The sequence below is a fragment of the Vipera ursinii genome (assembly GCF_947247035.1).
Source record: "Vipera ursinii genome assembly, chromosome: 2".
In the NCBI taxonomy this organism is placed as follows: Eukaryota; Metazoa; Chordata; class Lepidosauria; order Squamata; family Viperidae; genus Vipera; species Vipera ursinii.
This window is the reverse complement of record NC_139513.1, coordinates 161,610,064-161,682,152: the sequence shown is the minus strand read 5'-3', so window position 1 is coordinate 161,682,152 and position 72,089 is coordinate 161,610,064. Positions and strand designations below refer to the sequence as shown.

At 41.0% G+C, this 72,089-nt stretch overlaps 1 protein-coding gene across 1 annotated transcript; it reads left to right on the top strand.

The window, feature by feature from the left end:
* Positions 1-19,372: 19,372 nt before the first annotated feature.
* NDUFA4L2 (NDUFA4 mitochondrial complex associated like 2) lies at positions 19,373-68,597 on the top strand (the record flags this gene model as incomplete). The annotated part of the gene is made up of 4 exons (XM_083356204.1): positions 19,373-19,411; positions 35,102-35,187; positions 68,131-68,188; positions 68,495-68,597. 4 exons carry the CDS (start codon positions 19,373-19,375, stop codon positions 68,549-68,551), a joined length of 240 nt encoding a protein of 79 aa, XP_083212330.1. The 3' UTR covers positions 68,552-68,597.
* Between the last annotated feature and the right edge of the window lie 3,492 nt (positions 68,598-72,089).

Below are 72,089 nucleotides of genomic sequence, written 5' to 3'. Positions count from 1 at the left end.
ACTGAACCCAGGTATATACTTCTAATCTGTGACTAAACAAAAAAAGGGGAAAATGCATAAATTACAGGATGTGTGATGATGTCACAACACAGGTTTGGTCACACAGCCTTGCCCCCTCCCTGAAGATACCTATGTAACTAGGCGCTTCTCCTTCTCAGCAACACTTTGTAATGATTAAACTCTTCCTGTCATTGTGTTCCTGTAACACTTGCTTCCTTTACCCTTTAAGTGGGGAGCCTAATTGCAAAGTGACATAAGAAAGATCAGGAAGTGTGTAAGGCACGGGTGTCAAACTCAATTGCATCACGTGATGATTTTTTTGCCTTTGTGGAACTGGGGAGGGCGTGGCCTGCATGTGACGCATCTGGCCCACGGACCGCCAGCTTGACACCCCTGGCATAAGAATGAAGCTGGTGCTGCAAAAATCAACAGCAGCAAAGGCAAGAACAGGGGTGGGCAATATGGCCCCTTTACGATCTGTGGACTTCAACTCCCAGAATTCCTGAGCCAATTGAAGTCCACAGGTCATAAAGGGGCCATAGCTGCCCACCCCTGATCAAGAGAATGGCCAAATATCTATTGATTTGAAAAGGCAGGAAAAAGGCAGTGGACAAACATTTCTGTGTAATACAGCTTCATTGTTGTCTTCATTAAAGAAACGTATCTGGCAGACTCTGTCTGAGAGTCTACAGTGTAGTAAGCCAAGTTCTAAATAAGAGTTTTTAAGGGTCTGAGAATTGTAATTTAAAGCCATGCCAAGGTGTATAGCCTAACGAAGAAGTCTCCAACACTGAAGATGGCACCAAACGTACGCATCAGCTAAATAAAGTGACTTTGTCTGGCATACTGCTGATTCCTAGTTTCAGTTGGAACATCCATCTATAATATGCATATAACAGAAGACACCCAGTACACCCCCCAGTGATGGTACCTGGCACAATGTATGCTCCTGCTAACCACTATGTTGTCTGGGCTCCCTTCCTGCCCCCTCTCTCATCCTTTTGTAGTAAATACCCATTAGGAGATATTATCTGTTGCTATGTAGGAAAAAAAAACTAATTAGAATTACGTTTAAAGCCAAACCGGGCCCCTGTTCCTTGCTAGCATAATAGTTTAACAGGCCTCCTTTCAGACACACGTTCTGTCAATCTACAAATCTTTTGTTAAGAGTAAATGGATACAAATAGCTGTTTTCCATATGCACAGCAACATCTGTTACTGCCTGGAAAATTTGCATGGCTAAATGTAATTTGTATATTATGTCATTTATCAAAAAATATCTGGTGGGGGGAGAGAGAAGTGTGGAGAAAGAGAAGAGAAGTGATCAAAAGCTAAGGAGACAAAGAGAAGGAGAAGTGAATGTCCTGAAGGAAGGAAGAAATAAAGCAACTATCCCGATGTTTTTCTGACAGATTTCAATAATGAACAAGTATCAGCCGAGGAGCACTTATCTGAAAACTGGCAAAACACTGTGGGAAAGGTTTCAGTGAATTCCCACATGCACATTCAGCACAACCTTTTGCTCGTGTGTGAATCACACTATTAAAAGAGACAGAAGTCTCACATCAAGCTACTGGTATCACCTCACATCCAAAACATTTCACTGGAACTTGTTCCTTCATATTGCTTACACCAGGAAATAACCACAGATCAGCCCTGGTTAATCAGCCAATTACTAAGCGATTCTGTACTTCTGTGGCATATGTAAGAACACTCTAATATGAGAATTTTTAGCAAGAGCATCTGCAGGAGGTCAAAAGAGTCAAGATGGTAGCAGTGACTGGGCAGTTGAAGTTCTTACACATAAAACTCTGTTCCTATTGCCTGTTTAATCTAGTGGTAAAGCACCAGGCTAGACACTAAAAGACTGTGAGTTCAAGTCCTGCCTTATCATGAAAGCCAACTGGGTGACTTTGAGCCAGTCAGTCTCTCTCAGGCCTACTTACCTCATAGGATTGTTCTTGTGGAGAAAAAAGGAGAAGGAGGGGGTATTAGGTATGCTCTCTGCCTTGAGTTATGTATAAAAAAAAATAAATGTGAGATATAAGTACATACATATATACATACATACATGACTGCGGCCACCATCTTGATTATTATTTTTCTTGCCACCAATGCACATGAACCTGAGTGGCTTTCAGTCCAGAGGAAGGAAAATGTGTGCATACTTTTATGTTTTCGTTTGTAAGAATAGTTGGGGTATGAGAGAAAGAACAACTGATGTACGCAGAAGGAAATCAATTCATGTTATAACTTTTACAACCTACATGTGTGTTCAGTATTCTACATATATGTTTGAATTGGTGTGAAGAAGGCAACAGTACATTGGGTTGTAGTATGTCGGATTGCAAGGTAATGTCTACATTAGAGAGCCTAGCAGGGGTAAATAATGTGAAGCAAGTATGGGATAAAACTGGGTTGAATTGTGTTTATGGCATTTGGGCTGGTTCTGTCCCTTAGCAGTGAATGCTGCCTATGGCAGGCCTATGATGAAGGCTGGTATTGTAGGTTACTATTTTACTAATCTATTCTATAGTGATCAAAGCTACGATGAGCAGATTGTTCACTCTCTATGCATTCATATGGACACAACTATGTCTTATGGAAGACTGTGGTTTCCACTGTAGTATATTGGAATGAAGGTGATTTGATCCTGTGCAACTGAGTGGAATAATACATGAAGAGGAATTAAGGTGATGGTATAATTATGAATGAAAGGGCTAAAATATGAGTCAAGAAGTATGAAGACTGTCTCTAGGTTGTTGTGAGTGCATATGAAAGTAGGAATCAGTAGTTAGGGTGAGGGGGTAGTAATGGAAGAAGCAGAGGTGAGCTTTCGGGGAGAATGTGCATGATTCTGAATGAAGGCCATGAAAGAAAAATGTTAGTCTGATAGGAAGCATGAATAGATGTGTGAGAACATAAAGATAAAGAATATAGAAGAGGCAATTGGGCCATCTAGAGACCCAAGAGCAAATGAATGAATTAAAATAGTGATTGGTAAGTAGCTACTTAGAAAAAAAATGGTATGCTTTAAGCGTCAACCTACTAATACGGTGGTGAGAAGGAAGGGGCACTCAGGCATGTAATAGGAGATATAGGAAACAAACGCAGGGCCAGCCATAAAGGCAGGACTTATGAGGGTAGGACAAGAAGCAATGGGTGGAAGTTCATCAGAGGGAGATTCAACCTGGTAATAAGGAGGAATTTCCTGACAGTAAGAATGATTCATCAATGGCACAGCTTGCCTCCTGCAGATGTGGGTGCTCCACCGCTGGAGCTTTTCAAGAAAAGATTGGATAACCATTTGTCCTGGATGGTATAAGACTCCTGGCTTGGGCAGGGGTTTGGACTACAAGACCTCCAAGGTTCCTTTCAGCCCTAGGAGCCCATGAATTTGCAGACATTGCAAAATAATGATTGGGGGGGGGGGTTTCATAAGAAAGAGGGAATTAGTGAAAGGTGTGATGAAAGGTTCTGAACAGGAGGCACATCAGTGTTTGCCAAGAGTAAAATTTGAGAAGACAGGGAAAGAAGAAACTAGACTGGCCGTAAAACAACTACACGGATAGAAAGTATAAGCCTTGTATGGAAACAAAAGAAAAAAAAGAAGGTACATCAATTGCCAAACATCATAATGTACGAAAAGAGGATGTGGAGTCTGACAGGGAGGAATCGAGTGGTCTTGCGAGTGTTATCTGGACTGAGTTCGATCCTATGACCCCCGATGAGGTGGACAGGATCATGAGAAGGCTGAGCTCTACCACCTGTTTATTGGACCCGTGCCCCTCCTGGCTGGTTTATGCAGCCCGGGAGAAGACACGAGGCTGGTTCCAGGCAGTAATAACTGCTTCTCTGAGGGAGGGTAGTTTTCCCTGCTGCCTTGAAAGAGGCGGTGGTGAGGCCCCTCCTCAAGAAGCCCACCCTGGACTCGGCGATTTTGAATAACTATCATCCTGTCTCCAACCTTCACTTTTTGGTGAAGGTTGTTGAGAGTGTGGTAGCGCATCAGCTCCCTCTGTTCCTGGAGGAAACTGATTATCTCCACCCGTACCAATCGGGTTTCAGACCTGGGCATAGCACAGAGACGGCATTGGTCGCACTGGTGAATGATCTCTGGCGGGCTCGGGACAGGGGTTGTTCCTATTAGACCTTTCAGCAGCTTTTGATACCATCAACCATGGTATCCTACTGCGGCGTCTCAGGGGGCTGGCAGTGGGGGGCACTGTTTTACAGTGGTTCTCCTCCTACCTCCTGGGCCGCTCGCAGTCAGTGTTGACGGGAGAACAGAGGTCCACCCCGAGATCTCTCATTTGTGGAGTCCCTCAGGGGTCGGTCCTCTCTCCCCTCCTGTTCAACATCTACGTGAAGCCGCTGGGTGATCTCATTCGTGGTTTCGGGGTGGAGTATCACCAGTACGCTGATGATACCCAACTTTTTCTTTCCACCCCGAACCAACCCAGTGATGCCCTCACCGTGATGTCCCATTGACTGGAGGCGGTCCGGGTTTGGATGGGGAGAAACAGGCTTCGTCTCAATCCTGACAAGACTGAGTTCATACCAGCATCTCGGGCTGACCAGCCTTCTCCATCATTAACAATAGGGGATGAGGTATTGATAGGGCTCGCAACTTGGGCGTCCTCCTGGATTCACGACTCAGTTTTGAAGATCATATAGGAGCCGTGACCAGGGGGGCTTTTGCCCAGATTCGCCTGGTGCACCAGTTGTGTCCCTATCTGGACCGAGATGCTCTACGTACAGTCATTCATGCGCTCATGACCTCCCGGTTAGACTACTGCAATGCCCTCTACATGGGGCTGCCCTTGAGGACCACCCGAAGGCTTCAACTGGTGCAGAATTCAGCCGCGCAAGTTTTGATCGGAGCTTCCCGATACTCCCGTGTAACACCTCTTCTCCGTGAGCTACATTGGCTTCCGGTTGCCCTCCGGGTGAGATTCAAGGTGCTGGTAATGACCTATAAAGCCCTAAATGGCTTGGGTCTGGACTATCTAAGGGAACACCTGCTGCCAGCATCATCTTCCCATCATCCTGTGCGCCCCCACAGGGAGGGCCTTCTCAGGGTACCATCGGTTAATGAATGCCGGTGGGTTATTCCCAGGGAAAGGGCGTTCTCTGTGGGTGCGCCTGCCCTATGGAACCAACTACCCACGGAACTTAGGACTGCCCCCGACCTTCGCTCATTTCGCCAGGACCTGAAAACTTGGCTCTTTGATCTGTTTGGTCCAGACTGTGGGGTTGTTAATTTAACTGGGTTTTAGATTTACTCTTGGCTTCTACCAAGAAAGAAGATGGAATGAAAAGTAGAAGAGATCAGTTGAGGATGAAAATGAAATAAGGAATTGGTGGAAGGATTCCCTTGTAAGAGAATGATAGGGGTACCACAAAGACTAGAACAGAGGTCAGTGCTTTGTTTTGGCCTGAAATGAGCCTGAAGGTTGAAAAAATACTTTACTATTCTCTTATGCAAACAGAAAGGTAGCAGGAATAAATGCAAAAATCACAGAGGGGATTAGGTTGTTAAATGTACCCACGGTGTTATTTCACAGGATTCTGTTTTAAAGGGTATGCACGAGAAATAGGTGTGCAAAATCTGGAAGCTCGGTACAAGCCAGTTTTTTGTTCTTCAGCAGGCTCTCTAGAATGGTGTGAATGTAAGAAAGTTTATTGCACTTTTCTTCCTTTAGAAAAAAGCATATGACTAAGTGAATGGGCTTGAAATACAGAATGTTTAGGTGAATATGGAATTGGAGCTTGATTGCCAATATGACAATAATAATATAACATAGAAATAAAGTATGCATGTGAATAAATGGAATGCTTAATGAATAGTTCCACAGTCAGCGGGAAGTGAAGCAGAGATGGATGAGGTCCCCTTGGTTGTTTAATATACTGCAGATAAAGGAATGCTTGTAGTGATAGCAGAAGTGGAGCCAGGGCCGTGAATGGAAATGCAGTTTTGTATGCAGATAATGCAATATTGTTGTCTGAGAACATGAACAATTTGAGATGAATGTTACATAGATTCAGCATCAGAGAGATTCAGCATCAGATCTGAAAATTAATGTATTAGATGCCACAGTGCAAAGTCGCGTGGTCACACAGAGAGACGGACACTGGAGCTGGGTGGTAACTTCTTTATTGGATCAGGAATGAAGCTGGGGCAAAGGGGTTACCTGGCGTCTATTTATACCTGCCCAGGTGAATCGCAACCAATAGATTCAAACCTGGGCTTCCCGCCAGTGCAGGTGGCCAATGGATTTAAACCCTGGCTTCCTGCCAGAGCTGACCATGCCCTGGGGCTGTCAACGACTTGCTTTATTCTGGCTTTCCTGCCAAAAGCGGTTGTAGCCTGGAGCTGTCCAGTCCCCTGCTGTGCTGACATCCTGTGTATGCTTAAGAGCATACACTACACACAGTAGTTTTGTTTGACAGAGAAAATTGAATGAACAATTGCAAGTTATGCACAAATGATAAAAATCTAATGTGAAACAGCTTAATTTGTGTGACTCGGTAGAACATTTATTTCTTCTTCTGTGTCAAGATCCATCTTTAAATTGCCAGAATGAAGCCCCCTCCTTGGCTTTGTTATTGGCCAAAAACAAGTAATTATCGGCACATGTTTCTGGTAGTAACCGACATACTAGCAGGCTTTGTGTCCCTTCACATTCACACAGGATGTTGAGTCTTCAACTGAGCATACTGGTTTTATATTTAGGCACTTCAACTCTCAATCTATTTAGGGTCCTCCAAGTAGTGTAAAAGGAAGTCAGATCTTTTAATGTTATTCCTTGTTCGATGGTCTCCTTCCTCCATCTTTTAGTTCAGTTTTGTTCTTGTGTACATTCTTGAGAATATTTATTACACTTATGGAAGTGGATGGAAGAATGTTAAGCCAAGCAAATAGTGCTAAGGTCTCGGGCAGTGTGTGATCTCTTGTGAGTCAATAATGCTTGTCCCAAGGAACAAAAATGGCTGTTTGTAAGAACATGCCCACTTTGTTATGTGGAAGTGAGAGTTGAGTATGTCAGAGGATACATAAAAATAAGTTGAATGCAATGGGAATGGGGTAGTTAAGTGTATGCAATAAACCAAAAAATGTAGAATGAATGAATTTTGAATGCAGGTAGGTTGAACACAAGACTGACAGTTACAAAAGGCACATGTGGAGGTTGTTTCATTATGTAAGAATACAGGAGGATCAAATCACAAAGCAAATATACAAAGAAAGAAAGAATGAATCCAGAGGAAGGAGAAGATTAAGAACATTCTGTTTGGATTAGTTTGTGATCTTCAGGAAGACAGAGAAGAAATTTAAAGTATAAAAGGCAGTGTATAATGCAAGGATGTTGGGGGGGGAGTGTGACTATTTTTGGATTTGAATCACCGTGTAGACTTTAGTCCAACCCACCAAAGGATTTTTTTTGATAAATGTATTTATTTAGATAACATAACATTTATTGTCATTTTTCTGTGTGCAAAATGGCACACATTAAAATGAAAATCCTGTGCCCGCTCTATATCCATACACATACATACACACCTTCCCTAAAGCCTTACCTGGTCATGATTTATAAACTGAAAAAAAAATACCAAGATGCTTTTGGAAATATCAGCAGAATAGCTCACTTTGATCTGTACCACTTAGAGTTTGTCTCTATGGCTTTCTAGTTTTTCACTCACTTACTTTATCAATGACCATGGCATTATCTACCTTGGGTCCTATGTCACGTCATTAGACCTCCCATTTGCTGATAATTCACAATGCTCCCTAAAACCAGCTCATTATTTCTCCACATATTCCTCAAAATTTACAGGTTTCAATGAATGAAAAGTGATGCCTCAATGTATAAATTGGCAAAAAAAACAACCAACTGACTTGCTACCGTAGAACCGAGGTCTCAAACGCAAATGAAGATGGGGGCCACATTCCATAAAATTTGCTAAATAGTGGACCACTTTCATACAAATGCCAACATGCAGCAAATGTTAACAAAGAATTGAAAATAAAATTTGTATTTGCAACATACTGGATAACCTCAGTTAACACCGTGTCTCCATTGAGGCAACCGGCCCCATTTCCCTTTGGCCAGTGACTTTTTTTGCCCAGATCACTTTTTTGAGTGATAGGAGGTGCTAAAAACTGAATAATAAAAATATCAAAATTAATATTTATTTTTCCTGTATTTCCCACTGGCCTCATTTTTTTATCCAACAGCACCTCTGGCAATTCCAGGTACGGTTCTTTGTATCCCTGCAGGGTGGAATCAGCTGTCTCAGGTGTGAGAAGCAAAAGGCACCAAAGCTGGTATTGGTGAGAGGAAAAGTAAAGGTGATGTCAGGCAACCTTTCCCCACTATTACCTTGCGTGCAATATCCTTGGGCCAGCTGTTGTGATCTTATTTTCCATGGCATGGTTTGTACAGCACAGGCTTTGCTTCTCCCCCTGGCACCAGCTTGCACGGCATTAGCTTTACTGTGCAAGAGACAGAACTGGAGACAGTGCGGTGTAAGCCAGTGCTATGGGAGAGAAGCCAGTGCTGCAGGAAAGGGAGTCTAGGATGCAAAAATCTGGGATAAATGTTTAAAGGATATCTTTAGTATCTTAGCTTAGTTGGTAGAAAGTTGCTATGAGAAAAGATTGTATTTGGAACATACAACCACTGGTGGCGCAGTGGTTAGAACGCAGTACTGCGGGATAATTCTGCTGGTGCTGACTGCCAGCAGTCCAAATCTCACCAGCTCAAGGCTGACTCAGCCTTCCATCATTCGGAGGTCAGTAAAACGAGGACCCAGATTGTTGGAGGGCAATAGGCTGATTTTGTGAACTGCTTAGAGAGGGCTACAAAGCATTATGGAGCAGTATATAAGTCCAAGTGCTATTGCTATTGCTTGTGAAATGGAAGCTTGCAGTGAGTACTCGTCACTCTGCTTTAAGCAATGCATTGTGATTGAATTGTTTACTGCTAGACAGTCTTTCCAATTCAAATTAACCATTAAATGGAAGTTGTTTACTTGATGGCTGTGCTGACATGAGTGTCAGCACTGTGTGTCATTGAGCCAAACATTGTAAAGATGACAAAGCGGGAAGAACTGCTTTGAGTGACCAAGAATGAAATAGATAACCTGGGATAGCAATCACATGAGAAAGGTTGATGAACTGATTAAGGACAATCAATGGATTGTTCTAAAGGAAATTGTTGTCAAGCTTGGCCTTTCTCATGTGCATGTGGGATCACATTATTGATGTTCTTCAGTATTGGAAGCTTTATGCTGCTGACAGCAGAGATGAAAGCTTCAGGAGTTCAAATTCGCCCACAATTGTTTTCACACTAGAAGAACGTAGGGGAGGAATTTCTTTAAAGCACTGTGACACCTGATAAAATATAGACTCATCATTGTGACCCAGAAATGAAGTGTCAGTCCATAGAACATTGTCATAAAGCTTTACCTGCGGGGTGGGGGGGGATCAAAAGCCAGGCTTTACAGAAAAAAATCATGGTTATAGATTTTTGAGGCGTAGAAGGGTTATTCTATTTATCTCCTTGAGCCTGGCACCTCTATCATATCAGAGCACTACACTGCAACACTCAAAACTTTGAAGCAACAATTAAGCAATGTCTGGAAGCAAAAGAAGGACATTTTGATGCAACCTGACAGCACTAGGCCTCATAGCACTGAGCCATTCAAGAAGCCATTGCAAAGTTGAATGTTGCCACCTTACTCCATCCAGTACACAGTTCAGATTTTGTTCCACGTGATGTCTACTTTTTTTTTCAGGAGTGGAATTTGTTTCACTACAACAAAGTTATTGTTGTAAGCTAGAGTCACCATGTGGTGAGATGGGCAGTGAACAAATTTTAAAAGAAAAAAAGAAAGAAAGAAAGAAAGAAAGAAAGAAAGAAAGAAAGAAAGAAAGAAAGAAAGAAAGAAAGAAAGAAAGAAAGAAAGAGAAAGGAAGGAAGGAAGGAAGGAAGGAAGGAAGGAAGGAAGGAAGGAAGGAAGGAAGGGACAGTATCTATTTGAAGAGACAGGGTATGAAGTTCTTTCAGGATGGATTGAAACAGCTTGCCCATCTTTGGCAGAAAAGAATAGTAGGCAATATATGGAGAATATATACAGGTAATACAGGTAATAGAGAGATGGAGGAATTATTTTTCATTCAATGCTTATACATTTCTTATAGGGTTGACTATGTGCTTGCAAGTGAGGATTCTCAAAAACAATTTCAGGCCCTCATTGCTGAGTCTGAGATAGCCAATAAGAGTGAACACTAGCAAACTGGAAACAAATAGGAGCAAATGGAAAATAGGAGGAGGAAGGAGTATTAAGGTATCTTTGCCTTCTTGAGTTATTTATAAAGAATAATAAAACTGGGATATAAATAAATAAAATAATCAGTGCTTCCTTTATCAGTTTTATTTGCTGAGCAGGCTGCCCTGAGAGATTCAGGCAGTTAGTGAATTAACAAACCAATTCCCCCTCCCTCATAAAAAGATAAATGTGTTTCTATATTCCTGTTCCTCAACCCATTTGATCTCAACAGCTTTCTGTTCGCTATGGCGCTGTATCAGTGTTACAGAGAGAAGGTGTAGGCACATTCTGTGAAATGCGTTATCCCAGAAAATCTCGAGAGTGTTTTATAGCACCAAATCCTATGAGAATGGCAAAATTACATTTTCTCCTAGCTGAACTGAATGAGACACTAGCTAGGGCCTAGCAGGTGGAGGAGAGCCTTGATAAAGGGTAAACAAGGAGCCCCAAACGTAAGGTGAATTTGTTGGAATATGAATTTCATCTGTCTCTGGAGTGAGGAAGAGAAAATGCAAAGGGTTTTGCAAGGATAGTGAAATCCTGAAACGTGGAAGTTTGCAGTGCATCAGTAGTGGCTTGCAAACATCATGCAAACTATGTCTACGTGTAAAACCAAAGCAACAGGGGAAAAAAATTCCTTGGCAATGCTCTACAGTATAATGATGCTATGACCCTTCAGAAATTGGAAATTACAATTCCCAATGTTGAGTAAATAGTGTGGGATACTAGAAGTTGTTTTTGGCAATGTAATAGATCCATAGGCTCCCTACATCTGCTATACCATATGCCCCCCCCTCATCTTGAGTATTGAAACATTTCCCATTAATTGTCTCCTTTTCTTCCCTCTTCAATTTCCATTGTCTTTCCTTTGGTTTCCCTCTCTTTTCATGTCTCCATATCAAGATTGGGAAATCTAATGTTCCCTGACTATAATTCCCAGAACTTTAGACTAGCTTGGTCAATGGTGAAGGATATTTAGAGCTTTGGGTTCAGTGGTATCTGGAAGGACAAAGATTACTAGCTGTGCTCTGTATCTGGTATCTCTTCCCTAACATTAACTGTATTGTTTTGTGTTAATTTTTTCTTAAATCCTGGCCAAATTGCCAGATTTTCTTTGCTTAGAGAAGCTAGCCGCAAATTCCTTTGTTCCATGCACTTGATGAAACATCACACTAGTTCGGCCAGTATTGGCAGTTTCACCATGAAAATATAATACAGAGAAATCATAGCCTTTTTCAGCATGCATTACAAATGGCTTTATGATCTCGCTTCCCAATCCATTCACAAGCTAAGTTGGGTGAAGAGGAAGTAATGACTTGCTCAAGGACACCCGTGAGCTTTATTGAATGGAAAATGGAAATATGATATCAGCCATTTTGATGTCTAAATTGAAATGGCCATTTCACTGGTTTGGCTGCCTTTATTTCTAATTCTGTTCCCTTCTATTCACTAATTCCATCACTGAACTGACAGCATGTTTCAAGAGTTCAGGGACAGCCCGGGATAATTAGTTGCTTTCCAGAAGTAAAATATCTAATCATACTTCTCATAGTTTGGAAATAAACAAAAAGTTGACAAACTGAATGATCACGGGCTGCATCACTCTACTATCAGCCATAGAGTCATTCTAATGAATCTGATTTTCTGTTTTATCTGCTCCAGTCATAGAAACAGAGAATGTAAGATTTGGAAGGGATCCTGTTTCCAAAACGGTGCTAGTCTATGCTGCCCTGGTCACATCACACTCAGAACAGTGTTGGGTTCTGGTCATTCCAATGCAAGACATTTTGCTGAGGACTGTAATAAAAAGAGAAGAGCAGTGAAGATGATGAAGAGCTTGGAGGCTATGAAGGAACTGTGTATGTTTAGCCTAAAGAGGAGAAGATTGAGGGGATACAGGATAGCAGTTTTCAAATTCTTGAAGATCTGTCAGAGGAATAACAGGATAATAGAGTTGGAAGGGCCCTTGGAGGTCTTCTGGTCCAACCCCCTGCTCAAGCAGGAAACATATCATTTCAGACAAATGGTTGTCCAATCTCTTCTTTAAAATCTCCAATGTTGGATCACTCACAACTTCTGGGGGCAAGTTGTTCCACCGATCAATTGTTTTGTTAGGAAAGTTCTCCTTAGTTCTAGGTTGGTTCTCTCCTTGATTAGTTTCCATCCATTGCTTCTTGCCCTGCCTTCAGGTGATTTGGAGAATAGCTTGACTCTCTCTTCTTTGTGACAACCCCTCAGATATTGGAAGACTGCTATCATGTCACCCCTAGTCCTTCTCTTCATTAAACTAGACATACCCAATTCCTGCAAATTCTTTTTATGTTTTATACTCCAGTTGCCTAATCATCTTTGTTACTCTTTTCTGCACTCTTTCCAGAGTCTCAACATTTTTTTTTATATTGTGGCAACCAAAATTGCAATATTCCAAGTATGGTTTTAACATGATACTATAAAATGACATTAACACTTCACGTGATCTTGATTCTATCCTTCTATTAATGCAGCCGAGGATTGCATTGGCTTTTTTCGCAAGGAACGAGAGCATGAATTTATTCTCCATAGTTCCCAAGAGTAGGACAAGAAGCCCCAGGTGGATGTTTTATACAGAGAGAGATCCCCAAAATAAGGAGGAATTTCCTGATTGTGTGAGTTATAAAGCAGTGGAACAATCCTCTTTATGGAATTGTGGGTGCTTCATCATGGAAGGTTTTTATGACAAAATTAGACAGCCATTTGTCTGGGATGGTCTGAGGATTCCTGCTCCAGACAAGGGACTGGACTTGAAGATTTCCAAGGTCTCTTTAATCCTAGGATTTTATAAGTCTATCCAACCTCCAGCCCAGGATGATTTTGATTTTGCTCTGAGGCTAGTGACAAAAGGATCTTTACTTTTTAAAAAACCCAAAATGATTCTGCCCTGGCATCCTTTGGGTACCATTAGGGCTAATATAAAAAGTGATTAGACCTAGGCCCTTACAAGTCACTAAACCTCTTAGAGCCACTATCAGATGATAAAGCCAATGGGAATCCTTCTTAGCAATAGGACCTATCGAACACAATATCTGCCTGCTACACCCAAGCTTGCCACTTCCGTTTTATTACATTGTATTTACTAACTAGAAGAGATGTTATCATCCCAAAATCCTTTATTCAAGTAAGAAGAAAATTCAGATATATCTTGGCCCATCTTTTCAAATAAAATCTTGACTGAAGCTTAGCTTCTGTTGATTTCAAAGGACACCTGTGTTATTTTCTTGGGAGCAATACAGAAATAATTAGCTCTTTCTATCTTTTAGAGTGCTTTTTCAACTTTCCAGTGTCACCCATAGTCCTGAAATTTCCTTCTGGTTTTCCATCTGAGCACAATCAGGTCCCTAGTTTTAATTTGGGAGGATTAGGTGCTGCAGCTACAATAAAACACACTCATTGTTTCGATCTCTGTGTGAGCTAGAAATACTGTAAAACTAAACATTGTTTTAACTTCGTATTCCCTTACGTCACAGCTCTGTTCCTTTTCAGAGTCAAAACAACATTTTTCTATAATTACGAGACCAGCTTCTCTCAAACTTTAGGCTTCTAGTTCTGTTGGATTGCAACTCCCACCATTCCAAGTTAGACAGACTAGCTCCTCAACTGACCAGGGAGGATGATACTTAGAAATTTAGCACATTCATAGATTGCGAGTTGAGAAAAATGGTATTAGATTCTGCAGTCTCTAGTAGCAACGGCTAGCCTGCCATAAGGAAAGGGGTTTTTTTCTATCCAAGCAATCAAGCAGAATGGGGAAAACACACACATATGTACATATATCATATATACAAACCCTGCAGGTTGATGGCCCCATCAGTTATAAATGTCACCCCCGCTTGATGTGAAATGTAGGGGCCCAGAAGCAAGCATACCTGTGTTTTGTTTGTATGAAAAATAAAATTGATTGCCGACTGGCATATGGCGAAGAGACATGCATTTTGTCAGTCTTGGCAAATAATTGCAGTTCAGCCCTGCAAGGGCTATGAAGAAGTGCAGTCATGAAAATTGTACATATTTGAAGGCTGACATTGGAATCTGATCTTATAATGGGGTACTCCAGTGCAAGGAAGATGGGACAAAGTTCTCCCCTTCACAGTTGATTCCTTAGAAGACAAGCGTTGGATTTTAGATAGAAAGATGTTTATATCAGTCTCCCAGGAAAACTACTGATCTTCCTATCTTTCTTCTTTTTTCCCTTTAGGAAAAACAAATAAGAAACTTAAATTGCAAGGCAATGACATTTTCAAAACCCTGCCAGCCACTCAGAGAAGCTTCGATGGGCAGGACCCCCAGTGCACACAGCAAAAGGATTTTTCAAAAATGTGGAAAGAAGAACGGTATTCTTAGTTAGGAGTAATTCCATTGTTTTGAGGCACAACCATGGTAGCGCAGTGGTTAGGATGCAGAATTGCAGGCTAATTCTGCTGACTGTCAGTAGTTCAATCCTCACCGGCTCAAGGTTGACTCAAGCCTTCCATCCTTCCAAAGTCGGTAAAATGAGGACCCAGATTGTTGGGGGGCAATAGGCTGGCTTTGTAAACTGCTCAGAGGGGGCTGTAAAGTGCTGTGAAAGGGTATATAAGTGTTAAGTGCTATTGCTATTCTGAGTGTATGGCTTACAGGAGCTCTGATTCTTCAGCCTACCCTCCAACTTTCCAGGCTGATGCCACTGGCTTCCTTACATTCCACCCTGTGGTGACTTGGCTGTTAGATTTTCCAAAAGATTGTCCAATTGCCCTTGCTTTAGGCAGCCTTTCTGTTGTACACTCCATTCATTCTCAATCTAAGGCCATCAAGGTGGATTTAACTGCCCATCATCTCCAGCCAACATTACCAGCTCCTGAAATGAGCTGATAAGAGCTACCATCAGATGTTCCCCCTTTTCCCTCCCTACTGCGTTCTACTGTTTGCTTTTGTATTTTTGCATTTTATTCTATAATCTAATAAAACGTTGCAAATCGGATGTACAGATAGTCCTTGATCTATGACCATCATTAAGCCCAACATTTCTGTTGTTAAGTGAACCAGTGAAATTGTTATGTTTGTTGTTGTTGTTAGCTGCAAAGTCGTGTCCAACCCATTGCAACCCTATGGACAATGTTCCTCCAGGCCTCCCTGTCTTCTACCATCTTCTGGAGTCCATTTAAGCTCACGCCTACCGCTTCAGGGACTCCATCCAGCCACCTCATTCTCTGTCGTCCCCTTCTTCTTTTGCCCTAAATCTTTCCCAGCATTAGGCTCTTCTCCAGTGAGTCCTTCCTTCTCATTAGGTGGCCAAAATATTTGAGTTTTAGCTTCAGGATCTGGCCTTCTAAAGAGCAGTCAGGGTTGATCTCCTCTAGGACTGACCGGTTTGATTGCCTTGCAGTCCAAGGGACTCGCAGGAGTCTTCTCCAGCACCACAGTTCAAAGGCCTCAATTCTTTGGCGCTCAGCCTTTTTTATGGTACAACTTTCACTGCCATACATTGCAACTGGGAAGACCATAGCCTTGACTGTACGCACTTTTGTTGACAGGGTGATGTCTCTGCTTTTTAGTCTGCTGTCTAGATTTGTCATGGCTTTCCTCCCAAGGAGCAAGCGTCTTTTAATTTCTTGGCTACAGTCCCCATCTGCAGTGATCTTGGAGCCCAGGAAAATAAAATCTGTCACTACCTCCATTTCTTCCCTATTTGCCAGGAATTGAGAGGGCCGGATGCCATGATCTTGGTTTTCTTAATGTTAAGTTTCAACCCAAGTTTTGCACTCTCCTTCTTCACCCGCAACAAGAGGCTCTTTAGTTCCTCTTCACTTTCTGCCATTAGAGTGGTATCATCTGCATATCTTAGGTTGTTGATATTTCTTCCGGCAATCTTAATTCCAACTTTTGATTCATCTAGCCCTGCCTTTCTCACGATGTGCTCTGCATATAAGTTAAATAGGCAGAGTGACAGTATACAGCCTTGCCGGACTCCTTTCCCAATTTTGAACCAATCAGTGCTTCCGTGTCCGTTTCTCACTGTTGCTTCTTGGCCCACATATAGGTTTCTCAAGAGACAAATAAGATGGTCTGGTACACCCATCTCTTTAAGAACTTGCCACAGTTTGTTATGATCCACACAATCAAAGGCTTTAGCATAGTCAATGAAGCAGAAGTAGATGTTTTTCTGGAACTCTCTAGCTTTCTCCATGATCCAGCGTAAGTTGGCAATTTAATCTCTAGTTCCTCTGCCTCTTCGAAATCCTGCCTGTACTTCTGATAGTTCTCGATCCACATACTGCTGGAGTCTAGCTTGTAGGATTTTAAGCATAACTTTACTAGCATGAGAAATGAGTGCAATGGCGCAATAGTTTGAACATTCTTTGGCACTGCCTTTCTTTGGAAGTGGAATGTAAACTGATCTTTTCCAATCCTGTGGCCACTGTTGAGTTTTCCAAATTTGCTGGCAAATTGAGTGTGTAGCACTTTTACTGCATCGTCTTTTAAGATTTTGAATAGCTGTCACCTCCACTAGCTTTCTTGTTGCTCAACTTTCCTAAGGCCCACTTCACTTCACATTCTAGGATGTCTGGCTCGAGGTCAGTGACCACCTCATTGTGATTATCAAGGACGTTAAGCTCATTCTTGTATAGTTCTTTTGTGTAATTTTGCCACCTCTTCTTAATCTCTTCTGCCTTTGTTAGATCCCTGCCATTTTGGTCCTTTATCATGCCCATGTTGGCATGAAACGTTCCCTTCATCTCTCCAATTTTCTTGAAAAGATCTCTGGTCCTCCCTATTCTATTGTTTTCTTCTATTTCTTTGCACTGTTCATTTAAGAAGGCATTCTTATCTCTTCTAGCTATTCTCTGGAATTCTGCATTCAATTGGGCGTATCTTTCTTTTTCTCCCTTGCCTTTCGCTTCCCTCCTTTCCTCAGCTATTTGCAAAGCTTCCTCAGACAGCCATTTTGCTTTCTTGCATTCCTTTTTCTTTGGGATGGTTTTAGTTGCTACCTCTTGTACAATGTTGTGAACCTCCGTCCATAGTTCTTCAGGCACTCTGTCTATCAGATCTAATTCCTTAAATCTATTTGTCACCTCTACTGTGTATTTATCAGGGATATGGTTTAGTTTGTATCTGAGTGGCCTAGTGCTTTCCCCTACTTTCTTCAGTTTAAACCTAAACTTTGCAACGAGAAGCTCATGGTCTGAGCCACAGTCAGCTCCTGGTCTTGTTTTTACTGACTGTATAGAGCTTCTCCATCTTTGGCTGCAGAACACATAGTCAATCTGATTTCTGTGTTGACCGTCTGGTGATGTCCACGTGTACAGCCGTCTCTTGGGTTGTTGGAAAAGAGTGTTTGCTATGACCATTGTATTCTCTTGACAAAATTCTATCAGCCTGTGCCCTGCTTCATTTTGTGCTCCAAGGCTAAACGTGCCTGTTATTCTGGTTATCTTTTGGCTTCCTACTTTAGCATTCCAATCCCCCATGATGATAAGGACATCATTTTTTGGTGTTAGTTCTATAAGGTGCTGTAGGGCTTCATAGAACCGGTCAATTTCATCCTCTTCAGCACTGGTGGTTGGGGCATAGACTTGGACTACTGTGATATTGAATGGTTTGCCTTGGATTTGTTATGTTAGTAACATGGTTGTTAAGTGAATCTGGCTTCCCCAGTGACTTTGCTTGTCAGAAGCTGGTCACAAGACCCTGCATCCATCATAAATACGAACCAGGTGCCAAGCGTCTGAATCACATGACCACAGGGATGATGCAACAGTCCTGAGTGTGAAAAATGGTCACTTTTTTCAATCCCATTGTAACTTCAAATGGTCACTAAATGAACTGTTGTAAGTCAAGGACTGCCTTTATTGGAAAGGCTGAGAGAGGGTGCAGGTCCAGAGCCTTTTTCTCAGCCCTCTCATTTCCTCCCTTCAGAGTCATGGGCCAAAAACACTGATGTCAAAGCTGGAATTGGGTATGTCTAGTTCAGGGGTAAGCAACCTTGGCTCTTTTGTGACTTGTGGACTTCAACTCCCAGAATTCCTGAGCCAGGTTGACTCAGGAATTCTGGGAGTTGAAATCCATGTGTCATAAAAGAACCAAGGTTGCCTACCCCTGGTCTAGTTTAATGAAGAGAAGGACGAGGGGGGACATGATAGCAGTGTTCCAATATCTCAGGGGCTGCCACAAAGAAGAGGGAGTCAAGCTATTCTCCAAAGCACCCAAAGGCAGGACAAGAAGCAACGGATGGAAACTGACCAAAGAGAGAAGCAACCTAGAACTAAGGAGAAATTTCCCGACAGGCACCTGAGAGACTTGAGTCTCACAAAGCATTATCTTAATTCCACCTCAACTGGCCTTCCTTTTCTGAGACAGTACATTTTTCCCCTTCTTCCCCTTGAACACAAGGAGATTCTTGGCCCTATCTTGCCCTTCCTCAGGAGAACCACCGATAGCCAAGCAAGCCGGGGTCCCAAGAAGGAAGGGAGGGGGAGTTACGATCAATGAAGTCCAAGGGATGAGCTCTATCTGCAAACGCTCCTCTGAAGAATTCATACCCCCCAGCACTTTTGGCTCAAGGTGGGGGGCCGGACACCCCCTACCCCTCCACTCGCCTCACCTCTCCTGCAATCCTACCAAGTCCCCCAAAACAGACCCGGGCAACTCTTCTTCCCTCGCAGGCAACCACGCGCAAGTCCCGCTGCGCGACTGCTTTTCTCTCTGGCTAGCAGTTCCTGCGACTTGCATCTCCTTGTTCGTATTTACTCGGGATGCGAGCCCGGATCCCAGGACTGCCCCGGTCTCTTTCTCTCCTTCACGTCCCACCAACCCGCCCCCCTCCAAAAAAAAAAAAAACAGGCGGAGGAATTACAGGGGGGGACCACCCCTCCTTCCCATCCTGGAGGCGGGGGCAGGCGCAGCTGGGATGCGCCGGGCCGGCGGGACAAACTGTTGCAGCTTCAAAAGCCGAGCCGTCGAGCCGAAGGGAATCCCCAAAGCTCCGCAGCTCGGCCCTAGAAGGAAAGACGCCCCGTCGAGGAACATGTCCCTTCGACTGAGACAAATCACGCGGGTTCCAACAGTGAGTCCTTTGCCTCTCCTATCTTCCTTGACCGGCCCTGGAGTCTTTATCTTGTAACTAGAAGGATCCCTGAATCCCCACGCCCGTCCCCACCGCTCAGACTCTCGGTTTTGTACCAAAGCTTACCTTTCCTATCGCCTTTCCATCAAAAAAAACCTCCCTTCTTTCTCCTTTCAGGGCCGTTTCCCTAACTTGCTGCAGGCGTGTAAGGTTTAACAGGTGGGAGGATGGGAGAGGGGAGAGAAAGGACCCAGTTGAGGAGAGGGATGTATAGGTGCCCATTGCCTGAGCAGGCAGGCGTCCCTTCCTACCCACATTTACGTCCTCCCCAACTCTGCACACAAATTCAGCTGAGCTGTCAAACTCTTTGGAAGGTGAGTTCGATCCTGACTGGCTCAGAGTTGACTCAGCCTTTCCATCCTTCCCAAGTTGGTAAAATGAGGACCCAGATTGTTGGGGGGCAATAGGCTGGCTCTGTAAACCGCTGTAAAGCACTGTGAAGCGGTATATAAGTCTAAGCGCTATTGCTATCCTGGCTGTGCTTCATCGTCTTCACCGCTTTTCTTTTCAAAGGAAGCAGCCCTCAAGTCAAAGAGGCTTAAAAATCCTCCTCCTTTTTTTGTTTTGTTTTGTTTTGTTTGGCATGTAATAGGAGCAAAAATGGAATATGAAGTTAGCCTGTGCATCCCCAGCATAATATTCCTTCTCTAGTTGTTACTTTGAAATAACTCTGTATGAAAACATTCTCTTCTATCATTTTTGACGTGCTCTGTCTTTGCTTGCACTTTGTGTTTGTTTGTTTGTTTTTAAACACTTTCAAGGAAGCAAAGGTGGAACTGCTCTGCAGTGTCTTATAATTAGGAGCACAATTAACCACTTTTCCTGGGAGCTCTGAACGCACACACGTTAGGAAACTACAGAGCTTTTTATTGTTGCTTTACAACATTGTGGTTCATATTTGCATGATTAAAAAGAAACCCAAAGCAGAATGGTTCCACTTCTTGCCTATACCTTTACCTTACCCAGATTTTTTTTCGTGGGAACATTACAGAGATATTTTCACACATGATTTTGACAATTTGACTATACATACAAATGTTATTAGGGTAGACAACATGTAAAAAGCGGCCATTCTTTCTTTATTTATTTGCTAGATCACAAACTTTGTGACCACGTAATATTTTTTTAATCATGGAAGTTAAAAATCTGCATGTATATAAATGCAGTTCTGCCCATTTTATTATACGGAGGTGAAAACTTGGTGCATCGGGAAAAACACAGAAGTTGAATCTAGTGAGAATAAGATGCTTAAGACTTGCATGTACTATGCAACAAAGGGGGAAAGGGCCAAAAATGAATGGCAGCTAATTGAATGCCAGAGCGAGTCGCTGGTGCGAAGAAGCAGCGTGAAAGAACTCTTTAGGCTAAAATCTAATCTTCCTGGCTTTCCCTAAATTCAAGATTATGCAACAAGCAATTATTTTGAAATAATTAATAGTCATGTTTTCCCTTCAAAGTATATTTAATAATAATGAAATCAACATTCTCAAAAAGTCAGTAAGCAGAAAGAAAGTGTGCATTTGTCACATATCCCCAAGCTATAGATGTGGATAATTGTGTGGAACAAAGTGCGTAAAATCAGTGAGGTAGCATGAAATAAAATACATGAGTTCCAGTTGAGTAATTATACAAAGGCAAGCTGGCTATATAGAAACACCTAAAGCGAATCTAGACCTCTTGCATATTTTTCTAATACACTGTAAACTTTCTAATTCCTTTGCAGAAGGTCAGTGATGGGGAATTTAAGGCTCTCCAAATGCTGCTGGACTACAACTCCCATAATCTTAGCTGATCACACATGCTAATTAGGGTAATGGGAACTTGCAGGCCAAATATGGTGGTTTAGGAATCCTTTATCACCTAATGTTCTTTATGCTGTTGGAGTAAATATTTTATTTATTTTATTTTATTTTAATTCCATTTATATCCCGCCCTTCTCCGAAGACTCAGGGCGGCTTACAAGCTTAGCAGTAGCCTTCATTCTATGTATATGCCTGCTTATTAGGGCTTTCACACAAACCCCAAGCGGCATTATTACAAAGTCAGCTTATTGCCCCCAACAATCTGGGTCCTCATTTTACCTACCTCGGAAGGATGGAAGGCTGAGTCAACCTTGAGCCTGGTGGGATGCGAACCTGCACTAATTGCAGGCAGCAATTACTGGCATTAGCCCACTGCTCCACCACTGCTCCAAACAAACGTGGTTTGTTTGCTTTTTCATAGTATATAGTACAATATATTAGTCCTGCTATTGTGGCTAGTTCAATCATTTTTGGGGGGAGGGGTGCTCTGAAATTTAGCAGTTTAGGCCAAAAAATGAACTTAAATTAAACCAAGCTAATTAAGTATTTAGTAAATAGATTACTGTAAATGTATCTATGCTCCTCTTCTGACATGTTCAAAAGCTTACAAAGCTATTTTAAGGGAGTCTGGAATCTGCAACCAAAGCTTAGGGCTCCATGGCACTCTGGCCTCAAGCATCATGCACTTTGCCCTAAATTCTAATTCTCTCTGCTAAAACTTTCTACTCTCTTCTCGATTCTTGGTCTGGGTCCATGAGAAAGAAAGAAAGAAAGAAAGAAAGAAAGAAAGAAAGAAAGAAAGAAAGAAAGAAAGAAAGAAAGAAAGAAAGAAAGGAAGGAAGGAAGGAAGGAAGGAAGGAAGGAAGGAAGGAAGGAAGGAAGGAAGGAAGGAAGGAAGGAAGGAAGGAAGGTGGCTTGCCATTGTCATCTTCTGAGATTTACTTCCCAGTCTAACCAACTACCCTGGGAGAAAAGACCATGGATTGCTCCAAGATTTGCTGCCAGGAAGGGAAAGAGGCTGCAAGTAACACTTGGTTCTTTTTCCTTTCCTGACTTTTCAAGAGACAGAACTGTAAAAATACAGATAGGGGTAAAAAAAAACAACATTGGCATTGCTAGCTTCAGTATCCAAAACATCCCACTGGATATTTTTCTAGGATTTTGTGAGAAAGAACCCCCTTTTGCGACTAGATTTCATGTCGATCCAAAGGACAGTACTGATCATTCCATCCCTTAAGTAGAACCTGGAAGGATTCAAAACAACTGCTAATTCTTCTCTCTTTCCAAAGACTATTTATTTATTTACATATTTGATGGCCCAGATCTTAGAACTCTTTGCTGCCTGCCTCCACCTGGATGGAAGCTTGTGTATATTTAATGCTGCGTACTTTGTTTTCTGACCCTAGACATCTGCAGCTGGCATGCACACACAATTGGCAAGAGGGGAGATTTGATGTGTTATTTACCTTGTTATATCTGATGCCTCTAAGGGGTTTTATTACACTCCAGAAATAAATCAACACACAGCAGGTTTCTAGCCTCCCGCTCACAAACATCAGCCTTCCCACTTTAAAAACCCGCTTAAGGTTTTAGGATATATTTTTTTGTAATGTGTTCCCAACGTTTTGTCACCTAAATGCTCCAAAGCCCCACCTCACTTTCAGGATTTCAGTGTCAGAATGGAAAACGTACAACCCGCTCCCCCCCATTATTCCATCCCTCAAAACTATTGTCTCCTTTTCCATCAAAAATTCATGACAGGGATTTTGTTTAGAAAAATGAATAAACCCTAATAAATTATATATGCCTCTGAGGCCCTGATATAAATACAATTTCTCTTCTCATGGGCTATAGAAAAGGAGAGAATATGGCCTTATTTAATATGTGCAAATACACACACACACACACACACACACACACAAAACACAACACAAACTGCTTTTTTCATTCCCTGTGAAGTGGATATTGAATACATGAATAGCAGATTTTCTTCAAGGGTCCTTTCCCACCCACCACCTTGCCATAGATTTATACTTCATCCTGAGGAGGAATCTTTGTTCAAAGATTGGTACTAGTCTTTGAAATCCCTGGCCCCAAAACATGCTACCTTTCTCTACAAATTAAATTGCAATTAAATTACAATCTCAGAACTCAGCACGAGTAAGATCCTTCTATCGATGCTGCAGAGAACAAGACCCTGTGCAGATAGAAAACCAACATGTTGAGAGAGGAATTCAAGTCTTCCCTGCAACATTAATTTTCTCTGTTGAGGAAGGACTTTCTTCCCTCTATGGCAGACATGTCAAACACAAGGCCCAGGGGCCAGATCCGGCCCGCAAAGTGGTTTCATGTGGCCCCCGAAGCCATCCTGGAAACAGTGAGGGAACGGCCCCCACTGCCTTGGCCCTGGCCCAGAGACCCTCCTTCTGCCAGAGACCCTCAGATCTGTCCCACTCCTGCCCAGGCCCCCATAGGCACCCTTGATGCGAACAATGTAGAGCTGGCCATGCCCACCCAGCAGGCCATACGCACTCTAGCCACGCCCACCCAGTAGGCCACGCCCAACCTGGCCATACCCACCTGGCCCCTTGAGGGCAACCGCAATGCTGATGCGGCCCTCAATGAAATTGAGTTTGACGCCCCTGCTCTATGGGAAGCAGTCATGCATGCAACAAAGAAAACATGTTTGTGTGTTTGTATAAAACACCCTGAGCACAATTTCAAGGAGGCAGAGAGTGTGGTCATCTGCTAGCACCAACAGAAGAAAAGCAAGAGGGGAGAAGGAGAACTTCTCAGAGGTTCTGACATCCCATCATTTAACCATCCTGTTCAAGACTTAGCTCAGCTGTCAGGGCTTAAAGCAGCAGGAATGGAAGTAATAGGAAGCAGGAAGCTGATAAAGGCAGTCCTTGGTCACACTTCCCAACAACAATGAGATCCTGTAGCTTTTCCTCTTTGACTTGGCCCAGCATGATGGGCAGCATCAGCAGAACAGAGGAGAAAGATATTTTAGCCACCCAATGGCTTGGCAAGGGAGGTGATGTAGGTTCTTTGGAATGACAGAAAGAAAGAAAGAAAGAAAGAAAGAAAGAAAGAAAGAAAGAGAAAGAAAGAAAGGAAAGAAAGAAAGAAGAAAGAAAGAAAGAAAGAAAGAAAGAAAGAAAGAAAGAAAGAAAGAAAGAAAGAAAGAAAGAAAGAAAGAAAGAAAGTTACAATAAACTGGGGTTTTGAGTAGAGGGTAGACTTGCACTAAAACATTTGCTTCGGTTGCAACTTCAGGACCTTGGATAGAGTTTGCCCCTCTCAATTCCTGTCCTTCCTTCCTCTCTTTATCATTTCCCCAGTGGGACTCCTCTCCCATTTCATCCTTTGCACCTCTTGCTCTAGGACCCATAGCCTTACTGTTTTCTTTTCGGGGGGGGGGTCCACTAGTGCAGGGTGTAGCCTAGAAGACTGTCCAGTCTCTTCTAATGTTTGTATTGAAATAATGTGGCATCCCACCTGGCAGATATAATCCAGGGAATCAGCTTAAGTAACGGCTGGTCCTGTAACCAAATTCTGCTCCCGCTGAATACCAGCTGGGTCTTTTTGCTTGCTTGCTTAAACCAATTTATTATCTTCTGATCCAAAGGTTAATACATCATGGAGACTAGGCAGCATGGGACATTGGACCTTGTGTGGTCCTACCTATTGTTAGCCAAATAGGTGTTAGTAATCTAGACCTAATGGTCTAGAAAGGGTAGCCACCCTTGTCCCTGAGGCTTTCATGACTTTTATTCCCAGGCATCTTCTTCAGGATTTTGCCCTTAGGGGCATACAGCTTGTTCTGAAGGGTTAGGATAAAGACAGGGATTCTGTTTGTACACCAGTTGCTCTGCTGCCTAGTGACATCTGGGCTAAACTGATTCATAGCCTTTCTAGTGCTATCAGAGTCTTGATGTTGGAAATGTTCAAAACACAGAGATATATTTCAAGAGCATGGGAGAAGGGTTGGGAATCTGTGTGCTCTAGAACCACGGTCCCCAACCTTTCTGGCAGCAGGGACTGGTTTTGGAAGAAAAAATGTCTTCCACGGACTGGGGTGGGGGGTGGGGATGGTTTCATGTGCAACCTAGATCCTGTGCATGGGCAGATAAAGCTCCACTGGGCTGTACAAGTGGCTCAACTGCTGTTTGTGTGGCCCAGTTCCTAACAGGCCATGGACTGGTACTGGTCTCTGCCCCAGGGGTTGGGGACCCCTACTCTAGAAACTTCATGGGAAGACAAGCTGAGTTGGGATTCCAGATAACAGATATTTGAGAAATTTGGCATTGGTGATCCCTGTGTCAATAACTTAAAATTTGAGTTATTGCAATGTACTCTTTATGAAATAGCCACTGAAAATCCAGAAACAGCAACCAGTAACCAATTTTGCACTGATTACTGAGCCTACTGTATTAATTGTAAAGGACAAACATAAACCCCTTTCTCTTTAACCATTTAGTCCAACAAGCTTGAATGAAGCTCAAAATGCTTTTGTTTGTAATTTGTGAAACTGTTTGCACAATTCTAGATTCAGTAAACAAAGGCTTTATATTACAAAAGTGACACCCATCATTTTGTCTCTAGAATGCCCTAAAACAAAATTTTGCATGAGGCATTTTGGAAGGAGTATCAGGTACTGGTATCTGAGGATAGGTCAAGAACAAAAAGTAGAAAAGGGGGGTAGGGGGAGAGAGAGAAAAGAAAAATGACTACTATTTCTTTCACAGCCAATAATGATCCCATACACATTTCACTCTTCATCAAATAGGCCCATCCATATCTCCAAGGTGCCCCAAATTTCCACATAATTTTATGCCAAAAGTTCTCACTTGAGATCTTTTAGCTTCTATAGTTTAATTACAGAACATCTGTTTAACATGCAGTCGATTTTGGCAATACTGTGGAAGAGAAACTAGTGAGTTCTACCGTTCTGCATAGCACTAGCCAAGTTTTTAAAAGACATTCCTGGATTCCTTCCCCCTCCCAAGAAACTAAAAAAACGAGGAGGGTTCGTGTTTACCTGAAACAGATGCCAGAAAATAAGGGGTTTCATCCTGAAAAAGAGGGCTGTTTGGAGGGCACAATTTGGTTAATTGCAAACATCTTTCTTTAATTGAAGCAAATGGGACAATGTAGGCTGCTGAAGAGATTCCTGACACACCATCCATTATCCATCATCAGCTGTTGTTTGCATCACCCGTGCAGATCAGCATTTTCACCTTGCAACAGCTACTCCTGCTGTTCTGTAGTTGCACTTCCTAGGGTGCCCAACTGCCTCAGCCTGCAGTTAATGCCAACTCCACATCAAATCCCCACCAAGCCAAGGCAAAAAACAACAACAAAACACACACACACCATTTTACAAACCCAGAATTCTGCTGGTGGAATACAAATAGAAACAGAAACTGGCCATTTTAATAAAACGGAGGTAGAAAGGAGTGGCGGCTATATATTTCAGTGGCTGTGAATTTTTGAGGGCTTCTGACATTGTGCTTAGCAGGAGAGAAAAGCCTCGCCACCTTGACTAGCCTAGATGGAAGTCAGAGCTGTGGTTCACCTTCCATCCTTTGTATCCATCATTGTTTGGATAATCTCACAATGAAGCTGTCCCCATTCTCTTAGTAGGATATGAGTAACTACTTTACTCCAAGCTAGACCAATGTCCACATACTCCACAGTTGTTGGGTTTGGGGTTTTTGTTTTTGTTTTTGTTTTTGTGCTGATAAGCAGTGACTGTGACTGATTACAGGCACAGTTTCTTTTTCTCATCAATAATTTTTCTTTGATCATCATCCTAATGGTTGTCATTGTAATTTCTGGCACATGCAATAATGAGAATGAGAAGGGTTAGTTAAAAAAAACCCTCACATTTCCCCAGGTATCTTCCATGCTTCCTTCTGGAGGTACAGTATATCAGCAGTGACAATACAATGGCAGAGTTTCTCCATTACCAGCAATGCTACCAGTAATAGCAATAGCACTTAGACTTATATACTATTTCACAGTGCTTTAGTCATGCCCCCAACAATCTGGGCCCTCATTTTACTAATCTTGAATGGATGGAAGGCTGAGTCAATTTTGAGCCTGGTGAGATTTCAACTGCCAAACTGCTGGCAGCTGGCAGTCAGCGGTGTTCTGTACCAGCCTGCTACCAGCCCTGCAGAAAAGGCAGGGACAACCCCTTTTACAAGAAGGCAAGAGGCTGGAATTACGCCTGCCAAATTTATTGCTACAAAAACAAATAGAACAAGACACAAACCAAGAAACAGGAGCTTTTCAAGCGGTTGCCTTCAGCAAACCAGCCCTCCCACGCATTCCCCCTTAAATACAGTTCAGGGCGTGGCTTCTCTCTGCCTCCTTCCGAGGATCCCCATTGCCTTCCTCTGTTTACTCCTGATTGACTGCCTCCTGCATCGGGCATCCTTGAACAGGGCCAGCTGTGGGTCATCTTCATCCACGCTGTCAGGCTCACACAGCTGGGTCTGCGTCGTGACCAGAAGAGAGGGGCCTGGCTGAGGACTCCCATCAAGCTCTTCAACACCCCCCTCCTCCTCCTCCTCTGAGTCATCCGACCCAACTGCCAAACCCACAGGCTGACCCTGAATCACAACAAGCGGAATTAGCCTGCAGTACTGTGCCACCACAGCCACCACAGCTCAGCCCTGAGCTGTTGCTCCCACCTCTACCACCCAACCTGATGACAATACCCCAAACAAGGAACTCAGATGAATAAGCTAGCAGTAAACAACAGCCTAATCAAGGAACCCCCAAGAACAACCCCACCAACATTGACAGGGCAGGCCATTTGTATCTAAACCAAGAGCAAACTTCCCTCCCTTCTAGTACTGATGACGTTACCTAGTTGGGTATTGAAATGTATGTAAAAAAACAAAACAAAAAAAAAACAACTGAACTCAGAGAGCACTAAGGATCCCACTGATGACATTGTCTAAGTTATCTTCCCACAGCCTGCCCTAAATAATAATTTTTCACTATAAATGGCCAATCAGCAAATTGACGGATGGGTTCCTTTAGTGTCCTGAAAGCAAAGGGGATCCTGTCTTTTAGGTTCCTTTAGGGCAGCTAATCAGGCTATTAATTTAAACACTGTATTAATCAAGCAACCTTCCTGTTTCACTGGCTAACACTCTTCTGTTTCAAGATACTTTCTGCAACTGCACTTCAAGGGAATTGTGATGAAGGGGGGAAGGGATATCCATTCATTGCAATCCTAGAGAACAAGAAAATGTTGTTCGAACAAAAGCTTCTTCTTTGCTCTGTATGGTTTCCATTGCTGCTGCCATAAAGCCATGAGAGTCTCCTTCCAGGTAACAGCTTTAGTTAGCTAATTCATATGTTTATTCCCAGCGACTCACCCATCCTCAGATGTTTTCCCCATATTAATAACCCAGAAGATGCCAGCAGCAGATGGTGAAATACGTCTGTAAACCCTGACTCTCCACAGAGGTGCCAGCAGTTCTTGGGACTGTGGCGTCATTCTTGATTATCCGGTGTATTGCGGCTAGCGGCCACTGCCAGGTCTACCTGGCACAGGGCCGGCACTCAGCGCAAAGAAGGAAAATGAGCATCTCCCAATAACTTTAACCTTCTGAATACACTAAACATCTGCTGAAACTAGGGTATGCCAAACCATGTTAATTCAGGAAGATGGTGCCTGAAAGCGAGCATGGAAGTATTAAAAAACAGAAGCAGAAATGGATGGGATGCTGTACACTAAAAATCCAAGGGGTCAATGGTAGACTGCTTATTCTGGATTTTCTAGTGGACTCTTCCACTGTGGAAAAATGAGCTCCATATTTTTCTATTGTACTTTTAACTGTATCTGCTTCTCCTTAAATATCTGCTGGGGCTCTATGCCTCTTTTCCATGTTAATATCAAACTTCTAATTCTCATAACTAAAACTTTTTTTTTGTTCTCGTTAATGTCTATGGAGATCCTCAGATCCTCAATCATCCAGGGTCATGGTTGCCCCAAAGGTGTTTTCCAAAAAGCAAACTTTCTTGTTTTTTTTTCTTTGAAAACCTTTTATTTCTCATCCAAGATGCTTCTTCAGTTCTTCAGAAGCTTCTTACATGAGAAGCAAAATGTTTTCAAGGAAGAAAACAAGGAAGTCCAGATGTCTTTTGGAAAGGCACTTTTGGGTTCCTCCTTAGTGTTCTTGCTGATTCACAGTTTCTACTATACTGTTTTTTGGAATAGCCATAATCTTCTCAAATCCCATGGGACATACCTACATTGTCCACCTTACTCATGTTTGAAACATGATCATCTTTGCTTCCATTTTACAAAATCTGGGGATTCCATGTCTATGAAGATCCTTTGAGTGGGGAACAGAGAAGAAAACAATCTTAGCATTTTTGTAAAATTATATAGTTCCCCTCCATTTTTCTGAAGGAACTATTGAGTCTCCATTTTATATTTTTCCACATCTGCTTGTAATCTTCGTTGGAAGGAGAGGAGCATATGTGTATTTGTGCACGTGCACTTAGGCTTGCATGTTTAATATAAGAAAAAATGATTAGTATATTCAGGTGGGGACTCAATTATACAAACAATTTGCAGGCAACTGATTTTAATCAGCAATTAATGTAATTGGGCAGAAGGGTGGCTGTTGTGTCCTTTTCTGTAATGTGACTTTTAGATACTGCACACTTGTGCATATTTATTGCAAAGGGTAAAATTTTCTAGGACTGGTTTTAATCCAAGTGCACAAGTGGGGGAGCTGGACACAGCATCCTTTTTCCCCCCTGTGTTTTTCATTTTTTCTGTTTATACTTTTTTGAAGTTGTTCTTTGTAGGTAAATAGCTGCCAATCAAACATTGATTCATCTTTGAGTTTGGCCATTTTCTTACTACATGTTTCCAGTGACTACTTGTTAGATATTTTGGGCATGGCATATTTTTAAAACACACATTGGCGGTGGGGGAGGAGAGAGAGAGAGAGAAAGAGAGAGAGAGAGAGAGTGAGAGAGAGAGGCAAAACCATTTTGTAACAAAACCCCACTCCATACTATATTTGGCACCTATTTCTGCAACGAAGGATAAAAGAATAAACCTCCTGCAATGGTAGTCTATGAAGTGGACACCAAATTACAAGTGTTTTTTTTTCCTTCAAATGAGAAATAATTCTTGGTGACATCACAGATATTTAGGCAATCAATATGATGCACAGCCATCTACTGCTGTTTACAGTATTTGCAGAGTTAGCTTTGGTAATGTGCAGATTGAGTTCTAAATAAGCAGCAATGCCTTTGAGGTGTTTATTTTGTTTCCCTCCTTTTCTTTATGGGGCAACTGTTAATTGTTTCCAGGAACTATTCAAACCGTTCAATTTCATTCACCCTAAGGACCCCAAGAGAGTTTTCAGTCTCTGCCCTGCTTGTAGGCAGTCTATAATCATCTTCCCCAATAAGTAAGCCCATTAATTTCTCCTCTGTTTGTGCATTGCCTTGTTCAGGGTCCATCCTGATTTCCTGGGCTAGGCAATGATTTGCTTTGTTCTTATGGCAATTGTTAGGATTATATACATCTGGCTAGAGGGCAGGGGTGGTACCAGAAAGTTCATTATACTCCAAACACCTGCTTGGGCATGAAAGGCCAGTGCAATTTAGTAAAGGTCAAGTTGCTGATGTATCTGTTCAGATTGAGGCTTTCCACCTTCAGCCCCTTGAGGATTCACAGAGTAGGCTGGGAAGGAAATTACCTTGGAATTGGATACAAAAAGCTGTTGGCATTCAGGGTTACTTCGTTAAACAGGGATGGAGCCAGGGACCAAGAGTCAAGCAAACATTAGCATTCTGGTATGTCTTGGTGTATGTGGGTGTTTTTTTGAGCTGTACGTATGATTGCAGAAAATGGGAGAAAAGAGATGTAGGAAACAACTCTGTGGGCAAACCGAGAAGCTGAGTCCACACAGTACAGCAAAAGGGTTATTATATGGTTGGAAACCAGACTATATTTTTCTAGAAAGAGCAGTCTCAACTTGCAACCCTCCAGGTATACTGGCATCTCAACACCCAGCACTGCAACCAGTGCTGGCTAGGAAGAGAAGGTCCCAGACAGATTGATTTGCTGGGAAAGCTATGTCAGACCCATTTTTTTCCTTCAGTTTCACTAGCATTTTAATTCAGATAATATTTTCCAAGTTTGGGAAATAGTACCCAAACCGGCAAAAACCTAGGCATCAAAAATAGCAGAGGAATGGGATATATACCAGGAACCAATCCTTTCTTTAACACACCCGAGTAGTAGTTGTGTAGCATTCTGTATTGCAGATCAAAAGTTCTACCTTTGGGCAGACCTAAATGGATTGGATGAAGCTAGACTGCTTGTTTGGACCATTGAATAGAGCCACAGGGAACATCCCCTGCCTTTGTGGAAAGCCATGGATCTTGCCACTTTAAAGGGCTGGAGAGATCAAGAAAAGAAAAAAAAGTAGACTTGGGGCTTAAAATACAGTTGCTATTCCCAAGGTTGGAATAAAGAAGAAGACTGTGATCAAGAATTGATATAAATCTTAATAAATAGTGGATGGTCTGCCACAGGCCATTCTGATGACTAAGGCCAGAATCAGACTGGAAATTGTGCCTGTACTCTTTGAAGCAAAACAATGGCACTAACTATAGGGCTGAGAATATACAGCAACTCACGACTCCATGTCAAGCCCCAGCTCCATTTTTGCAACCTCTGGTGTCCCTCTAAGATGATATTGCTGAATCTTAGCAACTAAACCCCAATTTCAGCATCTTTTGTCATTTAGTGGAAAGAAAAACAAGAATACATGCATTAAAATGTAACCCGTCCATTTGAGGTTGACACCTCAAATTTCATCTCCCAGACCAAAAAAATAAAAAAGGTCAGCCTTGCCATTTCATCTAACTCACTCCTGTAGCCCTTGGCAGCCATTTTCCTTTTAGAAGAAAGGGACAGAGCAGCCCCAGAAACAAAACAAAAAAATTGCTTACCCTTAGACACTCCAACATTGTCTTATCCAGAATACTTGTCCCTTCCATCAACCCTACCAAAAGCCAGGCTTTTGATAGATATGAAGTGGGGGAGGAGAGGTAAAGAAAAAGTAGCTATGTTGTTGTTGTTAGCTGCGAAGTCGTGTCCGACCCATTGTGGCCCCATGGACAATGTTCCTCCAGGCCTTCCTGTCCTCTACCATCTTCTGGAGTCCATTTAAGCTCATGCCTACTGCTTCAGTGACTCCATCCAGCCACCTCACTCTCTGTCGTCCCCTTCTTCTCTTGCCCTCAATCTTTCCCAGCATTAGGCTCTTCGCCAGTGAGTCCTTCCTTCTCATTAGGTGGCCAAAGTATTTGAGTTTTAGCTTCAGGATCTAGCCTTCTAAAAAGCAGTCAGGGTTGATCTCCTCTAGGACTGACCGGTTTGATAGCCTTGCAGTCCAAGTAGCTATAGAGCACTCTTTATTACTGGTATTTGAGAACATATCTCAGCAAAAATCCATAGTCAACATACAATCCTGATGTGAAAAGTGGATATAGATTGTCTGTTTCTCTCATAATGTTAGAAAACAAGCTTAACCCATGAATAGATGGATAGCAAATTCAGGACAAAGTAGAAATATTTTATTTCACATGGTAACAGCACGTGAAAGCAAGGAACTCTGAATCTATGTCTGCTGATCCTATCTATTCTTCTTAATTATCTCAACTGCTGTCTCCACATCAGCAGCTAGGTTTTTGTTATGCATTGCCAGTGTTTTTTCTAGCCAGTCTGTGCAAGCATGTGCTTTTGACACTTGAAATAATCAGAAAAATGAATTGCCTTTCTATACAATTCTGTACATCAAAATACTCTCAGAGCATATAACACCTTAAGGAATGCTGCTATCTAGAGAGAGGTCTTGCGCACAAAATTTCAGATTTATTACAATTTCACCCTTTATTATATTTGGTTCCTTGTATATAATACAGGTAGTCCTCAATTGAGCCCAAACTTTCTGTTGTTAAGTGAGACATTTGTTAAGTGAGTTTTGCCCCATTTTATGACTTTTCTTGCCACAGTTAAGTGACACTACAGTTGATTAGTTAGTAACCCAGTTGTTAAATCAATCTGGCTTCCCCATTGACTTTGCTTGTCAGAAGGTCACAAAAGGGAATCACATGACCTTGAGACACAACAACAGTCATAAATAAGAACCAGTGGCCAAGCATCTGAATTTTGATCACATGATCATGGGAATGCTGCAAAGGTCATAGCTGTGAAAAATGGTCATAAGTCACTTTTTTCAGCGCCGTTGTAACTTTGATCACCAAACAAACTATTGTAAGTCAAGCACTACCTGTTTCCAGCATGAGTTTTAGAATATTTTATTATTATACATGGTGAAGCTTTCTCTTATTTTTCACTGCAGAGGAGTCACCGCAAATTGGCTTACTTTTTTAAAACAAGGGAATCCTTAAATAGAACAATTTAAACACTAAGAAGAAGCAAAAGCCGATTAATAGTTTCAAAAACAAGCAGAATTTCCGGTTAAATCAGCTTCTTAACCTTGGTGTTTTGGAGGTATTGGGAGAAGAATTTCCAATCACTGTAGACAGTTCCAATATATAGATCATTAGGAGAATAGACAGAATTCTCAAGGAATTTCATATGTTGGGAGCTGCACAAAAAGGCCCTTTGTTACATTTCTGAAAATTTATTTATTTGGATTCATATTTATGTGATATGACAGGGTAGAGAATAAAGATTACCTTGATGAATGCATGCAGAAGCCATTGTCTAGGCCAGGGGTAGGCAACCTTGGCTCTTTTATGACTCGTGGACTTCAATTCCCAGAATTCCTGAGGCAGCCATGCTGGCTCAGGAATTCTGGGAGTTGAAGTCCACGAGTCATAAAAGAGCCAAGCTTACCTACCCCTGGTCTAGGCAAATGGGGCTGAAGCATTTTTAAAGGCTAGAACAAGAAAGTGAGTTAGGCAAAGGGCTCCCTAATTCATTAGCTATAAGAGGAAGATGTACAGCAGGATCAGACCTGGCAGATGCTATTATTACAGCCAGACTCAATGAAAATGGTTTTAGCCTTCCTTTGGGGTTGATTTCCTGGTCTGGTCAACCTAGTGGGATTGACAGATGTAGAAGTAACTCAACGATGGGTGAGGTTTTATGGCAAGAGGTACCCCTATAGAAGTTCCTGTTTTTGTCATATACAGTTCATGGAATCAATGTTGTGTTCCATTGATTTGGGGAACAACAATTTAGGTGAAAGCTGGTTAAGAAAGAAATGATATTCAAAGGATGATAAGTAACAGGATTGGAAAGGTTAAAGTGGTGGAAGTGAAGGGAAATTGAATAAGCGGAGTCAAGGGCAGGTTAGTGGATAGTGAAAATCTATCTGAGATTACATCCTCACTGATAAAGTAAATGACATCATTGTCCATGATGAAATAAAATATCCCCGGCAGTAACAATTTTCAGCAGGTGGAGGAAGAGAAAGTGTTTGCCTTTTAAAGACTTTTCTCTTTAGTCCCTCTTGCAGAAAAGTCCTGCTCCCTTCTATCCTTCAAGATACCAGCCGCAGAGAGTAATTTCTCTTCCCAAGACACAGTTCCTCACCAAGACATGGCGATTTCCCTTTTTAATTCAGTCACTCAAACTGACAGCTACACTATGTATAAGAACTAGGCTACACGATTGCTGTGCCATATTTTCACTGTAAATCTCTTGATGTGTAAAGTGCTCCCTTTCACTCCCCAATCCCCCTGATAAATATTCATTTTATTTAAGTATTTTTCATCTCTCTCGCTCTCTTTTTAGCTCTCCTTAATTCTCATCACCGGATTTGGACTTGTAGGTGGTTTTTATATCCTTGCAAGGAAGACCTTCTTTGTTCCTGAAGTGAGGTACGTTTCTGGAGAAGTAGCTATGCTTAGATTGGAATGAGAGTCTCTGCGATATTGATAAGGGATCCCTGATTTGATCTAAGCTAGCGCTTTAGAATCCTTGGTGATCTGCTTTGCCATTCCTCTTCACACACAACCAAATCCTGCCAGCATTAGTGCTAGAGTATCTGCAGAATGGGCAGAGCTGATCGATTTGAATGTTTGGGGCCATGTAAATGACCTGGGAAGTGGTCAGTATTTCTCTCAAGGCCTGTTGTCAGGCCAACCTGTCAGGTCAGATTTGACTGATGGGCCAAATGCTCCCTATTCCTGGCCCACATTATTCTAGGATTTATGCTAGCTTGGAGAGGAGAAAAAAAAGTGAGGAAGGAAGGACTGGTTGCTATTGTTTATAGGAGTATAACTTAAAACATCTAGTTATTTATTTAATTTAAAGACCACTCATCTCACTCACAGAGTGACTTATCCTTGTTCATGTTTCCAAGAATCAGAGGTCAATGTAGAACCGTAGTGCATATGGGTGTTTTCAGGTTTAGGATTACAACATCTCTTCCTACTTCAAAATGTTAACGGAGATGCTTATGCTCATATTGTGTTTCCCCAAAAATAAGACCCAATTGGAAAATAAGCCCTGCCATGATTTTTCAGGATGCTTGTAATATAAGCCCCACCCCCAAAATAAGCCCCAGTTAAGATTGTCAGCCAAACGGACGCATTTAGTACCATATTTCTCAAAAAATAAGCCCTAATGTGTCTTTTGGAGCAAAACGTAATAGAGGACCTGGTCTTATTTTCGGGAAAAGACGGGTACTAGTAAATGGATCATAAGCTCCTTGTCTGACAAAGATTTAGTACAGCTTTGGAGAGAACATGTTTTTGAGATTTGAATTTCATTCTTTGTAGCACTGCATATGTATTGCCGAAGGAAGGAAACCTGAATTTAAGATGATACAGGCCCTAACCCCCAGACATGCAATGTCCATATGAAAAAAAAAAACTGTGAAATATGTAACCTCTTTACATATCAATCTAGAACTGCCAATTAAAGTTGAAACTATTCATGGTAATATTTCCCTTCCCAATAATTGTATTTATGTGCCACAGTTGTTACCAGTTGTTTAAGCACTAAGAAAACAGCTAATGTTTTCAGGAAAAAAATACAAATTTTGATGAAATATTTTACTGTCATTCCTGGTAATCATAAGATGATTGGTACTTTCATAAATATAAACAAAGGAAGAAAGAAGCCAATATTGTTTTAAAAATTGCTGTTGAATCAGGGAAAAACTCTAAAAATGTAATGTGAAAATTGTTGATGATATCTGTTGCATAGTTGGAAGTATTATACCTAAAATCTAATGATGGTATTGGAATAAATTGGTAAGTTTTAAAGTTTACAATTAATTCAATTGTTTTGTCAAGGAAGATTTTAACAGTCCTTAAACTCTGCCAGGATTACTTTGATATGTACATTTCTCATTAATACTTCCTTGGCAAAAGAAGACTTGCTCCGTAGTGTTAAAAGCCACTTCATGCTTGCTCAGGGGTATTTTTGTCTCATTTTTAATTGGAATAAAATCTCAATGTTTTTACATCTTCAATCTGATCAATCTTGTCCAAGTGGAAATGGATGCCAAACAATGATGTTTTCGTTCTCGGTTATCTGTTCCTATAAGAGCAAGTAGACCTATCCAGGAAGGGGGAAAATGTTAGTGACAGCTACAGACTCAGGTATGTCAAGAACCTCCTCCAAAATGTAGAAGTTCCATGAAAACGTGGAAGAAGAAAAAAGAAAAGGGTGGATGATTCCTGATCCCAAACTCTTGGGTTACTGATAACCTGCCTGATAAGCATCATGCTATGGGCCTCTGGCAAGCGTACTGTGAGTCACCCTTTGAAGATGTCTAATGCTTTTATAATAATATCTGTTTACTTGCTAAAGCGATCATTGATTCAATTTGGCACCAGCTGCCCAGGGCTCTTAGCACAAAAATTATCAGTTGTAGATTTCCTTTGTCTTTGACTGAACTGCAGATAAAAAGTAGAATAGACATGTCTTCAAACAGCTTCACAAGAGATACAGCCAAAATTAGCTCCAGGCTTGGGGGGAAGAGGTTGTTCATGGGTTCTCCCAGACATCTTCCATCCTTGAGAATATTGAAGTTCTTTCCTCTGGAGTATTCACAGTCAGCCCCAGAGGATCAGAAATTAAGGGGAAGGTTATTCCCCCTGAGTCTGTTACTTCAGTCTCCTCGATTGTGGAGTGCATAACTTCTCTTTGGTCAAGGAAGCCCTTGAAAAAGGTACAGAGCTACAAATTAAATGGATTAAATATTGCTGTTAACCATTTAAAATTAATTCTAAAACCATTCAGTTTTAGGACCGACAGAGTTAGGACGTGCGTCTCTTGAATTCCACGTTTGAAATAGATGAAGTGTGTGACCAAAAACACCACCTCCCAAACAGACAAACAAACTTTATTCTCTTAGCTTCCCACATATACAAACACACACCAATCTCATATATACAAAAGAAGTGATGGGACAAGGAGGAGCAAAGTGACGATTTGGAGGGGCATCAGACTGGGGAACGTGACTTCCTAGTGGGCCAGATGTGGCCTTGGATTGCAGACTATGTGCCTGTTTTTGAAATCTGCCTCAAAGTGACCAGCTGAGCCCAGCAGCATTAGCAAGCTCAGGGGACACACAGTGCACAAATGACATCCATCTCTGGGTCTCAGCAAATTCATGATTTGGCAACAGCTATTGCTGGTCATAGTTCTAGAGTAAAACCCGGAGCTGGAATGGAGTGAAGTACATTTCTTTTTCTGCCTAGGCAACAACAAATCTCTTCTTTTATCAGACTCTGATTCCCAAATGGAAAGTTTGGTCTCTTGCTTCCTGCCAGGGGCCAAAGTGTTAGAGGAGCAGGAAAGAGTGCGTGTGTGTGTGAGAAGGAGTTTCTCGTGGGAACTTTCCCAGCCTTGACTCCAGGGTTGTTTTTCTGGCTCAACTTCGCCCTATCCCCTTCCTTGCCCGATCACAGATTGTTTCCCCACAGACACCTCAAAGGGAAGAAAAGAGTAAAGAAAACAAAAGCAAGAGCTTAGAAATACTTGAGGTTCCAACAGCAAAAACAAGAGATTTTTGTAGATATTTTCTCCAGCTATCCCGCTCCTTGAAAACTCAGCTTCAAAATGAGAAAGCCCCAAGTAGTGGCTACCAAACCCTTCTCATTACAATCTGATTGCCTTCTGAATTTCAATCTGTACCACCGTGGCTCTTTTTTCCCATTAAGGTACCTAAAATACGATGTTACAATATTTTATTAGCAATACTAATAAAATACTAACTAATGCCATAATAAAATACATTTTTATTATAGCTTTACATCAGGATGACACCAGCTAAAATTGCTTCCCCCTATAGAGCTTGTGGACTTAATTCCACTCCCCACTAGTTTTACTAAAGGATGGAATCAGAAAAGAAAAAAATGCCACCAGTTGATAAATAAATAACCACGGAGGGAGCTGATTTTCAACACCAATACAACTGCACACCTAAGATTAACCAGAACATTTTTTTAAAGTTGTGCTAAACACACTAACTTTTTATTTATTTTATTTAGAGATAATCTCAACTGGCTGATGACCTTCCCCCTTCCTTTACAGGGGCCGCCAAACACTTGTGTCATACAGGATTGCTATAAGCTAAAATATGAACTACACAAGACTTTTCAAAACTCTTTCCCCTTGCAGTTGCAATGTTGTTCATGGGTACAATGACACTTGACCACCTTATAAGCCCAACAGATATAATAGTGCTGTATTCATTATCATATGACCTAGCTGGAGTGTGAAAAATAACCCAAATTCTTTCAGACAATATTTAACAGAATAAAAACAGAACGTCAGAATAACAAAGTTGGAAGGGACATTGGAAGTCATCTAGTCCAACCCCCTGCTCAGGCAGGAGACCCTATATGATTCCAGACAAATGGCTATCCAATCTCTTTTTAAAAACCTCCAATGTTGGAGCTCCCATAACTTCTGGAGTCAAGCCGTTCCACTGATTGATTGTTCTCAGTATCAGGAAATTTCTCCTTAGTTCTAGGTTGGTTCTCTCCTTGATTAGTTTCCAACTGTTACTTCTTGTTCCGCCCTCGGGTTCTTTGAAGAATAGGTAGCCCCTCAAATATTGGAAGATTGCTATCAAGTTACCCTTAATCCTTCTCTTCACTAGCCTAGAGGTACCCAGTATTTGCAACTGTTCATTGTACAGTATGTTTTATCCTCCAATCCCAAATCATTTTTGTTGCTCTTCTTTGTATTCTTTCTAGAATTTCAACGTCCTTTTTATATCATGGTGACCAAAACTGGATGCAGTATTCCAAGTACCATCTTACCAATCTTCATGTGATCTTGATTCTATTCCTCTATTGATGCAGAGTAGGATTGCTTTTTTAGTAGCTAAAGCACACTGCTGGCTCATACTTACGTGATTGTCCACTAGAACTCCGAGATCTCTCTCATAGTTACTGCTGTTGAGCCAGGTATCACCTGTTCTATACTAGTGCATTTGAGTTTTGCCTAAGCGTAAAATCTTACTTTTCTACAATTGAATTGCATTTTATTGGATAGGGCTCATTGTTGAGGTTTTAAACCTATCTTCTAAAGTATTGGCTATTTCCCCCAGCTTTGTGTTGTCTGCAAATTTGATACGTTCCCCTTCTATCTCCTCATTTAAATCATTTATGAAGAGTTTGTTGTTGAAGAGTTTAATATCTCATCCCTAATTCATAATAAATCCATGAAACATCAACATTTCAATTCTTGTTCCAGCAAAAATTCCATAAAGGATTGTCAGAACTTTGCAAAACAAAAAAAGTATGATTTTAACCTAGATTAAATAAACCAACTTTATATTCCTCGCTCCTAATAGAATTAATCTTTAGTTCATTTAAAAATTGCAGTAACATTTAATTTTTCTTCAATTATTTTTTATCCCCTCGCACAGGTTTTAGCAAGCCTCTTAGATCCAATAAGAAAATATTTTCCATGCCATTCTTTTGGTTCATCAGCTATATTTCCCCTTTAATTTTTAAAACTTCACACAATTTCTTTTATATAATCGATGAAGTGTCCTTTTCCAAATCATTTGTCAATGCTGATAACATCGGATGTTTTTGCATTGACAACAGATGGAGATGCAGCCATTTTCTTCTTTTTGCTTTTAGAGTTAGATGACACTGGGGGGATAATGTGCATGAGAGTCTAGCTAGACATAATAACACTGAACCTAGCATGAGAACCAAGGTTATTGAAATAAGAGATGATAAGAAATGGTGGGCTGGAGAGCTGGAAGGGAAGCCCGTGCTTTAAACTAATTGGGGAATGTGATTTATGACTGTTAACTGGAGGAGGGAATTGTGCTTAGATACTATGTGCTCAGGGGAGGGGAATTCAGTTTTTGGCTTTGATTATGTTAGTGCCAATTCTATGCTACTCAAATAAAGATTCTTTAAGGTAAACAATGCCTCGAAGTTCTTTGAAGAGTTTCATCTGTCGGAACCATGACATTATTCTCTTGGCTGTTCATTTGTAGTTCCACTTTCAGTACTTTCTCTGTCTTCTCAGACAAAATTTGCTCTACATCAGTCATTCCCTCATTAACATCTTTTTGAGATAATCTATATATAGAATCGACATCACATACTGATATTGTAACTAGTAATTTATTTATTTATTTATTTATTTTATTACATTTATATACTGCCCTTTCCCGAAGGACTCAGGGCGGTTTACAGGGTAATTAAAAACCAAAAATACAAAAGTTAAAAACCAAGTTTAAAAAAGATTAAATTTATCCCTGTATAAATAAAACCCCAATTAAAATAAATTAATCCTCAGCCTGGGCCAGAGAGCTCGAAGAGCCAGGTCTTCAGGCCCCGGCGGAATGAACGGAGGTCGGGGGCAGTCCTCAGCTCCACTGGCAGCTGGTTCCAAAGGGCATTCTTCAAAGTTCTCTTTTATTATCTCCAGTGTTATGGCCTTCTGTAACATTTTGTAAGTCTCAGTTAACAGACACAAAAAACAGACTTGTCCTTTTTTCTTTAGTCCCCTTTAGTGCCCATTTCTAAACTCATAGTGGCTTATTTTTGTAACAGATAGTCAAAATAATTCTGAGAAGCTATTTATTTTTTATACTTAATTTTAAAATCTCATAGTAATAATCAATATTCCAAATTTAATTGGACTCTTAATCTATTTATAACTTAGAATTTTTTAAAAAAATCTTATTCAGCTTTTTATGGTGGTCTATTTCAAATTCTTTCAGTTTTTAAGCTTGCAATTAATTTTACATTTGTTCAGAGGTGAAGCTAAACCTACCTTTCAAACTTTTTGTTCCAAGATGTCTAATAGCTTTAAGATGGTTTATAGGCAATTTCGGCAAGTGATTAGCAGTTGTGAGAAAGATTACTGATACTGTCAACTCCCAGCACTCAAACCTGCAGAAAACTGCTGTCCTGTGGTCCCCTTGCAAAGACCAATCATAGCTGATTTCTGGTTATTCTATGGATAAAAGCTCTTCAAGCTATGCTATCTCTCACCATATTATGCAATACTTGCAGGTGTGTAGTCTCCATACCCTGCCCATGGGCTTTCCTATTTACCAGTTGTTAAGCCTATCTGATTTTTTTTCCCTCAAAGCATCACTAGTTCCTTCTCATATTTTTCTCTCTTGAATATGATGACATCTGAATTGATCTTCTTGAAAAGTTTTTCCATGTATTCCTTCCATTTTTTCATGTTATGTTCCATCATTAACTCCTTTCCTGCTTGTTCCTTATGACAAAGTTTCTCAAACCTTAACAACTTTAAGATAGTTGAGCTTCGACCTCCCAGGACATCCCAGCCAGCATGCTGAGAGTTGAAGTCCGCATATCTTAAAGCTGCTAATGCTGAGAAGTACTATCTTATGACATTGATACAAGCTTCAATGTTGCTGTGATTTCTCTGGATTTCTTAAACTTATTTGTAACCTCAATCTTATGCTCTTCTACAGCGGATTCTAGGTTATATCTCATAGGGAATGGATCTTTTCTGATCTTTGTGAGTCTGATGTGTATTTCTCTAATCAGTAGTTGATTAATCAGTAGCCACAGACAGCATCAACAGCATTTTGAAATTCAGCATAGAGCTTTTCTGTCCATTGCTACATAAAATACAATCTATTTAACTATGGTGTTGTGTGTTTGGAGACAACAGGGTGTAGAACCATCTTCTCCTCTCCAATGTTTGCATTAAAGTTGCCAATAATTATTAGCACATCCTTCTTTGGTGTTTGATCTACTACTTGTAATTTTCATAGAATTCAATTAGTTCTTCATCATCCATTGTCGTATGTACCCTTATGTAATATATAAATTAAGCAGCTGCCCTGAATCTTGATGAAAATTATTCTGTCACTGATAGAGTTGTATCCCATTACATATGCTCTAATTTGTTTTGGAATGATAATTGCTACACTGTTTTTCTTTGAGTTTCATTTCCAGGATAGAAAATTATAAATTTGTCTCATTGAAAATTTCACATTCTTATCCATTTTGATTCACTGACTCCTAGAATTTCTGTCCTAGTCGATACTTCTGCTTTAACACAATCCAGCTTCCCATAATTCATACAGCAGATGTTTCGTGAAGGTTTTTTGGCAAAAATTTTGGAATTAGTTTGGCATTGCCTTCTTCCTTAGGCTGAGAGAGAGCAACTGGCACAAAGCCACCCAACTGACCTCCATGTTGAAGGCAGAACAAGAACTCTAGTCAGCTGTCTTTAATCACTAGCCCAGACTGGCTTTCTCAATATATTATATAGCAGGATGAAGAAGTTTTTGAACTTGCCTGTACCAACATCTTGGAAGCAGCTGTAGTGTGAGAACAGCAAGGAGTGTGACACTAGTAGTTGTTCAGAATGCTCTTCAGAGCTTCTAGAATATACTGCCTCACAATCCAGTTTCTTATTGTTTGGAAGTGAAAATGGATTGTTTACTAAACAAATGTGATCTCTTCACAAAGAATCCATCAAGCCTGATGAAAAACAAAATGATGCATGCATCTCTGTAGGTGCTGTCACAACAGCCTACAAGATTCACGGATGATATTCAAACAATTTACTATTCCTGTATAGTGCCTCTAAACCCAGAGTGAAATGTGATCTTTAAGGAGGCCTCCAGCACGTGCTCATTTGAAACCCAGAAACCAGCTGCAGTCTTTTCTATTATCCAAAACCATAAAGATGGCTCACTGCTGTAAAACTCAACTCTTCCTAAGCATTTTACAAGCCTTCCAGGATACCCAGGCTAAAGTCTCAGCTACATCATACAATATCTAGCAAAATATCTAATTAGCCGTGAACTTGTTGGCACATGCCTCACTTAATTTGACGACCATCTCAAGAACAATAGAGCATTCAAAATTGTAGTCAAGCACTTAAATACTGGTGCAAATGAGGAATTGGACTAGTTGACCCAAAAAATGGGAAATGTGTCTTTATAGTACTTTATTCAGTGATTAAGATCACTGAATATAAATAACCCTAAAGAATAAATAAAAATAGCTTTAAAAAGATTGGGGAAATGCTAATAGCAGCCCAGAAACTATAGAACAGGCATTCTTCAAGAAAATAGTTTTCCTAAGATCTTTAACAAAGATATTATTCTGACCGGCTCAAGGTTGACTCAACCTTCCATCCTTCCAAGGTCAGTAAAATGATGACCCAGATTGTTGGGGGCAATATGCTGGTTCTGTAAACTGCTCAGAGAGGGCTTTAAAGCACTGTAAGTCTACATCTACTGGTATTATGAGGTAAGTGAGCTTGATGATGTACAAGATTGATTTATGTTTTTATATCTCTGTTACCTGGAAACAGTTTTTGGAGTAAATTCTGTAATTAAAAAAAATCATTCCATGGACCTCATGAAAAAAGGTTACACAAGATTCAAAGTACAAAGAGAAAGAACAAGTTGGCTTTCCTGATTTATTTTAAAAGTTTATCCATGACCTAGTCAAGACAAAAAAAGATCCAAGCTTCACATTTGAGATGATAACTACAAAGGATATGATAATATAATGGCTCACAAATTTCTGCATAACATTAACTGTATCTTTATATTTTTATTATAATTCAATTTATTATCTTATTAACTATATTTATTTTGTCAACCCCAAATCTAGCAGAAAGATAAGCATTATAGACAGATAAGGTCCTTTAGACAATCAATGGTATTTTCTAAGGAAGTACCAGGAGGGAACTTAGGGGGGAAAATCTGCAGAAAAATGCAAACAATGACATTAAAAAATGCTTCAGCTGTTTTCCTTCCATCCTCACACATCTCTTTAATCATTACAAAACAATGATCAAATATGCTAATTGTGGCAGTAACAAACCAAATACTACATCCAGATTTTTCTGAGTCTTTCAAGGTTTCTCTCTGTAGCTCAAAGCATGACAGAGAAAAAATAATTGACTGATGTCATAAGAAAATGCACAAATTGTGGTGAAGGTCAAAGTAGGAGTTCTGGTTTCAAAATGTACTAGTCAGAACGTAATACAAGAAGTAGTCTTATATGTTGAAGAAGTATGGATGCCAGAAGAATATAACTCTTTGTCTTATTTGATATCCACGAGGAGGATGCTCTAAACACATTGAACACTTCTGTGGAAGTGACAGAGACAACAATAAGAGAGGGTAGCAGTTGAAAGCCTCTACTCTGATAGAATGCATAAGATTGCAACCAGTCGGGGTGAGATTTGTCACTAAATGCTGCAAATGAAGTCCATAGTTAGTCCCATCTCACCTTTGGATTATGATGTCTACATCTTGATGCCTGAACCTTACTGTTTCATAGGAAATAAAAGGAGGAGAAAGTTCAGTAACAATGCAAACTTCAAATGCAATGCTGCATAAGCTCAAAGGTTTGATCTTGGATGGTTGATAGCGAGAGATGTTTGCGCCTTAGTCAATAAATACAATATGTATTTAAAAAAAATTGGCAACAAGCTTCTTCAGGCTATGCACTCTTTGTTATATTGGCAGAAAGCAAATTGGTTGCAAGGAATAAAATAATTGTACTGCTTAGCAGAACAGCCCCCCTCCTTCCCAGGAAAACATGCCTGGAATATGTTGGGATATATCTGGAATATGCAGTATTCTGGATGACAACAAATAACCTCTTCAATGGAAGACAAAGGATTCCTCAAAATGTCTTCTTTCGTGTGTAGATCAAATTTTAAACTGCCAGAAGGAAGCCAACTTTTTTGGATTTGTCGTTTGGCTAAAAATAAGTCATTACCAGTACATGTTTGTGGTAGTAGCTGACATACCAGCAGGTGGGCTGGGCTCTGTTGTCTCTCCACATTCACACAGCATGTTGTTATTTGCTAAGAATCTCCACTTGAGCATATTGGTTTTATATTTAGGCACTCCAATTCTCAACTTCAGGATAATGAATAAGGAATTCTCTAAACATGGTTCTAGCTGGCTTTGCTTCCATTCTGGACATTTAGTTGTCAACTACATGTCAACAGAACTCTGCTTACAAGTTGCAATTCTGCACTGCAGCATAAACATGAAACAGCATTTGGACATGCCTTAATGCCTTAGAATGGACATTGAGAACTAGTTCCACCACACACAAACTGTAAGTAACCTCCAACAGTGGTAAAAATAGGTACGAAGATTGGTTAATAGCTTCTAGAATGCTTGGAATCGGTATTCCCATCTCAGCAGAAGTATCATAAGTGGCAGTCCAGACAACCAATATTAAAGTTGATAATGTCCTTTTTCTCCTAAGATTTTTATTTGCTTTAATATAGAGAAAGAGATAGAAAGAAAAATAATAAAAAGAGAAAACCAAAAACCCAAAATGTTATCAGACAACAGGAAAAAAAGTATTTTTTACAGCATTAAATCTTGGCACACAGTAATATTTCATAAGATCAGTAGAAAACCAATTCATAAGTAGGGAGGAAACACATATCAAAACTCCAAGATTGTAAGCCCAATATGACACTGCCTTTTCTTTATATCATAATCATTCTATCTGCTATACTCCATTTTCATTAATCCAAAGTCGTTCATATATTGAAAAATTCGATATTTGCTATATAATTCAAAATCATAATTCACCATAATATATTTTAATCCAAAAATATATAAACAAATTTATGAATATTAAACTAAATTGAACAATTATGGGGCAAGTGTGTAGTTTATATGTGTCGTATTATACATTCAGTATGAAACTGACAATAAATTCTTTAAGACAAACCATTGATTTATTAATAAGGAATATTCCAACTTTTGCATGTAAATCTGATAACCATCGTAGTGATGATTGGATGGATGGATGGATGGATGGATGGATGGATGGATGGATGGATGGTCATTTTCAACTTTTGGTGACCATATACATATTCTCCATGAACCCATATCCTAACCTGTTCTTTCAAGTCTTCCAAAAGTGCACTAATTGCCACAATAATTGACTCCATCCCTCTTACTGTTAGTCATCTTCTCTTTCCTTCCACTTTTCCCACCATTAGAGCCATTTCCAGAGAGCTGGGTTTTTGCATAAGGTTTCTGAGGAGGCTAATTTCAACCTAGTCATTTGTGCCTTAAGTGAGAATTCTAGGTTGATTTATTTGATGATCCATCCACTTGATTCGTGACTATCCAAATTATTATCAGGAGACTTCTGCAACACCAATGTTCAAAGACATCAATAGTCTTCCCATCCTGCTACTTTAAACCTCCACAGAGTGTCATGGGAATACACAATTGTGCAATTCTGATTCTTGTAACTATAGACACATCAAATTTGAATATCTTTTCTAAGGCCTTCAGAGATATCCTGCCAGATATTAATCTGACTTAGTAATACTCTTTAATGACTATAAAAACACAACAGATTTTGAATTCGCAAAAAGACATTTAATTGAACATATAGCCATTCCAAAGTTCTGGACAATACTTATTCCCCTAATAATATTTTGAAAGGTTTAAAAATTTATAGGTAATAAGCAGGTGCATATTAATACTCCTAGTAGATCATAAACTCCCAAAAAGAAAAAAAGGACATGCTATTTTCAAACTGGGATTATCCCAGAGTGAAAATTTATGATGATAATAAGGGTCAATATTAAAACTTCAGCCCAACATTATTCAAACATATTTTATAGTCTAGAGCTGGAAATGCAAGCGAGTTCCAACTAAAAAAGTCCCTGAAAAGATATCAGAAAGAACATATAATCACTTAATTGTCCATATAATGTTTTCTCAGTTTGATCGCTTGAATTCCTTTGAGAAATAAAATTTGAAATATATGCCCAGTAATAAAAATAAAGTTAAAATCCCTGTCATCATATGTGAATTGCAATTTAGTTTGTGTTTATCCATCCCATGAAAATGTTCTTAATTATTTATTAACCTGTTTAAAGATATTAACATAGGAATCTAAGTACATACAGTATATCAGCTTTTTTCAGTTTCACAACAATTGTCTTTTCCATAAACTCTTTCTGATTTTTAACCCTCAATTTATAACAACATTAATGTGAAATAACATTAATTTGGAATATTTTACATCTTTAAAGATTTTTTTCCTTTGAGGTAATTATTCTGAACTAGTTAAAAGAAATCAAACCCCAGTAAACCCTACAAATTTCCATAGATTTCTATAGACTTTATCATATTTTATTTATTTATTTTTATTTTAATACTATTTCTATACCGCCCTTCTCCCGAAGGACTCAGGGCGGTGAACAGGGCAAGAATAAAAATACAGATTACAAAAGTTAAAACAAGATTAAATAAATGCCCACATACTAAAATACATCTTTAAAACCCAATAAAATAACCATAACAACCCCCCCCCCAATCCCTTCATCAGGCCAGGCCAGCTTGTTCAAAAAAGTATGTTTTTAGGTCGTGGCGAAAGGAGCGAAGGTTGGGCGCCGTCCGAAGCTCAACCGGTAGCTGATTCCATAGCTCCGGGGCGCCCACAGAGAAGGATCTCCCCCTGGGGGCCACCAGTCGACATTCTCTGACCGGTGGCACCCTGAGGAGGCCCTCTCTGTGGGAACGCACAGGGCGGAGGGAAGTCGATGCCGGCAGCAGGTGTTCCCTCAGGTACTCCGGACCCCTGCCATGTAGGGCTTTGAATACCATTACTAGTAGCTTGAATCTCACCCAGAAGGCAACCGGTAACCAATGCAGCTCGCGGAGCAGAGGTGTAACGTGGGAGTATCGGGAGACTCCCAACACAACTCTCGCGGCTGCATTCTGTACCAGTTGGAGCTTCCGGGTGGTCCTCAAGGGCAGCCCCATGTAGAGAGCGTTGCAGTAGTCTAGTCGAGAGGTCACGAGCGCATGAGTGACCGTGCATAGATCATCCCGGCTTAGATAGGGCCGCAACTGGCGCACCAGGCGAACCTGGGCGAAACTAAGTACTTAATATGTAGAAGTAGAAAGATTCTGACTCACAACTGCACAATGAATTGTGAAAACCTTTGTAGAATAGAATAGAACCTTTATTTTAGCCAATGACTAGTGCATAAGACACTTGGATACTTAAAATTAATATTGATAGTATCTTAACTGATTAGTTTTAATTGATTAGTTAGCATCTCATATTGTAATATGATCACCATTTGCAATCTTCTTGCTGGTTTCCTACAAGCAAAGTAGGACCACATGTTGTTGCATTTAATGACAGTGCCAGATTTGCTTAACAATTGCAACTGGAAGTGCCAGAACTGCCCTCACAAAGTGGCATGGCCATGTGACATTGCACTTTACAATCGTGTAACTTAGCAATGGAAACTCTGGTCCCAGTTGCAATTGTTAACTAAGGACCACCTGTATAACAGACTTTGGCACCTGATAAATCTTGACATACATCATTAGCAATAGCAATAGCTCTTAGACTTATATACCGCTTCACAGTACTTTATAGCCCTCTTAAGCAGTTTACAGAGTCAGCATATTGCCCCCAATAATCTGGGTCCTCATTTTACCAACTTCGGAAGGATGGAAAGCCGAGTCAATCTTGAGCCAGTCAGGATCGAACTCCTAGAGCAGGGGTCTTCAAACTCGGCCCTTTTATGACTCATGGACTTCAACTCCCAGAATTCCTCAGCCAGGCATACTGGCTGAGGAATTCTGGGAGATGAAGTCCATGAGTCATAAAAGGGCCGAGTTTGAAGACTCCTGTCCTAGAGAATGAGCAGTGAGTTAGCCTGCAATACTGCATTCTAACCACTGTGCCACCATGGTGCATGGGAATGTAAAGCATATGGATGAGATTATTGACAATTGAAGAGAAATTGAAGAGATGCTTGTTCAACTGAGACATATGCAGGATGCACCATAAGTCAGGCTCCATAATCACAATACGTTTTCTTAATTAATTTTTTTCAGAGAAAAAGTCACTTAGAAATGTTCAAAGGTCAGGTGTCAGGTGTCAAATGAGTATGGATGTGTTAAGAAGAAAAAGTGATTAAGGCACCAGGCTAGAAGCCAGGAGATTGTGAGTTCTAGTTCCACTTTAGGCATGACTTTAGGCTGGGTGACTCTGGGCTAGTCAGCCTCTCTCAGCCCAACCCATCTCACACAGTTGTTGTTGTGGGGAAAATGGGAAGAGAAAGGAGTATTGGGTGTGTGTTCACCACCATGAGTTATTTATAACAACAGTAGAGCAGGACATAAATAAATAAATAAATAAATAAATAAATAAATAAATAAATAAATAAATAAATAGCAACCATTTATTCAACATTTAACATAATTTATATGATAAATTATCTATGCAGCTTAACTTCAGGTGCACCCTGTGTATGTGGACAAATAGTTACCTGATGTAAGCAACTTAGAAAAAAAACACTTTGAACTTGAGCATGAAAGATAATCCCAGAGGAATTTAGAGCTACGAGGGCAACTTTTAGCTGACTAATATTATATTTGTTTTGAAGCTAGAATAATGCTGGCCTATAAGATTAGTAGCCTAGCGCACTGCAGGGACTAAAAAGATTTTTCAAGAGCCTGGCACATAGAGATGGGAGAATAAAATATATCTGACAGGCAGATACATATATCTGCATGGGATCAAATAATCTTGAATAGAGGGCATATGCATGATGTCAAGTTTCCGATGTATGGGCTTTTCAAATGTGGTTGAAGGGCTGAGGGCAAATGTGGTTGCTTCTCCAAGGGATTGTACAAACTTTTCTCCCTCTGAAACTACTATGCAAACAATTGAAGGTCTCTGTGGCTTGGGTGCCTGATGTTCTCCCCAACAGCTCATTCTCACAGCTACTGGATTCACAAGGAATCTTTCTTGCTATTAGTTTTTTAGTGTTGATTTTGAAATCTTAATTCCATCTTTTTGGCTTTACACACATAAATATCTTCATTCTCCCAGCAGTTTTTGTGACCATAGGGCAGAGAATTTCGTTTTGCATAAAACCTGTCCCTCATAGAAGAAGGATGCCGGGGCTGGAATAATAGAAAGCCCCAATGACCTCTTAGCTCAGACATGTCAAACACAAGGCCCGGGGGCCGGATGCGGCCCGCAAAGTGGTTTCATGCGGCCCGCGAAGCCATCCTGGAAACAGTGAGGGAAGGGCCCCCACTGCCTTGGCCCTGGCCCAGAGACCCTCCTTCTGCCAGAGACCCTCAGATCTGTCCCACTCCTGCCCAGGCCCCCATAGGCACCCTTGATGCGAACGATGTAGAGCTGGCCACGCCCACCCAGTAGGCCATACCCACTCTAGCCACACCCACCCTGGCCATACCCACCCGGCCCCCTGAGCGCAACCGCAATGCTGATGCGGCCCTCAATGAAATTGGGTTTGACACCCCTGTCTTAGCTAATTATTAGGAGGCACCATGGCCAGCTCGGAGTCACTCAGTTAACATCCATTTCTAAGAGACGACTAGAACTCATGGTGTCCCAGCTTCTACTCCAGCACCCTGTCACACCAAAAAGTTCTCTGCTGAATAGAAGATTCTAAAACAATGTTTCCCAACCTCAGCAACTTTAAGATGAGTGGACTTCAACTTCCAGAACTCTCAAAGTTGAAGTCTACTCATCGTAAAGTTGGTAAGGTTGAGAAATACTGCTCTGAAATCTGGGGCTAATGCCAATTTTCCAACCGACCCAGAGAATAGCAGGGGGGAGTGGTGAATACAGCTCACACACTCCCAGATTGATTGGTTGATTTTATATCCCACCTTTCTTTCTGGAATTCGGGGCAGTGTACATAGCGCTTCCTCCTATTTTCCACCAATTGTATACATTTTTTGTAAGTTCTTCTGCTAGTGCTCCTGTAAAGAAAAGAGGGGATCATCTCAGCCACCATGAACCTGTTGTGGAAAGGTCAGGATAAAAAACAATATGATGCTATTTATAAGTGATTATCACTGACATATTCTGGGTATTTTGTCAGTATTTGACAGAAGATACACCACAGTTTTACCATTTGACAGTTGAGTTTGATGAGGTTTCATTTCTGACACCTGCCAAAAGTAAAGCAGGCAAGAAATGCCAACAACCAAGATGGCTAAAATTCTAAAGTAAAATTTTATATATAGATTGGCCTGGACTATTTTAAATCATATGCCCCTCATCATCAGCCTTAGGCAAGAAAGCCAAGTGGTTTCTGATTCAGAATGAACACAGAGGGATTGCCACCAGTCAGGCTGTATTAATTTCATATACAGTCTCCTTAAGAAGCCATTACTGAACCCAACAGTTCTGCGTAACTTTCATTGAATCTTCAACCTTCCTTTTCTAGGAAAGGATGTTGAGGAGGTGGTCAGTTGGAACATAGAATTGAGGTAGTATTGGTCATGCTTGTTGATGACCTCTGATGAAGCTGGGATGGGGGTAGTGCAACTGTCCTGGCTTGGCTTGGCTTGATTTCTCAGCAGCTTTCAAGTCCACCAATTATGGTATCCTTCTGGGCTGTCTATACCAGACATGTCAAACACAAGGCCCGGGGGCCAGATCCGGCCCACGAAGTGGTTTCATGTGGCCCGCGAAGCCATCCTGGAAACAGTGAGGGAATGGCCCCCACTGCCTTGGCCCTGGCCCAGAGACCCTCCTTTTGCCAGAGACCATCAGATCTGTCCCATTCCTGCCCAGGCCCCCATAGGCACCCTTGATGCGAACGATGTAGAGCTGGCCACGCCCACCCAGTAGGCCATACACACTCTAGCCACGCCCACCCAGGCCACGCCCACCCGGCCCCCTGAGGGCAACCGCAATGCTGATGCGGCCCTCAATGAAATTGAGTTTGACACCCCTGGTCTATACAGATTAAAAGTAACTGGTATTGTATTGCAATAGGCTTCCTTCTTTCTCTGTGGCCAAGTCTCCTGAGGTATGGGGTGCCAGAGGGCTCTACTCTTTCCCCCTTCTTATTTAACATCTACATGAGACTACTGGGGACGTTCATCTGTAGTGTGAAGTAAAGCATCACCGGTATGCTGAAAATACTCAGCTATTTATTTTAACTCCAGGCCAACAAAGTGATGTGGTTGAATCCCACATCATGTAATGCTAATCCTACCGTAATGTGGCTGTGGGCCTGGGTGGAAAGGAACAGACTCAGGCTCAATCTTAGCAAGAGGTAGTAAGCTACATTTGGACCAGCCAGCACTGGAGACTTCAGAAGAAAAGTCCCCAGTGGGTTATCTGAAATTACTATGCGCTCTTCTTCATTTAGTCTTTGCATTGATCCACCACTGGATGGCTTTCCTACCTGATCTTCCTTAGGCAGCCAAACTTAATTCAGCTGTGGTTTAACTTGCCACAAATCCACAATTTTGTTATTGGTGGAGCTGGAGCTCCATCCAAAAGACCTGAGAAGATTCTTGGGAACTTTCATCCCAGTCTCTTCTAACAATGCTCACCGGTAATTTTATAAGGGTAACTTAATCTTGTTGCCAATTCCTGCTAGCTTGCTTGCTTGCTCTTTTATTTATTTATTTATTTATTTATTTATTTATTTATTTATTTATTTATTTATTTATTTATTTATTTATTTATTTAGTATATGCTGCTCATCTTGTGGTTTGAGGCGGCTCTTTTGGGCCCTGATTTTCCCTACGTATGCAAGCAGGTTGCACCATGCCAGGGTCTTGCTTTACCTTTCTGTCACCCACAGCCTCAGGCCTCAAGGAAGTCTCTCTTCTCACATTCTACATCGCAACCTACAACCATGGTTGCAGTTGTGGAGAAAGCTGCAAGATCATGACGTCATGATGACATCTCATCTTTTGATGGGAACTGACATGATTTTTAAGTAATCCAAGGAAGCAAAATCGAAAGACAGAGAGAAGAAATACAAATTGATCTGTAAAAAGAATGCTCAGTAAATAGAAACTCAATTGGCCCTCTGTCCCATAAGCTCACAGGCTGATTCTGGACCAGAACAACCTTTAGGATTGTGGTAGGGGGGAAAAATAGGAGAAAGCAGCACCTTGAATGAAAGATGATGGACTACACCAGAGGTAGGCAACCTTGGCTCTTTCATGACTCGTGGACTTCAACTCCCAGAATTCCTGAGCCAAGGTTGCCTACCCCTGGACTACACCATCAAAATAGACTCAGAGGAGTGTTTTGAACTCCTAAATGAATGATGGGACATAAATCAGATGAATGGATAGGTGAATGAGCCCCTTAGTCTTGCAGGAAGCTCAGTTGATAAACTTCAGTGTGCCTCTATTCTCCTTCTGATCTTACCTCACTGATGTGATGATTATTTGAGGGGGGGGGATTCTACTCCCATTTCTTTTTTCCTTGAGCAGAGATGTTCCTAAGTTTTAATCTCTGTGTACTCCTTGGAGGGGGGGAGAAGAGATGCCTGCTAATAATAAGTGAGTAACAAGTGGATAGAAACAGCTGCCATCTTTATCATTATGGCTCAGGGCTTTTGAGTCTAAATTCTGGAGGAAATCCAGCTGCTTCTTCGCACTCAGCCGCTTCAATTTTCCCTATTGTTCTTCTTTACAATTGTGTTGCATTGGGAAAGGTGGTATAGTTTCAACCCTGACCTGGGAAGAGTTAATTCAGCCTCATTCAAAGAAAAGAAGGCTGCATCTGACAGTGAGGTTTCCATCCCTTGTCCTGGATACTAATTTAAATGGAAAGATGCAGGTTATTTCCCCTCTGGGCACCTTACCACAATCTCTGATTATTGCCTGACAGATAAATATGCATTAAAATGTATTTGTCAAGTCTATACCTTACTTGGCTAAAAGAGCCGGTAACCAGAAGGACTGAGCACCCTTTAATATATTTTTGCACATTTATTCCTAAGCATATATACGCATATAGTGAATTCCTTATCTCCATGCATTGCCTTGGTTCACAGAATATATGTGTTCATTGCATTGGATGTGTTTACCATTGTATTTGAGAAGATATAGAACAGGAAGGAGGTCAGATTTATAGCATTTGAAAAGGTAATGTTTCATGGAGTTATGAAATTCTCACAAGTGTAGCACAGGGGTGGAACAAGGAGCAGAAACATACCCTTTCATCCTATCCTTTCGTCTCCCTTGCATTTGTTATCCCCATATAAGTCCCACAATTCATATCTGGAGAGGGAAAGAACGTGTCTACTTCACTGATACATTTGGTATCTACAAACCACTATCATTGTTATGGTGGATTGCCTAATCAGCTCTTTAGACTGGAATTGGCCTTTTTTATCCAGTTACTGACTCCTTCCCAAGGACCTGGGATGGGCATATGTGGATGTTTGATGGTGTTAAAGGTATCATCACAGGACGTAAGGCCTTCCACGTAAAGCTGGTTTTTTTTTTGCAGTCAACTGATGTTGATTTTCAATGCCACTTGGGGTGTTCAAGTGATGCTCCAGATGTTTTGGGATTGCACCCAAGGCACTATCTTTGCTTTCTTTTGCCTCAATTGTTCTATATGCAGGTCTTTTACATTTTGTGATTTCTTCTAGTTGTTTCTCTTCTCTGTCTTCAGGTATTACAAAGTGCACAATCCAGAGGATTTTTTTGTCTTTCTTATTAACAATTGTTAAGACTGAAATAATAATAATAATAATAATAATAATAATAATAATAATAATAATAATAATAATAATAATAATAATAGCACAGTCAGCCAGATGTTCAGACTGGATTTGGCATTTTGTCTACCTATCAAGTCCTTACCAAGGACCTGGGATAGGCAGATGTGGATGTTTGATGGTATGACAGATATTGTCGCAGGATGGAAGCAGTTCCTAGTAAGGCCGCCTTTTGCAATTGACTAATGGCGAATTTGTCAGTGCCATGGTGTTCAAGTGGTCGCCAGTTGTTTTGGGATTGCACCAAGGTGCCTATTACTATTGGTACTACCCTCGCTTGCCTTTGCCACAGTCTTTCTATTTCTATTTGTAGGTTTTTGAATTTTGTTATCTACTGCAGTTCTTTCTCATCTATTCTGCTATCTCCAGGCACTGCCACATCCACTATCCAGATTTTTTTATCTTTCTTATCAACAATTGTTAAGTCCGGGGTGTTATTTTGCTTGTCTGTTTGAATTCTGAAGTCCCAGAGCAGTTTAACTTTATCATTTTCTATGACTTTCTCTATTTTATGATCCCACCAGTTCTTGCTTACAGGCAAATGATATTTCTTGCAGATCTTCCAATGCACCATTGTTGCTACTTGGTCATGCCACCGATCTTCTTGTAGCAGCTTACCAGGTGATCCACTGTTTCTTCAGCTTCTTTGCATAGGCGGCACTTACTGTCTGTTGCTGTCTTCTCAATTTTGACTTTGTATGCATTTGTCCTTAAGGCTTGGTCTTGTGCAGCCAGAATTAGTCCCTCGGTCTCTTTCTTCAATTTTCCTGCTCTTAGCCATTGCTAAATCTTGTTATTATCTGCTTTCCCAGCTATTTTTTTTAATGTACTGGCCATGTAGTGCTTTGTCTTCCCATGCCTCTATTCTGTTCTTCATTTGGTCTTTCTTGTAGGCCAGTTTGGTCTCTCCAGTAGTCAGTAAGCCTTCCTGATATACTAATTTCAGTGCATCTTCATCATTGTCCTTCAGATATTCTTCTAAAGCCATTTTTTCTTCTTCAGCCATCTGATGTACCTGCAGCATTCCACGTCCACCTATTTGCCTTGGTAGATAGAGTCTGTCAATGTCACTGTGTGATGAATTCATTGTCATTATTTTTCTGGTTTTCCTATCCTTTGCTTTTAGTTCTGCTTGAGTCCAGTCCACTATTCCAGCTGTGTATCTAATGACTAGAATTGCCCAGGTGTCGATTGCCTTCACGATATTTCCTCCATTGAGTTTGGAATTTAAGATTTTCTTCACTCTCTTGATGTATTCACCTCTAATCTTTTTCTTGACTTCAGTGTGCTTGTTGTTGTCAGCTTGAAGGATACCCAAGTATTTGTAGTAATCTTCCTCATCCAGACTCTTAATGTTATTTTCGTGGAATTTTCGTTATTTTCTTTATTCCTTTATTCCTTCAGTTTTCCCTATTTTTCCTTGTTTGAGAGTAAGTGTGGCACATTTGTCCAAGTCAAACTCCATTGCAATATCTTGGCTATATATACACACAGTGTTCAGCAGCAATTCTATTTCGGATGATGTTTTTCCATACAGCTTCAGATCATCCATGTAAAGGAGGTGGGATAGTCTGGCAGATGTTTTTGATGTTTGATAGCCATGTCCTGAGTTATTCAGTATTGTTGACAGAGGAAACAGTGCAATAACAAATAGTAGTGGTGATAATGAATCTCCTTGAAATATTCTTCTCTTGATATTAACCTCTCCCAGTCTTTCACCATTGACCTGTTACTGTGTTTTCCATTGTGCCATCGATCTTTGCACAAATGTTTTGATGTTTCTACTGACTCCTGTTATTTCTAGGCACTTGATTATCCAGTCATGTGGCAGAGAGTCAAATGCCTTTTTGTAGTCAATCCATGCCACATTCAGGTTGGTCTTCCTTTTCTTGCAGTTTTCCAAGATCATTTTGTCTATTAGGAGTTGCTCTTTTGTTCCTCTGCTATTGGGACAGTTTCCTTTCTGCTCGGGTGGAAAGAGATTGTTTTCAACTAGATGATGTTGTATTGCATCAGCTACTACACCAGTTAGCAATTTGAAAGTTGTTGGTAAGCAGGTAATTGGCCCGTAGTTGCCTGGTGTTGCCCCTTTTGCTGGATTTTTTATTATTAGGTAGGTTTTCCCAGTTGTTAGCCACTTTTCAATTTCTCCTCCTTGTAGTGTATTGTTGAACTGCTTGGCAATGAGTGGGTATATAACAATTAGATGTTTCAACCAAAACCTATGCAGTTCATCTTCACCTGGTGCTGACCAATTTTTGACCTTCTTGCTCTTTTTTCTACCATTTTTGTTGTTATTACTAGTTCTTTCATTTCAACTTCTGTTTTATTTGCATCCACCTCTTTTAAACAAGCCGCATCCTTGTTGTGTTTCTTTGGGTTATCCCATATCTGCTTCCAGAACTGCACTGTTTCTTCCTTGTCAGGTACTGACTGATTCATTGCTGTTTCTCCATTGATGGATTGGTAGAAACGTTTCTGATTGGATTGAAATTGGAGGTTCTGCCTATAATTTGCAATTCGAGCTTCGTATCTACTGATTTTCCTGGCTATAGCTGTTATTTGCTGCTTTATTATTTCCAGTGCTTCCTTGATCTTCCTTGTTTCTAACTGGTATTTCTTGATTAGGTATTCTTTGGTCTTCTTGTTCTTCAGCTTCTTTTCTTTCATCTGTTCTAGCTTGCTTGCATGTGATCTTAACTTGCTGATCTTATTTTCTAGTCTAACCTTCCATTTTTGTGGTGCACTGTTTGTTCGTTTTTCTTCTTTGTTGATTTTGCATCCCAGGTATTCAGTTATAACTGCAGCTGTGCTGTACATTAGTTGGTTTGTTTCCTGCAGTGAATTAGTGCTTATACTTGATATTGCAGTATTTGCATCTTTTAATGCTTGTGCTAGCTGTTTCTTTGGAACAAGCTTCAATGAAGGCAGCCTTATTCTGTTGTTTTTGTGCTGTTCTAGATGCTCAGTTATTCTTTGTTTCAATTCTTTTATTTCTTTAGTTAGAGGACTTTGTTCTTCCTGAGGAAGAGGTGCCTGATTTCCAAATGAGAACAGTTGTATATCTCTGCTGGATTCCTTCAATGCCAACTACCCCTGGCTTGCCTCTACATTCTGAATTACTTCTGGCAAGGCTTTGATTTCTTTGCCCTGGGTAAACCTTTGCAGTTCGTCCAATTCTGTTTCTGTGAATGCTTTATTTCGTATTATAAATTGGTGTTGATCTGGTAGTCTCTGTTCTTTCTGATTCTGGATGTTGTTCTTTCCAGAATTGGTGCATTCGTTTTAGATATCCTCTTCTTGTTGGACTTGATTTGTAATAACAGATCATTATTTCTTTGTTTTCAATCACTGTGTATTTGTGATGGGTAAACACCTTTTCTTCCAGTAGTTCTGCAGCTGTGGCCCTGGTTGCTCAGCCAACAGTCTTGAATCCTGTAACCCATTTTTCACCAGATATCCAGGAACTTGCGAGACCACCTGCTGCCATTATCAACCCCCCCATCGTCCGATTCGCTCCCACAATCGGCCTCCTCAGGGTGCCATCAGCTAAGCAATGCCAGCTGGCGACCCCCAGGGGGAGAGCCTTCTCTGTGGGCGCACTGACCCTCTGGAACGAACTGCCCCCGGAGCTGCAGATGGCCCCTGACCTTTGGTCCTTCCGCAGTGACCTGAAGACATGGATGTTCCAACAATTGGGCCTGGACTGACTGTAGTTTTAAATTTGGTTTTATTGGGTCTGTTGTTATGTATTTACTTCATTGTTTAATTCTTTTTTAAATCTTGTATTTTATGTTTTTAACTTTTATTGTTGTGAGCCGCCCTTAGGGAGAAGGGTGGCATATAAATTTAAAAAAACAAAACAAAACAAACTCCAATATCTAGTGCAGACCTTGTTAACCTGGGCGACATCCGAGCTGGTATGGCATTCTGAAATTTACGTCTTACCATATTTTTATGGGAGAGACACTGTTTGTCTGACTCCTCTGATGAGACCTGTCCAGTATGGCTGAACCTCTGGCATAGCTCTCATCTTCCTCAGAGTACACAAGCCTCACAACCACGTCAAGGCAGTGCCTCACTGGGGGTTGTTGTTGTTGTTGTTGTTGCCAAGGACCTGGGATAGGCAGATCTGAGTGTTTGATGGTATGATAGATATCATCACAGGATGGGAGCTGTTCCGAGTAAAGATGTCTTTTGCAATTGAGTGATGGTGAATTTGTCAATGCCAATGGTGTGCAAGTGGTGCTCCAGTTGTTTTGGGATTGCACCCAAGGAACCTCTTACTATTGGTACTACCCTTGCTTGCCTTTGCCACAGTCATTCTATTTCTGTTTGTAGGTCTCTGTATTTTGTTATCTTCTCCAGTTCTTTCTCTTCTCTTCTGCTGTCTCCAGGCACTGTCACATCCACTATCCAGATTTTTTTTGGCTTTCTTATCGACAATTGTTAAGTCCGGGGTGTTATGTGGCAGGTGCCTATCTGTTTGAATTATAAAGTCCCAGAGCAATTTAACTTCTTCATTTTCTATGACTTTCTCTATTTTATGGTCCCATTATTATGATCATGATTATGATTGTCAATTTATGACACCTTGCAACTGCCTGAACTAGTCCCTGCAGTTTTCTTGGTAGGATTTTGGAAGTGCTTTGCCCTTGCCTTTCTTCCAGGGCTGAGACAGAATGACTAGCCCAAGGTCACCCAGCTTGCTTCATGCCTAAAGCAGGACTAGAACTCACAGTTTCCTGTTTTCTAACCTAGTGCCTTAATCACCCCACCAAACTAACTCTACCACTATGAGTCCTGCTTAATCAGGATTCCTACTAACTGCTGTATTAATTCCACGGGTGTGCATAGACTCTATCTTTACTTTAGTTCAAAATAAACTTGGGGCAGCCCCTCTTGCCCATACACAACCTGAGATGGTCTTGTGGTTGAAGTGAGAGAATTTAAGGCAGAATACAATTGTTTCAAGGAAACACATTTAGCTACCCTCAAGGATGGCACTATGAGGAAAAGACAAATCTGCCAGCCAGATTCAGGAGAAGCCAGCCAGCAGAAATCAAGAGCAGAAACTCCTAGTAAATTATGTCTCCATGTTACAAAAATGTCCCATTTTATATTTTCTATCTCCGAATTTTTTTTAAAAAAGCTAAAAGAAAGCAAAAATAAACCCATAACTGTATGTTGGGTGCTCATTACTGTAAAGTTCGTCAACTTTTGTGAAAAGGAAGGAGATGGCTGAACAATATAGAACTGATTTCACAACATGAATCAGAGGTGTAGGGCAATTAAAAACACGTTCAGATAAAATTGATGAACATGAATAAAGAATTTAAAAGCACAAAGAGGTAGTAATTATATAATCTGGCATTTACCAGAATGGAAATGTATCGAGAGGCAGCATGGCGTAGTGGTTGAGGGGTTGGACTGTCACTGAGAGACCTAGGTTCAAATCCATTCTCAGTCACAGCAGCTTATTTGGTGTCTGCCTCTTGACAGCAAGATGTTTTCAAGGGGTTCCTGATCAGATTTGCCGAAAGGTTACAGCAATTTCAAGCACTAGAGGAAAAACCACTTTCTTTCTTATCCTGCTAAGCTGGGGGGTTTTTCCAGCTTCTTAACCACAGCCTGCTCACAAATTGGCAGCAAGACCATTCTTCTGACTAATGAAACAGGAATGCCCAGATGTCCAGAATGGGAATCCTTCTCAGACTCTGATCATACCATGATACTGGACACCTTTGAACTAGACCTTTTCTCCCAGCCTGACTTAGCTCACAATGTTGTTGTTGTTGTTGTGGGCAGAAATGGAAGGCAGGAAGTGCCTTGAGCTCATAAAATAAAAAGTGGGATATAAATCTTACAAATGAGAGGTGTCACTTATTAATAATGGACATTTAGTGATCTCTGCAGGATGAAAAGAGAGGTTTGGAAAGTTGAATTTTATTTATCTTTCATGTACAGCCAAGTTCATAAGAGCAAAAACGTTTAAATTTTAAAGGATCAAAGAAAACATTTGTTGTTTAGATCTCTTAAGCAATGTTTCCCCCTATCCCTGTGTCAATGGAACACCTTACTAACCCATTTAATAATTGCCGTAATATACTGAGGCCAATAATACAATACTTTTTTAAAAAAAATAGTAAATATACAGATGAGATTCTCCCTTCTCCTATGCTTTCAAATATTTTTCCTAATGCATATGTTTAGGGTCAGTTTCATGAGTGGCATATTGGGATCCTGTCTGATCTCTGTAAATTCTTAATATACTATTACTGCACCTAGGAAGGTATTCACTTGGGTAGATTACTCACAGATTCCCTACAAGGTGAGAGGAGTAGAAATGAGAGGAGTAGAAATTTATTAGAAAGAAGAGTGACCTTATACTACCAACAGAAACTAAGCTACATCTTTCAGTATCAGGCAAGAAATAAATCTGTTTCTTACTTTTCATTAGCTTTTCCAGTGTGGTAGGCAATTTTACATGAGTATAGTAGAAATCTCCTTCAGGGCTCCACTCAACTCTCCCTGCCTCAATTATTCATTCTTTAATAGAGTATTCTCAACGGGCTCAACCAATCTAGTTTCACCAGAATTTCTGCCATCATTTTACCAAATACCAAATTGTTTCTCTACAATCTCTCCCACTCCTGCTGTCTCTCAATTGGTGCTTCTTTTGGGGTTTCTAAAACTTACCTTTTCGGAATCTTATCACAAAACTCGGTTGTCTATGATTACATCCTAGGACAGAGTCAATCCATAAAGCTGACAGTGGTGAAGTAGTTAAGATGCTGAGCGTACCCTGCAGAGATCTATCATGTAAAAGCTGCCTTCAGTCGAGACAATCCATTGCCTCACCTGATTCAATACAGTACAGATAGTCCTTGTTTAGCGACCATAATTGGGAAAGCAACTAAGTCATTAAGTAAAGTCACTGCTAAGTGAAACCGTAACTGTGCTTACGATCTTCCTTCAGCTTCCCTTTGCTTTGCAGACCTGCAAAGGTAGTAAATCAGGGGTGTCAAACTCAATTTCACTGAGGGCCACATCAGCATTGCGGTTGCCCTCCGGGGGCCGGGTGGGTATGGCCTGGGTGGGCGTGGCCTACTGGGTGGGCGTGGCTAGAGTGCATATGGCCTACTGGGTGGGCATGGCCAGCTCTACATCATTCGCATCAAGGGTGCCTATGGGGGCCTGGGCAGGAGTGGGACACATCGGAGGGTCTCTGGCAGAAGGAGGGTCTCTGGGCCAGGGCCAAGGCAGTGGGGGCCGTTCCCTCACTGTTTCCAGGATGGCTTCGCAGGCCACATGAAACCACTTTGCGGGCTGGATCCGGCCCCGGGCCTTGTGTTTGACATGTCTGTAGTAAATGAACACAATTGATTGCAAAGTTACTTTTTCATTACTGTTGTAACTGCAAAAGGTCACTGTCAAAGGCAGTAGCTAAACAAGGACTACCTGTACTGTCAAATAATACAGTTTACAGAAGATCTATAAAGGCTTAGGGAGAAAGGTTTCTTTCAAAAAGCAATTTTCAAGGCTACTATATGGAAAGCACATGCCCAAATAGTTTCTTGCCTGTATAATCACTGATGTGGGACTAGCATCCTTACACTATAACCTATCACAATCCAAAACATAAAATTAAGTTCAATATCCCAATCCTTTTCCTCACAAAAAAAGATCATCAATTACATTGAAATCTCCAATTTTAACAAGTTTAGATTTGAATGAAATATTCCATCTAACAAGCAGAATACTTTCATGATCTCAGCTTTAAGAGAATTTTAGAAATATCAAGGAGTGTACCCATAGTATTGTAGGGCAAGTATTAAGAATTTAAATCTAGAAGAAACATTCTTTAACCATTCTTTCTCCTTTTTAAATATTTATTTCATAATCTTGTTTGCAAAACTTAAATATGGGCTATTACTTAAAAATAACATTTGCAGTTAAGAATGTTGTTAGGCTTAAACGTTTATATCAAATGAAGCAGCATGGAGGTTCTTACTAGCTCAGGATTCACTAAAATATAGCTTTGAAAAATAAGAGTTCAATAAAGAGCATTCAAGATGATTTTTTATTTTATTTTTTTAAAAAGAATGATTTGGTAAATTTTATGCTTACTATGCAATAAACTCAGTTTAAATGATGTTAAACATTCGGTAGGACTGCAATGAGCTAATTGCCAGGGCTTTTTGAACCATCTTGCAAATACTTCCCTGCAGAAATGACCCGTTTTTTCCCGTGACTTGGGACAATGATTTTCCAATTGTGTTCTTGTTCACTTCTAATATTTATTATACCTCAAAAGGCAATTTTGGGCAAAAAAAAATAAAAAATAAAATCTCTCTCTACATTGCTTATACAGTTAGTATAGTTGAAGGAAAAGGATTGTAACAAGGGTTGGCAGATTCTGCCTTACAACCATAATCTTGTTAGCTCATTGCATTACTTACTACGGAGCCAGTGTCAGCAGCAAAGCAGCAACACAACCCTGACATGTCTGAGATTGCTAGGGGGAAGGGGAGGCAGGACTGCTTCACCCATTCTCCCCAAAAAACAGCAAGATAGGTCCATGGAGCAGAAACTCTGAGGTGCCTTTCAGTTGCCCTCTGTGAGTCTTGGTTAACAGGAAAACAAATTGTGGGAAGAGGTTAAATGTCTACTAGTGTAAACTGGGTTCTAGGCTAGCTTTGCTCTTGTTTTCTTCTTCCATTACAATATTTTTAATATATAGTATTAGAATACTATAGATAGATAGATACTGTAGATAACCTTTATTGTCATTTTTTTACTGTGGGCACAACAGCACACATTAAAAATGAAATTTAGTTGCTTGCTCTCAAAGTGTACACATACATAACACACATTTAAACATACTATATACAACATATGTAGAGACCTACACCCTTACATATAAGTAACATACAAATATTAGTCACTGTCCATCTGAGCATTTATACTTTTACCAAGGCTCAGAAACTACCTTTCCTTTTGCTTTAATATTTGTAGGCTGACTTGCGCTTCATTGTTCACAAACCTTGTAAAAATGTACTCAGAGAAATGAGAAAAGGTACAGGTAGTCCTCGACTTACAACGGTTCGGTTAGTGACCATTCAAAGTTACAACGGCACTGGAAAAAGTGACTTAGGACTGTTTTTCACCCTTACAACCTTTGCACCATCCCCATGATCACGTCATCAAAATTCAAACGCTTGGCAACTGGTTCATATTCATGACGGCTGCAAAGTCGCAAAGTCATGTGATCCCCTTTTCCGACCTTCTGACAAGCAAAATCAATGGGGACTCACTCCACAACCAGGTTACTAACTTATCAACTGCGGTGATTCACTTAACAATTTTGACAAGAAATGTCATAAAATGGGGCGACACTCACTTAACAAAAGTAATTTTGGGCTCAGTTGTGGTCGTAAACTGAGGACTACCTGTGTACATTCAAGGATTCTCCTTAGATCAGGGGTGTCAAACTCAATTTCATTGAGGGCCGCATCAGCATTGTGGTTGCCCTCAGGGGGCCAGGTGGGTATGGCCAGGGTGGGCGTGGCCTACTGGGTGGGCGTGGCTAGAGTGCGTATGGCCTACTGGGTGGGCATGGCCAGCACCGCATCAAGGGTGCCTATGGGGGCCTGGGCAGGAGTGGGACAGATCTGGGGGTCTCTGGCAGAAGGAGGGTCTCTGGGCCAGGGCCAAGGCAATGGGGGCCATTCCCTCACTGTTTCCAGGATGGCTTCGCGGGCCACATGAAACCACTTCATGGGCCGGATCTGGCCCCCAGGCCTTGTGTTTGACATGTCTGCCTTAGATAATTATTCTTAGAAACATTAGAAGCCCTGGCAAGGAAGGGAGTTCCTTATATGGGATGATGTGAAGAGGGGAGCATATGAGTGAATGAATAAGGGGTGGGGGGGAGATTGTAATATATATAATCTGTGCTGGATGGAGAGGATCTTTGCAGCTGCCCATCTAACAGCTTCCTTCTTGTCAGTCTTGGGTGAAAAAAAAGAAACTTAATTCATGCAATTGCCAATTTCCTCGATCCCAGCTCAGAAACAAATTTCATGAAGAATAACATATTGCCACAATTTCATGTGCAATCCACTCCAGTATGTGGCAACCTTATTGCATAGCTATAACCTATGCAGGAGTGTGGTAGGACAAACAAACTTTATTAAAATGTACCAGCTTCATGCATTTTAATCACATCTGTTATTCTGAAAAGGTGCTACCATGCTGCTCCTGGTTTTTGGCTCTCACAGATGAGCACTACAATAATCTATACAGTGACTTATTATGCACTGTGCTTTCAAACTGGAATGAAGAATGTGACTATAAGCCTCCCTACCAAAGTCCCCAGTGTATCCGTTTGTCATTCACTGAAAGGCATGAAGGAAGCCAGTGCAAGTGCTTCAGTTTTCTGTGCTTATCAAGAAAGGGGTGGGGTGGGGGAGTTCCAAAGGAAGGAAGGTTAGATAGGGGAGGGTAACAGGGCTTGGGCCCAACCCAGGGATGTTCTTAGGCCATCTACAGTGATACTTGGGAGATGGCCTGACACATGCAGCCAAATTTTAAAAACCATATGCTGAGGTGGGTGCACACAATCGTGAGGCTTGCCAGTCCAGGCTTTCCCATCACAAGAAAAAAAATCAGACTTCTAAATGGGTACAAAGCACCTTTACCTCATTCCTGACTATTTGGAAACATGATTGGCCTGGAAGGAAGATCTTCCAGGAAATAGATACACTTGAGGTTCTGCACTTTTGGTCTTGGAAATGATGTAACTGACTCAAAATCTACTCAGGACCCTAAATTAAATGTGGTCTTATACCAAGCAGAGTAGCAGGCAAGCCCAGGGAAACTCGGGCTGCAACAAGCAGCATTTATAAATGGCAACCCGCCTTGACAGCAGCCATTTTGTAATCTGACATTGAGGACTTTTTCATGAGGCTGCAGATAAATTCATGCAGATAAATTCATGCCCTTTTATCTCAAAATAGCTGAATTAATTACTGCTAGCCCATCTTGGCTGATCTCAAACAGCTAAGCAGGCTTGGACCTGGTGAGCCCTCAATGGAAGATGACCAGACAATCCCAGGACTGTAACCTAGACTGGAAAGTCCTAAAAACATCCTGTAAGGAGACAACAGTAAACCAATTTCATATATTCTTGCCAAGAAAATTACACAAATGTAGTTTTTGTGATTGTGGGCTCAACGTGGCAGGCTGGCTGGAGAAGAAGGCTGCAAATACATATACAGTATTATCCAGTGCCGATTCTCCATTCACACACAGATACACACACCATCATATTCTGCAGCAGAAATAAGGTCAATTTTTTTTTACCACAAACCAATTCAGAGAGACTCTAACTTCCCCTGTCTGTTTTCAATTAACCATCGTTTATCAACTTGCCTAGAGGCACTAGTTAATCTTAATTGCATTTTATTCAAGCCAGCCAGCTAGATTCAGAATCCATGATTTGAAATTGAGTGGCTAGAATAAAACATAGTTAAGTGAACTTCGTGCAGGTTGAGAGATGTTTATCAGTTTAAGTTATTTATATCCTGTTTCTCAGGGCTATTCTGGAAGGAAAAATAATTACAGCATGCAAAATCAGGTGGGCCTAAGGTTTATTCTTGGAACCGATCAAACTTTAACCCAACTTCCAAATTCATTGGATTCAACTCCCATAATGCTCATCCAGCATGGGTCAAAGAGAAAAGGCTACTTTACCTTTCCATTGATGGCTGTCATCTTACCTCTTATATTTGCCCACTAATAGTTTTGGAAACAAAGGGAGTAATCTTGCAAGAACATCCAGATAACCCAGCATTGCATAAAAATGAACAGTGCCACCAGCGGATGTAACTTTCACAATTGTTTTGGCTTAATTATTGTACAAGGTCTTAAAAATGTACTTATTTTGTTATTCCCCATTTCCTATCATTCTGAAATGGCTTATATAAACTGTTTTTATAAAACAATTAGTTTAAAACCTTTAAAAAAAACCCAACCCAACAGAATTAAAATAGCAGGAAGCTTTTAAATCCTTACAATAAAAACAACATTATATCCCCCTAAAATCCAGTTTATGTCCCAGTCTCTGAAAGAATGGGCAGTATAGTATATCTCTTGTCTCAGGATAATAATCCATGGAACTAATAAAGCAGACCATTGTCCGTAAAAATCAGACTATTTCAAATTTGCTATTTTTAAAGTGCCAGAATAATATTTGTGGGTTTTATCTAAACCATTCATTCCCCTTAAAAGTGGAAGATTTGAACTACAAGGGCTCACAGTAATCGCCCTTTAAAAAAATGTATTCATACATTTATACCCCCCACGTACACTTCAGGGCAGCTCACAGAACAAAGAGTGATGTTTTATTGTCACAATCCTATGATGTAGATTGCAGTAAGAAATGGTGATTAAGTGAGGACTATAATTGTCTCCTTGGTCCCAGTCCACCACTTGTAGCTATGACACCCATTTTGCCCACACTAGGGCCCCTTTTTATTAATGCTTAAAGTGCCAACATGAATTCAAACTATAACATGTGTGTGGTTTGGTGAGTCCAGGTCCCCTTAATGATCTTTCTGATCAAGATATCTTCATTGCAAGAGAATTCCCAAAACAGGCTGGGGATAAAAGCTTTACAAGCAGCAGAGCCAGGAGCAGCTCAGTTGCAAATTCCAGATGACGCACTCATTAAGTATAACTTCATTTTGGTTTTTTTGGTGTTTTTTTTCCAGCTGGGAGAAGACAAACCAAGAATTATGGAATAATCGGGGGCCCAATGACCAGTACAAGGTAGGTAGGTGCAGGGCTACAATGAGCACCCCAGCATAAAACTAATAGTCCGATAATTAATCCTGGAAAAACCTTGGCAGACATGGAAAGGAAGGGTTGGGAGTTAAGTGTGTGAGGATTTAAGGTAGTGTTTTTCAACCCCGGCAGATTGAAGATGTGTGAACTTCAACTTCAACTTGCTGATGTTGAGACACACTGATTTAGGGAGTGCATTTTAAGGAAAAATGTTCGTTCCCTCACACCATAGTAACCTGATCAAGGTGCAGAAAAGGATTTGTTGTTCATGAATCATACCTTCTTCCTTAGTTATTTGCCATGACTATGGACTCCAAAGATCTGAAGAAGGATCGTCCAGACTGCTGAAAGTGTCACATTGAGTCAGTTCCCTATTCCTGCCATGTTGAAGGAAAGTTGCTGGACTTGTCACTGGCACAGCCGCATCTTCTGCCCTCTTGTCAAGCAGAACATGTCAGCCTTCCAAGCCTTCTCAATTAAGCTTCTGTCTAAGCCAAGATAACTTTGCAGCTGTTCTTCCCTGCCTCTGCAGTTTGCTGGTGTCAACCGCAAAGATCACCAATCAACATCTGCAGCTCATCCACCAGCATCAAAAGTGCACAGTGACCCATTCTACCTCTGGGAAATGCCCCTAAATATTGAGCTGACAACAACTTGTTTACAAAAAAAAACAGGAGTGCAGGGCGGGGAGAGAGGGAGAGACAATGTGACACAAAGCACATTCTTTTTGGTCCCATTTGTGCAAACTTCTTGGTTCAGTATTTTTCCTTCCCTTCCTACAAAAATCCTTGACCTTGACGTGTGGTATTTCCTGCCTCCCACGCTCAGTTTTACCATTCCCACAGAGACAGGACAATCCCAGCACCTAGATCAGTGATGGCGAACCTTTTGGGTATGGTGTGTCCAAAATTTGAAAAATGCCTAATTTGACTCACTACTCCCCCACACCACGATAAAAGAAAAGCAATTCTTTACATATTCATTTGTTTAAAAAAGCATACTGTCGATTCACGTGTGTGATTTCCAGGATCTGCTGTATACTACTTACCCTCAGGTTGTGTTCTCTTTCTATTGACAGGCCTCGGCGGCAGTTCTGAGTTGCATCAGGCCTTCATTCTCGAAGTGGCTTAGGAGAAGGCTTTTCCATGGCCTCTGCACCCTCCCAAAAAACACACAAAAGCACGCCTCATTTTTGTATGATTTTCAGAGGTTCTGGAGGCTGCAGAAATCCACAGTCCTTTCAAGTGATTTCTGGAGGGTCCAGAGGCCTCCAAAACATGTGCAAGAATAGGGTGTGCTTTCAAGAATATAGCCATGTGAAGGTTGGTGAATGTTGGCATGTCACCCAAAACATGGTGTGTCACTCTTGACATGTGTGTCATAGGTTCGCCATGATTGACCTAGAGATTGGAACTAATAATGTCAGTTGAATTCTTGGAGAGGACACTGCCCATCACCAATTCTGAAAGGAGTCTCAGGTGATCCAGTTTAGTCTGCAAATGTATCACATTATCACAGAACCTATCTGGGCCTCATTAGGAGTAGTTCAACATACGTTTGTATGTGGTGCGTTTGAATATTAGTAGCTCAGGTTGGTAGTTGGGCTGTTGGTTTGATCTCCAAGCTTGGCAATTTGGCTGCAAAGGTTTCGTCTCCATTCAGGGGGACATCTTCAGTGCACTTTGAATTGTGGTCATCTGTCAGAGCACTGGCCTTTAGGTACCTTTTGTATCCTCTGTCATGAGTAGTACTGAATAGGTATCCAAATTACTCGTGCACTTCTACATTTTTTGCACAGTACTAAACTGTTTCAAAAAGAGTTGAATCTGTTAACTGACATAACACCAGCTAGCTCTCTTTTGTCTCACGCTCTTCTTGCCTCACAGGCTCTCTGGGGAGAATATAAGAAAACCTGTAAGACCATTTTCTCAGAAGCAAAGTGAGGTGCGGATATGCAGACCATAACCACACAGAGACACTGGGAGTCATAATAATTGCATGATTCTCTTGCAAGCTGTCTTCACCTTTGGGAAAATTGTGTCTTGCAATAGTGGCTAATATCTGTAGCTCGGGTGCAAGATGAAGGCGAAGGTTTGTTCTCCGAGCTCATGGGTTGGTTTCTGAACGTTTCGTTACCAGGCTAGGTAACATCTTCAGTGGAGTTTAGGGAATGTCAGTATTCTTCTGTTTATAAGGGCTTCAGGTGTGGGTATGTCAGGTGAGGGTCTTGTGATGGGTCAGGTGTGAGTCATCAGTGAGAGGCTTGCGATGGGTCTTGTGATGGGGAGGTTACCTCAGGTCAGGACCATTGGAAGGTGAACTGCTGGAGGGGAGGAGAGAGGGCTTGTATGGGTTGGTGCTGTCTCTGTTTAGCTATGCAGACTGATTTGGATTCTGAGGGTGTCTGTTGATGGAATTGCTTGTGGAGTGCCAAAATTGTGTCTTCCCTATGTGGCTTCTTTGGCTCCAATCACAAAACATAAATACAGACCAGAGACAGACCAACAAACAGGCTACAAGTAGTCCTTATCTTATGACATTCGAAGTTATAATGGCACTGAAAAAAAAGAGACCTACAACCGATCCTCACTCTTACAACCACTGCAGCATCCCCACAGTCACATTTATGAAATCCAGGTACTTGGTAACGAGCACGTATTTACAACATTTGTCACCTTCCCAGTCAGCTTTCATCAAGCACGAAGTCAATGGTGGAAGCTGGATTCGCTTAAGGATCACGTGGTTCACCTAATTTGCTTAACAATAGTGTCAAAAAGGATGTAAAATCGGGCACGACGCATCTTGTTTAACAACAGAAATTTTGCCCCCACTTGTGCTCATCTCTAGAACTATCTGTACAGTGCAGATCCCAAAAGCTACTCAGAATTGAGCCCCAAGGCCCCGCCCTCTCCCCCACTCACTTCCTGCCACTCCTCTTCCTTTTCTCTGGGTCCTGCAGCAGTAGGGAACAGAGTCACTTCCCCCTCTGCCGTTCAGCAGGTGTGTTCTGTTGCTACAGGACCAGACAAAAGGGTACCTGCCATTAGATTGTTCCCTGTTTCTGCCTTTCTTAAAATAGCAGTGGGGAGAGATTCCCCATTTTCATTCCCATTTGGAGAGGGAAACTGTACACTCTCTTCGCCCCACAGTTTTCTGATGGAAATTATCAGCTCTGAACGAATTATCAGAATAATTCTTTCTAAAGCTGTTCTTTGCCTACTGGGTGTCAGAAACATAGGCACAAAGCCTCCCCCCCCCCATGTGCAAAAACCAACCAGAGTTATGAGAAAGGGTAACTTGGATTAGAAAATAATACAGTGTGAAAACATTGTCAGGAACTTACCTCTAGAGCTGCTGCTTCAGCCCCAACAGGATTTCCTCCTTGTTGCAGCTCTTTTAAAATAGAACTAAAAATAAATAATTAGCACCAAGGAACTCCATCCCTAACTCTCTACATTATTTTACTTAAGGTTCTAAGCTCTCTGGATTCTTTAGCTTCCTCCACTTCATGATCTAGGATCATAAGCAGAACTCAGTGACCCCAAAGCCAATCTTTCAGAGACTCTCCAAAATTTCAACTTTAATCTTTAGTTAAAGCACCAGCATCTACACTGGGGCTTGCAGGTGTAGCCTGCAATTTGGGGGAACAGCAGCAGTATTCTAGTCCCACTTTTGATATAAAACCAGCTGGCAGACCTTGGACAATTCACTTCTCACTAGAAGTTTTTAAGAAGAGATTGGACAACCATTTGTCTGAAATGGGTTTCCTGCCTGAGCTGGGGGTTGAACTAGAAGAACTCCAAGGGCCCTTCCAGCTATTCTATTCTATTCTATTCTATTCTATTCTATTCTATTCTATTCTATTCTATTCTATTCTATTCTATTC